Source organism: Gopherus flavomarginatus, chromosome 1, assembly GCF_025201925.1.
Source record: "Gopherus flavomarginatus isolate rGopFla2 chromosome 1, rGopFla2.mat.asm, whole genome shotgun sequence".
In the NCBI taxonomy this organism is placed as follows: Eukaryota; Metazoa; Chordata; order Testudines; family Testudinidae; genus Gopherus; species Gopherus flavomarginatus.
In genome coordinates, this window is record NC_066617.1 from 147,868,356 (window position 1) to 147,940,278 (window position 71,923).

At 45.2% G+C, this 71,923-nt stretch overlaps 2 protein-coding genes across 2 annotated transcripts; one reads left to right on the forward strand and one right to left on the reverse strand.

Moving 5' to 3' along the window:
* Positions 1–5,781: 5,781 nt before the first annotated feature.
* LOC127046921 (C-type lectin domain family 2 member L-like) lies at positions 5,782–18,927 on the reverse strand. The gene is made up of 5 exons (XM_050944599.1): positions 18,523–18,927; positions 16,314–16,403; positions 10,718–10,881; positions 9,208–9,311; positions 5,782–7,314 (listed from the first exon to the last, which is right to left on the reverse strand). Exons 1-5 carry the CDS (start codon positions 18,857–18,859, stop codon positions 7,179–7,181), a joined length of 831 nt encoding a protein of 276 aa, XP_050800556.1. The 5' UTR covers positions 18,860–18,927; the 3' UTR covers positions 5,782–7,178.
* Positions 18,928–23,791: 4,864 nt separating this feature from the next.
* LOC127043022 (C-type lectin domain family 2 member E-like) lies at positions 23,792–56,521 on the forward strand. The gene is made up of 6 exons (XM_050936710.1): positions 23,792–23,918; positions 28,348–28,710; positions 30,995–31,078; positions 37,384–37,571; positions 40,636–40,739; positions 52,172–56,521. Exons 1-6 carry the CDS (start codon positions 23,792–23,794, stop codon positions 52,281–52,283), a joined length of 978 nt encoding a protein of 325 aa, XP_050792667.1. The 3' UTR covers positions 52,284–56,521.
* The last annotated feature ends 15,402 nt before the right edge of the window (positions 56,522–71,923 follow it).

Below are 71,923 nucleotides of genomic sequence, written 5' to 3' on the forward strand. Positions count from 1 at the left end.
TCCCAATGCCTGTAGAGTCAAACACATTGTCCGGGGTGGTTCAGGGTATAGCTCGTCAATGTACCCCTCCCCCCCCCGTGAAAGAAAAGGGAAAAAAAATCATTTCTTGACTTTTTTCAATGTCACCCTATGTCTACTGAATGCTGCTGGTAGACGCGATGCTGCGGCAGTGAAGAGCAGTATCCGCACCCCTCCCCTCCCCGGTGGCAGACAGTACAATATGACTGCTATCTGTTGTTATCATCAGCCCGTGAGTGCTCCTGGCTGGCCTCAGGTGAGGCTGGCTGGGGTTGCCTGGGTAAAAATAGGAATGATTCCTGGTCATTCCCAGGAGATGGTACAGAATGGTGGGTAACTGTCCTCATCATAGCAACTGGGGGCTGAGCTCCATCAGCCCCCTTCCTTTCATGTGTAAAGAAAAGATTCTGTACTGCCTGGACTATCATAGCAGCGGGATGCTGGGTTCCTCTCCCCCACACTGCTTAATGTCCTGCCTGGACTATCATAGCAGCTGGAGGCTGCCTCCTCCTCATTTTATCTCAGTAACAAGTCAGTGTTTCTTATTCCTGCATTCTTTATTATTTCATCACACAAATGGGGGAGACACTGCCACGATAGCCCAGGAAGGTTTGGGAAGGAGGGAAACAACAGGTGGGGTTATTGCAAGGACACCGCCTAGAATAGCATGCAGCTCATCATTTCTGCGAGATCTGACCCAGAGCAGCTGTGTTCTCTGGTTCTCTAGTACACTTGCCCCATATTCTAGGCAGGACTGACTCTATTTTTAGATACCATAAAGAAGAGATTGACTCGGGGAGTCATTCCCAGTTTTGTCTTTGCACCCCTGGCCAACCTCAGCCAGGGGCACCCATGACAGCAGCAGACAGTACAGAATGACAGATAACCATCATCTCATTGCCAATTTACAATGGTGCAGCAGACAGTACAGAACTGATAACCATCTCTGCTGTCATGCAAAGGCAAATGAATGCTGCTGTGTAGCGCTGCAGTATCGCCGCTGTCAGCAGCATCCAGTACACATACGGTGACAGTAAAAAAAGGCTTAACGGGCTCCATGGTTGCCGTGCTATGGCATCTGCCAGGGCAATCCAGGGAAAAAGGGCACGAAATGATTGTTTGCCGTTGCTTTCCCAGAGGAAGGAATGACTGATGACATTTACCCAGAACCACCCGCGACAATGATTTTTACCCCATCAGGCACTGGGATCTCAACCTAGAATTCCAAGGGGCAGGGGAGACTGTGGGAACTATGGGATAGCTACAGAATAGCTACCCACAGTGCAACGCTCCAGAAATCGATGCTAGCCTCGGACCATGGACGCACACCACCGAATTAATGTGCTTAGTGTGGCCACGTGCACTCGACTTTATACAATCTGTTTTACAAAACCAGTTTATGTAAAATCGGAATAATCCCGTAGTGTAGACATACCCAGAGAGAGAGAGAGAGAGAGAGAGATTGCTGTACAGACAGCTCAAGAAGGGAGACAGGGGCTGATATCGAGGTTTCCCCCTCCCCCTGCTTCAGGATCGGTTGCTTCCTGTTGCTGTCTGCACTTAAAAGACAGCATGCTGACACACTCTGTCCCCCAAAACACACTGTCTCTCTCCCACCTCCATACACACACACACACACACACACACACACACACACACACACACATACACACACGACTTCATTTGAAAAGCAGCTGACAATGTAGTAGGATGCCCATGGAACAATGGGATTGGGAAACCTGCATCATGTGACATTGTGCCTGCCCCATGAGGCATTGCGAACCCTTCCCAAAGTACCCAGCAGCCAGCTGCATAGTGAGATAGCTACCACAGTGCATTGCTGTCTTTGCTGCTGCAAGAGCTGCTAATGTGGATGCATGCCAGCGTCACCAGGAGCAGAGTGTGGACACACAACAGTGGTTTAATTCCAGCATTTTAATAAAAGTGGTATAACTTGTGGCACAGAAACTTGCCTGTGTAGACATACCCTCAGTCTCAGTTACGTATCTGGGCAGGTCCCACAATAGGGTTGCATAAGTGTAACAGAGGGCAGAAGTTTACCTGAAGAATCTTGATTATGTAGGAGCTATTAGCTTTATTTTCAGTTAAAATACTAATTAGTGCTCAGTGTTTAATTTCCAATATCCATTGTTCTAGATTCTTATCACCAATCATACATAACTCAATGAAATCTGTGAATATCAAAATGCATTAATCATGAAAGAAGTTTAAAATGGTTTTTAATTAATTAAAATCATTACGCTTCTGGGGACAATTTCTGTTTTCAGTTACATTGCAGTGATTCAAGTATCTCCAATTACGGCAATGGAATGACCTTGGATTTACACTGGTTTCACTAAAAGGAGAATTTGGCTCACACCCATATTCTAATAAATAAGTTTAACATGGTTAAGTGAAACACTTTGTTCTCTTTCAGTGCTGAAATCAGACAGACACAGAGCACTTTTTTTTCCCTTCTCTGAAATAGCAATTGTTTGCATTTGAAGAGTGTAACAAGAACAAGCAACTGGTTCAGCCAGGGTTTTCCTGGCAAGGGCACTTCTACAGTAATATCACAACAGCAGTGCTTAGCTATGTTTGTTCTCAAATGTTTGTTTTCTGGGAGTAAATATATCCTTTGGGCTGAAACGTCCCAAGCTCACCCTTCACCTAAATGGTGATAAGGTCTGTGGAAATGAAATCTGTCCAACCATTCTTGAGTTGTCAGCCTGTCTATAAAGGATTTGCTCAGGAAAACATTTTCAAAAGCTTTTTAAACACATAGAGAACTCAAAAATTGTTCTGTTTTAAAATGTCAAATTCTGATGTCCTTGATGTAAACTGGGGGTAATGATACTGTGACACTGTATCTCACGGGGAACACCTTGCAGCCCCATGTTCATCCTTATGATTGTGTAGTGTCCAATGCAAAGTTTGTCATGTTGGGTGTCTTTGGAAGGCTCATGATGCACTGAGCATTGTTGTTATAGTAATGCTGTAATAATGTTATAGGTTGTAATTACAGGTATATAGTTATGAGGCTGAAAATGTATCCTCATGGCTTAAAATAAATCCAGGCAAAACTCTCCAGGAGCAGAGAGGCAGTTCACACCTCATCAGGGCATGTATGGGACAAACCCAGCCCAGCCACACAGGAACAAAGGACACTGCCCTAGGCAGTAACAAAGGATCTGTTGGACTCTCGAGTAGGTCACCCCCCTTCCCTGGATCAGTCAGGGACTACGATGACTGACCCTGAACGGGGTGGGGTGGGCAAAGCCAAGAGGGAAGGAAGAACATAAAAGGGAGAGATGTTTGCCATGCTCTTCCTCTCTCTTTCACCTACATCTACAGACATCACCACCAAAGTGACTGAAGCACTGATCAAAGAGGAGATCCTGGCTGAAGGGCAGCCAACCAGCCTGTGGTGAGAAGCATGTAAATTTGTAAGGGCATTGAAAGTGTTAAGATCAGATTAGAATGGGTTTTGGTTTTATTTCGTTTGATCAAAACTGACTTGTTATGTTTTGGCTTATAATCACTTAAATCTATCTTTGTAGTTAATAAATTTGTTTGTTTATGCTACCTGAAGCAGTGCATTTGGTCTGAAGTGTGTCAGAAACTCCCCTTAGGATAACAAGCCTGGTACAGATCAATTTCTTTGTTAAATTGACAAACTCATATAAGCTTGCAGCATCCAGCAGGCATAACTGGACACTGCAAGATGGAGGTTCCTAGGCTTGTCTCCAGGACCGGAGATAGTGGCTAGTGTCATTCGGTTGCACAATCCAAGCAGCTTACATGCTAGAGCAGGGATTGGCAACCTATGACATGCGTGCCAAAGATGGCATGCAAGCTGATTTTTAATGGCACGCTGCTGCCTGCCTGAGGGGTGGATAAGGGATGGAGGCAGTCAGGGGACAAGGAGCAGGGTGGGATGGATAGAGGGTGGGATCCTGGGGGTGGTGGATAGGGGCAGGGGGTCTCTGGAGGGGGCAGTCAGGGAGAAGGGGAGTTGGATGGGCCATGAGAGTCCTGGGGTCTGTCAGGGTGGGGCAGGTGGATAGGGGTCAGGGCAGTCAGGGGATAGGGAGCAAGGACGGTCCTGTGAGGGCAGTAAGCGGGGGGATCTCTGGAGGGGGTGGTCAGGGGACAAGGAGCTGGGGGGGGGTTGGATGAGTCGAGAGTTCTGCGGGGGGCCTGTCAGGAGGCAGGGGTGTAGAGAGGAGTTGGGGCAGGCAGGGAGCAGGAGACATTGTATGGGTTGGGAGTTCTGGGGGTCCTGTCAGGGGCCAGGGAGTGGTTGGATGGGCATGGGAGTCCCAGGGATTCTGTCTGGGTGCAGGAGTGTGGATAAGGGTCAGGGCAGTCAGGGGACAGGTAGGGGGTAGGGTCCTAGGGGGGCAGTCAGGGGAAAAGGAGCAGGTTGGCTTAGATAGGGGGTGGGGTCCTGGGGGGCAGTTAGGGGTAGGGGTACCAGGAGGGGGTAGTCAGGGGACAAAGAGCAGGAGGGTTGGGAGTTCTGAGGGGGGCAGTCAGGGTGCGGGAAATAGGAGGGAGTGGATGGGGACAGGGCTAGGGCATGGCAGGGGTGGGGCTAGGGCAGGGTTCCCTGGGTGCACATCCTAATGAAATGTGCTGCGCACACCTATAGGCAGAAGCTTGGTCCTGCCAGCTAACCTGCCTCTTCCCGTAGTGTGCTGGGTTCCTGCCCCTTCTCCGCCTCTCCGTCCCTCCATCCCTGCCAGCTGATCAGCTGATGGCCCTTGTGAGGGAGGGGGTCGAGAAGGAGCAAAGTCAGCATGCTCGCTGCTCCCCGTGGAGGCAGAGAATCAGTGGGGGCAGGGCCTTGGGGAAGGGCGGGTGGCATATCCCCTCCAGCTCCCTGACCTGACCCCCCTACACACATCTTCCAGCCCTCTGCCCTGACCCCCCCTCACACACACCCAGCCCTCTGTCCTGAGCACCGCACACCCCTCAGGTCCGTGCTCCGAGCCGTGTGCCCTGCACCACCATCCCCAGGTCCCTGCCCTGAGCCCTGTACCTCCCTCATACACACCCAGCCCTCTGCTTGACTCCTTCACCCCCACTCCTCACAACTCCATCCCTGACTGGCACCCCCACACATACCCAGTCCCCCCCTGCCCTGACACCTGCACCCCCTTCACATGCCCCCAGCCTCTGCCCTGACTCTTGCACCCCCCCACATCCCCATTCACTCCACACCCAATGCACCTGCCACATCCCCACCCTGAGCACCAAACGGGAGCTCCTGCACACACCAATCCAACCCCACATTCCCACCTGCACCCCTCACACCAAATGGGAGCTGCCCAGGTAAGTGCCCCACACCCAAACCTCCTGCCCCAACCCTGAGCCTCCTCCCTCATTCTAGCTCCTGGCCAGACCCTTCATCCCCAGCCCTGTGCTCAGTGCATTCCCACTCTCAGCTCAGTGCAGAGAGAGGAAAAGAATGGGCCAGAACCAGGGAGAAGGTAAGTACCCACTGAGCGGGTCCAGCAGCTGGGATCCCAGCTGGCAGAAGACAGCAGATGGACCCCCTGAGCAACAGGGGGCTGAGCCGCTCAGTCCACTGATGGTCTGGGGTCCCGACCGCTGGCCTCGCACAGCCCACTGCTGGCCTAGGTGAACAGAATCCCAGACTAGCAGCGGGCTGAGCAGGCTGGCAGCATAAGATCAACATTTTAATTTCATTTTAAATGAAGCTTCTTAAACATTTTGAAAACCTTGTTTATTTTACAATACAATATTAGTTTAGTTATATAATATATAGACTTATAGCGACCTTCTAAAAAACATGAAAATGTATTACCGGCACGTGAAACCTTCAATTAAAGTGAATAAATGAAGACTCAGCACACCACTTCTGAAAGATTACCGACCCCTGTGCTAGAGGCTGTGCGTGACCAGCCCAGGAGTGGGGTTCTCACAGAAGAGCAGGGTAAGGCTGGCTCCCAGAGTTGAGGATTGGAGTGACCTAGCAGATCACCAGTCCAGATAACACCAGGGGAATGTCACGGATACCGACCTCCTTTGTAACATACTTTGAGATCTACTGACGAAAAGTAACAGAAATCCTAGGCACTGATCATAATTATTATGAGATATGCTGCCTTTTGCATTTTAAAAACATTTTTAATTAACATTTATTTTTTCATGATGTATGAGGCACCTCAACAAACAAGTAAAAACACTGTCACTGCATCAAACAGTCTCCAATCTACATTTAAGGTGATATAACAATCCAAGGTCTTAGACAAGATTGTGGGAGCGGGGAGGGAGGAAGAGAAGAATAATAGGACAGATTTTTAAAGGTATTTAAAGATGCAGATAGGCATGTAGTGGGATTTTCAATGTGCCTAGGTCCCTAACTTCAATAGGTGTTAAGCACCTAGGTGTTTTTGAAACACCAGGACCACAAAGCTGAATCTGAAATTCTTAGGTACAGAATTACAAAACCCTGAATAAAACAGAAACAGCAAGAAGCATGAGGGACACTGTACATTATCTTTGTAAGAAAGTTTACATAACCGTTTTGTGACATTTTACACATCCAAGAAATCTATTTATTCTACATCATTCTTTTTAGAGCTCCATGTCAGAGTTCTCAAGGAGGCTGGCCAGCTTCATTTCCTTCAGTAGTCTCATTGCTGAACTGAGGTCCCCAATAAGTGAGATTTCTCTTTACAAATGCAAAGATGGTTTGCTGGGTCTAGGACTGTGCTTTGAAGCCCTCTCTGAGAAGTGATTGCTTTACCTGCGTTATTATCTTTCTTCTCAGCTGGGCTGAAGCTCAAACAAGGAAATATTTGTGTTGCAGTCATTTCCTAGGTCTCATTATGGTCAGTGTCCTGTCCACTCACTCAAGTCTGCTACAATTGCTATCACCATATCAGCCCTTCCCCCGGACCCTACAAGCTTTCCGTAGGAATTATCATTCTTCTCCATGTAGGGATGACTATTCTCTTTATCACTATCCAGCTGGCACTGAAGATGTGCATTCATGAACCCTCCCACAATGGCTCTGTTTTCTCTGCTGCTACTGTGATCCTGAATTTCAAAATGTTCAAGTATTGTGGACTACAGGCCAGTGATCCACATGTGAAGAAAGTCCATGGATTTATACATCAAGTTGTGTCCTATGGAGAAAGTGTGCTGGACTGAGGCAGACCCACACTGCAGAGCCAGTTCCTGAGTAACCTGCACTCTGATGTGGAAATGGAGATAGAATCTGTGTGGGCACATTCTTCATGACCTGATAGGTATACAGGAAATCTGAAAAACCATAAGAAAATAGGAATTAAGGTAGAAATTCTGAAATAAACAATCAATGCTTCATTGCTTATGTAATTTAAAACTAGAGCCGACGAAGCCCCAGAGAACACATTTTAGGGAACCATTTGACATTTGTCTGATTCGGGAGGAACAAACGTGTTGCTTTGTCCATCACTCTGTGGGTCAGAACAGGAGTAGCCTAAGGCTGACTCACCACTCTGTGCACTCTGTAAAGCCTCCCTGCCTGGGCTCAAATGGGAGATAACTGATTAAAGACTGGGTGATCAACCAGTTAACAAGGGGATTCAGCTCATCAGCTGGGGCAGTTAAAAAGGAGACAGGATGGGACAGGAGGCTGGAAGGAAGAGCAAAGAAGCCTAGGAGCTCAGAAAGGTGAGCTCACCCTCCTCCTCTCATCCGGTGCCTAGGGAGTAAGTAGAAACTTGGGGAAAGCCTTATGCTATGGAGACCATGAATGGGTATAAAACATTATAAGCACATGGTGCTGGACTTAGAGAGGAGTGGGGGGGGGGCCTGTTTGCAAAGCAAAACACAAGGAGAGATGGAACCTACCATGTGACACTCTTGCATATGGAAAACTCTCACTATTGCCTAGTGTGACACCCTTTCTAAAGAAGGTTACTTTAGTTACAACTGGATGCTAGGTTACTGGGCTGCTTGTGTGTTTGGAATGTGCAAGGCAGTTCAAAATCTAAAATGGTATTTCAATATGAAGAATGGCCCAGACCATCTTCATGGATGAAGAGGACAAAATCCCAGCAAAATCTTTGTGAGGAATCCACAGAAAGAGGAAGTCCCACCTGTAGCACAGGTCTCCTCATTTCCAGACTTCAGAAAAGCCTCCTGTGCTAGGTCTTTGAGGGGTAGAAGTGGAGGTGGCCACCCACTTGGTGGAGAAAATCATCTTAATTAATTCTGCCTCAGGCATTTTGCCAGTTCACACTGGGAACCAATCTTTAGTGGGGCTTCTGGGGACATCTACTAGTTTTGGAGCCCTTATCAGTATAGCGCTATACTAGAGAGAGCTATTAAAAGAGTACAGGACCTCTGGATCCTAGACAATTCAAATAAGGGTAACCTCATGGAGTTTAATCTATTGCATAGGTAATTCCTGTTTAGGGAACAATCTTACCCACTAAAATTACTACTGTCAATTTCTCCTCACATAAGGTGGAAATTTATGCATACCATGTATTGCAGTCATGACTGTAGCAGCATAATGTGCATATAGTCAAATAAAAGACAGGCAACAAGATTAAATGAAACAGATTGATCCAGATCTGATCTCATTTAAGCTGGTGTAAATCTGAAGTAACTCCATTGCAGTCATTGAAGTACTTTCAGATCAGCATTGATGTAGTAGAGTAGAAAGAAGGCCAGTTTCTTGACTTTACTGTTCCCATACACACAGCAACAATTTCAGTATCTAATTCTTCTCTCCTCCTTCTCTAACTAACTAAAAAGAAGCTGAGCTCTCTCCTAATGAACAAAGGAAAATAATAGTTCAGAGGGACAATAGCTCCAGCTTCTGTGAAGGACAACAGCATTAGGCCAGGTCTACACACGGGTTTTGTAGTGGTACAATTAGTTCAGTTAGGGGCGTGATATTTTTACTGAAATTGTTATGCCAATATAGCCTTCCTACTGAGGACACAGTTACATCAGTATAAAGGCGATTTTTACTAGTATAGCTTATTCCCCTTCCCCTAAGTACATTTATACCAGTATAACTGTGTCCACACAGTCGGGATGGGGGACGGTTCCACTTTAGATGGTAAAAGTAAAGCAGAACAACTTTTGTGTGTAGACAAGCCCTTAATTTCTCACCTTCCTTACTCTCCTCTTACATAGCACATTTGAAAGATAACTCACAGACTCGTATTAAGTGTTTCTCCATTCACCCAGTAGAACTCGGCTCCTTTCTTGCGCAGCCCAATCCAAGAGTCTCTTGTGCGCATTCGATTCATTATGAAATTCTAGACAAAACATATGTCACAATGAATTTCCATGCTGGGAAGTGCATCTTTTATGAATCCATTCAGTAGGGAAGAGTTTACGTTCTGAAAATGGGTTCCTGCCTTTATTTTAAAGACAGATACCGGGGGTCTGATTCTCCCCAGCCCTGCACCTTGTGTTGTCATTTTTGCCTGACCATGTGGGTGTAAAATGACACTATTCTGAATAGGGAGGGTTTTACTCATCTTTGCACAGATCTAAATAGCCACACAAGGTACAAGGCAGTGGACAATCAAGCCTAACGTGTTTTCTTGATTAGATTGCTACTGCTCTATTGCTAAATTTCATTGCAAGAAACAACTTTAAAAGCACAGACAGGTCACTAACTATAGTCAGTGGAGGATGAGCCAGTCAGCCATGTTGTTGGACAGACAGAGCCTTGGTCACTGATCAGAGCAGACCAAAATACAACTTCAGCCAGTCAGAAAGAAACCAATACAATGACACTGGTATATCCTCACCCCACCTCACCTCATGCTCTGCTACTCCTGCAGTTGCAAAAGTGCACAGATCATTAATATCATCAGCTGTGTATCATCGATAACAGATAATACAATGCTGAAGGAAGCAAAATATTTCAGCACAATGACTTCACTCAACTAATAGTGGTGAAGGGTGAGAGTAGGAGAAATCTAAGTAAATACATCTCTAGATTAAGAGATTACAGTGTTTAAGTACACTGGACCTGATTCACCATTGTCTTGATGGAGTTTTATGCCAGAATAACTCCACTGATTTCAGTAAAGTTACACCAGCATAAAAGTTGAGAAATATAGAACAAATATCCCTTACTTTTCCCAATTGTTCAATTTTCTTTCTTGATTTTCACCATTTCATTCTATTTTCTTTCTGGGTAGGTCAGATCTAAATTCGGATCCTGCACTCACTGAAGTTAAATTGCAAACCTCACACTGACTTTAGGAGTACAGGATAAATTTCTAATAAGCAAAAAATTATTATTAAAAAAACAACATTTAGCCCTTTTTGTTCATTAAAAAAGAAACACAAAAAAGTCCATCTCAAATTTTTATTTCCTTTAATGGTTACTTTTAATTCGTGCCCACTTTGCAGTTTTAATTTCTGAAAACTCCTTCCACCCCATCTCAGAACATGAATGTGCTTCTGTAATGGATGCTAATGGAAAACAACCTATATGTCACTGAACATAATGTTTGTGATTTGACTTCATTGTTAGTGACAAACAATTCTGTCACATGTTATGTTGGATTCTAGCATATTCTGATATTCCAGGGTGTATAGGGAGTGGGGGTGGAAGGGAGAGAGGAGGAAGGGGGAAGAGTGATGAAATTACAGGAATCATTGGAGTAAGGGAAGAGACGCTGTATCAGAAGGATGGAAACTTTACCATTTCCTGTTGGCTTTCAATCACAGCAAGAGAAGCCCCATGTGCAGAGCAGAAGCTTTGACTGGAATCCCAGTCTGCTTGATCTTCTGAGAGGTAATAACATTTCTTTCTGTAGTATAGCCAGTCATCACGGCACGGCTCCAGGTGAGGCAATATGGGAAGACCTTTATTTGAAATGAAGTGAATATTACTATCCTAGTACATAGCAAATACATAAAATGTGTGTTTTATTCACTATTCTCTAAGAACACCACAGCAAGCTGGTTCTACATTCTGTGGCAAGGCACTTTGGTGTCTGTGCTACTGCTACAACAACCTGGAAATTCTGCTGCAACTTCTAATATATTAAAAAATGGAAGCTTGTATTGAATTAAAGATTAAACTGAACAATGCAATACAATATCTTCTGTTAATTATTTAAAATATTAAATTTAATTTATTTTATTTTCTCCCTAAATTATCAACTGGCAATGGGCTGTAAATTTCTGTATTGAAAATACACAGCTAAAAGTTGGCAGAACATGGGAGGGCAGACAGCTGACTGCAGAACATTTGGGGCTTTGGGGCATTGGAAGGGATTTGAGATTGTGAGATAAACACATTGAGTAAAATGTTCAAATTGACTTTGGCACTTACAGTGATCTTTTCAAAATCACCTAAACAGGTTGGGGGCCTAACTCCCATTAAAATCACTTTTAAAAGAACCTACTATTAAAAGGCTACATCCCACTGACTTTCAGTGAGGTTTAAACTAGTGTAAATGGTGGATTCTCTGTAACTTGAAGTCTTTAAACCATAATTTGATGATAACAGCAACTAGGGGTCTATTACAGGAGTGGATGGGTGAGGTTCTGTGGCCTGCTACGTGCAGGAGGTCAGTCTAGATTATCATGATGATCCCTTCTGACCTTAAGTCTATGTTAAAAGACCATTATTTATGTTGCAAAAGGAAAGCACTCATAACCTAGAAAATGCCAGAACTTAGGTGGCCCATGTAACCTTAATTTGGCCTTCTTGTGCATATGCATTATGATACAATGTTTAATTACACGATCACATACTCTTTTTTTTTACAGGTCCCTGTCTCCGTCAGTGCAACTGATGGATAATGATCAGAAAATGAATCAAGGTTGTGTAGTAAATTAGGCTGCATGTGGGATCCCTACCTCACTTGCTCTAGAAGTTAGCAAATGTGTGGAGAGGATGGTATTATAGGTAAAGCAGGTGAATGCCAAATAGGCAAATTCATTTCTATCTTTAGCTCTGCCATGGGACTCTTATGTGATGCTGAACAAGGCACTTAAATCAAAAATTTTGCAGGTGACTATTAATGACATGTTTCTCATTTTCTGGGTGCCCAACCAAGACACCTGAGGTCTGATTTGCAGAAGTGCTGAGCACCCGTAACTGCAATTAAAGTCAGTGGGTGCTTGACAGTAAGGCAGCATGGTCTGAAGGAATGAAAACAAGGCTGGGAGTGAAGCGGTCCTAAATTTTAAGTCTGGTTCTGCCACTGATACACTGTGTGGTCTCAGGCAAGTCTGTCTCAATCACCCCATCTGTAAAATGGAGATCATAATGCCCTTCTACCTCACTGTAGAGAGAAATTTCTCAATGTTTGCGAGGTCCTCAGATAGTACAGTGACAAGTGCTCAACTGCAGACTACCAGGAAATGAATAATGTTTTATTCACTGCAGGCTTTGGATAGTGTACACTAATAATTAAATAATGAGAATAAAAATATTGAACAGCTGCCTCACTACCTGCACACCAACCATACTGGATACTGAATGAGGCTGGGGTCCCAGGGAAAAAATAGTATGTGGTCACATCATTAAAGACTGTATCATAATATATATGCAGAAGGTGGCAGAATTAAGTTGCACAGACAATCATAATACTGGCATTTACTGACTTTTCAGTGCTTGACTTTGCAACCTCAATAACATCTCTTAATGCAGTTAAGTATGTAGGATTAAGCTGAAATAAACATTAATTCTAAACAGTTATGAATGTTGCAAACCTTTGAATGACCTACATGATGAAGCAGCAATTTATTTATTTAGAATATGGCACCACAAGCAGGTTAGGAGGACCTGAGAAGGAGAACAATTTTTGGGCTGTTTTGTTAAATACCAGGACTGGTATTATTTTTTTAATGGCCTTATTAAAGACAGAGCTTGGAAAGCACTCTATTTAAATTAAAGACAGTTCTAATTTAAAAATTGACGAGAAGCATTGATTCTGTTTAGCTAAAATTTTAATATCAGATTAGAAATAGTATCAAATTTTGCACAGCAATACAGGCACGTTTGCCCAGTTTCACAAAGGTATTTAGGCCCCTAACTTCTACTGAAATTAATGGAAGCTGGAAGTCTAAATCTGGGCCTTTGAGGATCTGGGCCTTTATTACTAGTTAGACACAGTGATGGGGAAAAGTGGAAAATCAGATGTAGTCTAGTAAATTGAAGACAAGATTGGGAGCCAAGAGCTCAAGTTCCAATCTGCCTGAGCCACTGATTTACTGTGTGACCTTGAGCAAGTCACTTGACACCTCTGCCTCAGTTTCTCCATCTATAAACTAGGAATTATAATATTTACCAAGAGTAAATAGTAGCTAAACAGTTTGAAGATGAAATGCTTTGAGAGAGCTTGAAAAGTCCATTTGTCTAGTCACCAAGAATGCATAGGAAACTTTCCCAGGAAAATACCATCAACTTCTGCTGAACCTAAGTTTTCATTAAAGGCCTGATTCACTGGTATCCTTGGTGATTTGCACCGATACAGCAACTCAGAGCAGACATAAACCTAGCTTGACACAAAATGGTGAATCTGACTCTCTGCTCTTAGCTTCTCTGGCTGAAGCCAGGAAACCTTCCAAACTGAAACCAAGTGTACCCAATACGGTGCTGTCTTCCTAAGTCTGTTGACAAACAGTTCCAGTGCCTCTGCTGCTCCTCACACCTTTGCCAAGCTGAAGTACAGCAACAAACTGACCAGCCTGATCAGTTTACACTGTTTTTATTCAAAGACATGAGGGCAGCAGTGGAACTGACATGAATCAGGTCAATTTCGCTCTGCAGATGCCTGTGAAAGCTCTAAGCAGCAGACTGAAGCACTATATCTCAAAACAGCACCCTGGTACCCCCACATTTGCCACGGTTATATGAATATGTTTTGTGATAAGTATGTTTTGGGACTGTTCTGTTCAATATCTTCATCAACGACTTAGATGTTGGCATAGAAAGTACGCTTATTAAGTTTGCAGACGATACCAAACTGGGAGGGATTGCAACTGCTTTGGAGGACAGGGTCAAAATTCAAAATGATCTGGACAAATTGGAGAAATGGTCTGAGGTAAACAGGATGAAGTTCAACAATGACAAATGCAAAGTGCTCCACTTAGGAAGGAACAGTTTCACACATACAGAATGGGAAGAGACTGTCTAGGAAGAAGTATGGCAGAAAGAGATCTAGGGGTCATAGTGGACCACAAGCTAAATATGAGTCAACAGTGTGATACTGTTTCAAAAAAAGCAAACGTGATTCTGGGATGCATTAACAGGTGTGTTGAAAACAAGACACAGGAAGTCATTCTTCCGCTCTACTCTGTGCTGGTTAGGCCTCAACTGGAGTATTGTGTCCAGTTCTAGGCACTGCATTTCAAGAAAGATGTGGAGAAATTGGAGAGGGTCCAGAGAAGAGCAACAAGAATGATTAAAGGTCTTGAGAACATGATCTACGAAGGAAGGCTGAAAGAACTGGGTTTATTTAGTTTGGAAATGAGAAGACCAAGAGGGGACATGATAGCAGTTTTCAGGTATCTAAAAGGGTGTCATCAGGAGGAGGGAGAAAACTTGTTCACCTTAGCCTCTAATGATAGAACAAGAAGCAATGGGCTTAAACTGCAGCAAGGGAGATTCAGGTTGGACATTAGGAAAAAGTTCCTGTCAGGGTAGTTAAACACTGGAATAAATTGCCTAGGGAGGTTGTGGAATCTCCATCTCTGGAGATATTTAAGAGTAGGTTAGATAAATGTCTATCAGGGATGGTCTAGACAGTATTTGGTCCTGCCATGAGGGCAGGGGACTGGACTCGATGACCTCTCGAGGTCCCTTCCAGTCCTAGAGTCTATGAATCTATGAGTCTATAAGTATGCCTTGTGAAGTATTATTTGAAAAGTCATGATCTATTTACTATCCTGTTGAATTGTATGTATTAACATTGTATGTAAACTTATGAAGTTTTGCTACATGTTTGTTACTGAAGTATGTTGAGTTTGAGAAACACCCACAGCTAGCCTTTCAGTGGTAACAAAGGCCAACTAACACCCAGGTGACAGATTTTCAACAGTGCTAGCCAGCAATGTGTTGATGGCCCATTAATGAGAATCTACTCTCCCGGTGGGCCCCTCCTGAAGACTCCTCAAAGAGTACATAGGCAATGAATAACTGCTGACTTAGCAAGGCACACCAGGACATGTGATCCAAGACTCCATGTTAGAGCCAGTACTTTTCCAGGCACCTGGAGGACAGTATAAACTCAGGGACAGTGACATCACCAGACCACTTCTCTCTTCTCCCATCTCAACACCTGGAAACAAGATAGTTTGGAAGCAAAAAGGAAGCCTCCTTGAACCAGGGAGAAGGGATGGTCCTAACTAGGCTTTCTAGTTAATATGAACTGTGAACTGTATTCTGCCTATAACATCCAGTAAGGTGAGAAAAACTCTTTGATTCAAATCTTGCTTAGTCTGATAAAGTTTAGGATTTTACCTTTTATTTCTTATGTAACTAACTCTGACAGCTACACTTAACATTTTTAAACATTTAAAATCTAGCTTTCTGTAGTTAATAAACTTGTTTAATGTTTTATCTCAGCCAGTATATTTTTGATTGAAATGCTTACGGAATCTCAGCTCAGGTTAACAAGGGCTGGTGCATATGAATTTTCTTTCATAAAATGACAGACTTATGAGCTTGCACTGTCCAAGGAAGCCTTGAGCAGTGTATGATGGCATCTTACTGGGGTGCAAAGCTGCAGGGATTTATTAGTGTCTCCCTGTGTATAGTTCATGGGAGGCTGTGAGAGCCTGCATGTAACTTTGGGTGTGCCTTCACATGCTAATAGTTGTGTGAGAGCAAAGCCTGAAGGGGCTGCTTGTCACAAGCAGAGCAGTTTGAGGTATCCTGAGCCAGAGAGTTAAAGGGGGCACAGCAGTCCCACAGTCCATGTTGTACTCGGGGGTGGGGAATGACACAGTGAGCAGGGTGAAATGGACAGCTTGTTGCTCTGGGCAAGATTTGCACTTCATATGCTGGTGTAGAGATTTTAAGTGTGTTGACTGAATACAGTCAAGAAAGGGTTACACGTTTTGGGCTACTGTCTGAGAGGGACCCAGAAACAGAAGCCTGGGGGAAAGGTAAGGATACCTTTCTCCTCCATCAGAGTAGCCATTAGGTTGTGGGGAAGAGGGGGATAAATAGTAGATCTCTCTCATCCTCATAGCAGTCAGAAGGCTCTGAGGTGGGAAGGAGGAAAGGAAAGAGATATTGTTTTGCCTTTCCAACATCAGTTTGTCTTAAATGCACTTACTCCAGCTAAACCAGATCAAGAGTAAAATCACAGGAACAGCAATCAAAATTCCAGCAACTCGTCTCCAGAACCAGAGGTGTAAGCAGAGGCCTGAAAAGAAGAGAGTTGAGAAGCTTCAGTGAATTAAACATGTATAGAACTGACGGGTTTAGAGACTTGGTCATTAAAAAAAAAAAATCAAACATGGATTCAAACTACATCCATATTTAGGCACCCAAATAAGTGACCTGATTTTCAGAGGTCCTGAGCAGCTACAACTTTCACAGAAGTCAATGGGAACTGCCGATGCTTGGTACCTCTGAAAATAAGGCCTAAATATGGATGTAGGTGTCTAACTTTAGGCACTCAAAATTTGAAGTGTTTGCCTCCGTGAATGTGTGGTTTCCTACAGAACCGTTAGCTAGAGAATGACTCATTAATAGAGTACCTCTCCTCTTAGAAGGATGGGCAACTGAGATGCTAGAGACCAGGTCTCCCCTACCTCAGTCCACTCCCTACAACATACATCCCTCTCTAACCCAAAGAGTGGAATCCATGTTATACTGAAGGATAACTAGTAGGGTTGTCAAGTGGTTAAAAAAATTAATTGCGATTGATCATGCGATTAAAAAAAATTAATCGTGATTTATCGCGCAATTAATTGTACTGTTAAATAATGATAGAATACCATTTATTTAAATATTTTGGATGTTTTCTACATTTTCATATCTATTGATTTCAATTACAACACAGAATACAAAGTGTACAGTGCTCACTTTATATTTATGTTTGATTTCAAGTATTTGCACTGAAAAAAAACAAAAGAAATAGTATTTTTCAATTCATCTAATACAAGTACTGTGCAATCTCTTTATCATGAAAGCTGAACTTATAAATGTAGAAGTATGTACAAAAAAACCTGCATTCAAAAAAAAAAAACATTGTACAATTTTAGAGCCTGAAAGTCCACTCAGTCCTACTTCTTCTTCAGCCAACTGCTCAGACAAACAAGGTTGTTTACATGTGCAGGAGATAATGCTGCCCACTTCTTGTTTACAATGTCACCTGAAAGTGAGAACAGACATTCTCATGGCACTGTTGTAGCTGGCGTTGCAAGATATTCACGTGCCAGATGCGCTAAAGATTCATATATCCGTTCATGCTTCAACCACCATTCCAGGGGACATGTCCATGCTGATGATAGGTTCTGATCAATAACAATCCAAAGCAGTGAGGACCAATGCATGTTCATTTTCATTCTCTGAATCAGATGCCACCAGCAGAAGTAAGGTGACCAGACAGCAAATGTGAAAAATCGGGACAGAGAGTGGGGGGTAATAGGAGCCTATATAAGAAAAAGACCCCAAAATCAGGACTGTTCCTATAAAATCAGGTCATCTGGTCACCCTAAGCAGAAGGTTGATTTTCTTTTTGGGGGGTGTGGGTTCTGTAGTTTCCACATTGTAGAGTTGCTGTTTTAAGACTTCTGAAAGCATGCGCCACACCTCTTCCTCAGATTTTGGAAGGCATTTCAGATTCTTAAATCTTGGGTTGAGTGCTCTAGCTATCTTTAGAATCTCACATTGGTACCTTCTTTCCATTTTGTGAAAACTGCAGTGAAAGTGTTCTTAAAATGAACAATGCGTGCTGGGTCATCATCTGAGACTGCTAAAACATGAAATATATGGCAGAATGCAGATTTTTCAGTTTGATTCCCCAAACCTAAAACCCAATTATTCCCAGCTCAAGCAGTGACATCTAAAGCACGTGTATCCAGGAATCCCCTCCCTCACAGATGGCCGGTGAGGTGACCCTGTTCTCACAGCGCCTGCCTCTTTCTCTCCCCACACAAACTACCCCTGCCGCTCACTCCTCTCCTATCTCTTTCAGCTGCACTGTGCTGAAGTGCAAGCTATCTTGCACATTATTAATGAAGTATTGCTTGTTACAAGATAAGAACAAGGAGAGCAGGCTAGGGCAGAGGAGGAAAGAGCAAGAGGTGAAGGGGAGAGGGACAGAAGGAGGGCGGAAGAAGGCACTGAGTGGAGGGGAAAGGAGAGACCAGGGGTGTGGGGGAGAGCGAAAAGCTGTAGGGGAAGCTTGAAGACAGATTGGGTGGAGTCGCAGAGAGGGTGAAAGGGCAAACTGGGGAGAAGACGATGAGGGGCTCTAGGAGGAGGCAGCATGTCACACAAACACTAGTCATAGACTTTTCCCCTCCCCCTCTTACCCCACGTGGCCTCTATCCAGCTGGCCTTTAGGGTCCCGGCTCCCGGACCTGACCCCCGGAACTGCTCCGCGCCTCGTCCCGGCTGCGGACCGCGGTCCCCGGTATCCATCTGCACCAGGCAGTGCCGTGCTGAGCCCCCTTTCCTGGAGGGATCCGCAGGCCAAGCACCGCCCAGGGCTAGCTGGGCCCCAGCCGGGAGGGGGGCTACATCCCTCAGGTCTGACTCTGACTTGGCTCGACGGTGGCGGCCGCGCCTCCTCCTCAGCTGCGACTTCTCCCCGCGGGGCGGAGGCCGGAGGGACCATTCGCTCCCGATCTGCCCTGCGAGAGTCTGCATTCCCCCCACCCCCACGGCGAAGCGCCCCCGCCACCGAGCAGCTCCCCTGGACGCAGCACACGCTTCTCTTACCTACTTTCACTTTCACTTCCTCTGCGAGCTCCCAGCCCCGCCCCGCGCCCAGGGCGGGGAGAGGACTCAGCAGCAGCCCGGCCGAGCTACCTTCCGAGGGCGCACCCAACAGACAGAGACAGGCATCCTCCTCCTGCCGAGTTACCAACATGCCCAGACTCTGGGAGATCAGAAGGGTTCAGAAACCTAAACCTTATAGTGAGCTGAGACCAAACACCAGATGCAGACGCTCTTCCTTGCTGTAGAAAAGACTGAGGACGCAGGACAGCCAGGTGGCGGGCGCAAGCAAAAGCATCCAATTTTAGTGCCAATCCATGTCATCCACATCAAGACATGGAATTAATGCATTCTTCCTGCTCCATTTTGCAACAAGGCACAGGACTGAGGTTTTACAGACAAACAGAGACAGGAGGCATGGGACCATAAAATTTTGGCACCTGAGGCAGGGAGCTCAAATGACACCCCATACCCCCTCATTTGGATGAAAACTTTGAAAGGTCTCTAGTCTGCCTTCTTCCTGTTCTACTCCTCTCATGGTACTGCTCTGCTACCTACCCCAATAAAGGAGAACTAACAACTTAAAATGCCTTGTTCAAAAATTTGAAATAACGCTTAACTTTCAAATGCCTGAACAGCAAATGTAACTTTTCTTGTCTGCATAGTAAACACTGACATATTTATCTATTTGAATAATCAAAGTGGTGCTTTGCATGCCTTCTTGGTTGCAAAGATTTGAACTGCTACCTGAAAGTCCACAGTCTGGGCTAGATCATGCGCTATTGAGGTGGCTGCAAGGCCAATCAGCCTTTCCTGTGTCATTGTGGAGTGTAGATGTGTTTTTATTAACTTCAGGTGGGGAAGCTGCGTTCTCCACTGGCAACTGTTACAGGAAGTGTTAGAAGTATGCGCAGCGCAACAAAAGCATTTGGAAAGAGGGTGGTCATCTTATTTGTGCACATATATTCAAGAACAGCCTTTGGAGTTGATCCTGCTGAAATGTATCTTGAAAGAGCTTTCAGTTCATCACCTAAATCACTCGCATCAATATCGCGCATGTCAACACTGTCTCTAGTGCCCTGCATTGCTGGTGTAGGTCTTCAGTTATAGTTAGGAGTTTTGAAATATCATACAACATCCCAAATATACTGCTGTGTTTCTTGCACTGCATGAAACATTCTTCAACTGACTGTATTGCACAATCTAGCACCTGGTTAAAGAATTCAACTTTGAATTGTTGTTTGGGGTCTCTTATGGGATTATCCTGTGCCTCATAATCAAAATGTCTTCTTCTTCAGTGACTCTTGTATTCTTGAATGGGTGGGAAAATAGCTTCAGTGTGAAATTCCTCTGCCAACTTCTGCGCACTCTTCAGAACATTTTGAAATCCTTCATCTGACTGGTCAGACTTTGCTTTGTCCAGTTGTTCCATTGCTCCAGATATATCAAGGTCAACACCTTGGAGTCTCTTGCTTACAATATTTATTTCAAACAGTATGTCATGCCACAACACTAAGCCACAGAGAAATTTGAAGTTATGTATGTTTCTGGTGATTCCATTTCCCTCTGTCACTGTTCTCCCACAAACAGTTCCTCCATAATGGCAACTATGGCACCATCTATCTTCCCAATTTGATGTTTGATAGGCTTTATCGCCTCCACTCGATTTTCCCATTGTGTGGCACTCAGTGGTTTCAGTGTCAGAGAGGATGTTCCCAGATGTTTCAAAATTTGCCATCGATGAGTTGATGCAGAGAAAAACACATAGATGCTTTGAATTACATTAAAAAATTCAGCATCCTCACTAGAAGCTGATGCTGTGTCACTGACCATCAAGTTCAATGAATGAGAACTGCATGAGACAAAAAAAGCTCGATGGTTTAACTCTCAGATCTGTGTCTGCACTCCTCTGTTCTTTCCTCTCATGTTGGCACCGTTATCGTAGCCCTGACCTCTCATGTCAGCTATCACAATTCCCGTATCTTCCAGCTTTTTAAGAAGCACATTTGTCATACCAGCTTCTGTAGTTTCATCAATGTCAATAAATTCTAGAAAATGCTCTCTGACAGTCACAGGCGACAACTTTTGTTGGTGCCGGTGGGTGCTCGCGGCCCCGCCCTGACTCCACCCTCTCCCTGCCCCTATTGGGCGCTGGTATGTGCTCACATCCCCACCTCTGGCCCTGGCCTGACTCCACCCCTCCCTACCCCTATTGGCCCCCTCCTCAAATCCTCACCCTGGCCCCACCTCCTCCCTCAAGCGCACTGCGTTCCCCTCCTCCCCCCCTCCCAGGTTTGCTGTACGAATCAACTGCTTCACGGTAGAAGCACTAGGAAGGAGGAGAGATAAACAAGACCCGGCGACGCACTCAGGGGAAGAGGCGGAGGCAGAGTGGAGGCAGAGGTGAGCTGGGGAGGGGAGTTACCAGTGGGTTCTATGCATCCACCAATTTTTCCCTGTGGGTGCTCCAGCCCCAGAGCACTCATGGAGTCAGCGCCTATTCTGACAGTCACCATTGCAGGGACATTTTCACTAGGTTCTGTTGTTGCTACAAAACGCACCATTAAAGTCATTTATTCCGTCTGGCTGAGGTCAAGTGTGCAGTCCAGAATAACAGAGTAATATCTTGCTGACTCTGCCACAATCTTCTGTTTGACTTCTGTTGCCAGTAACTGTATGATCTCATTTTGAATTTTTTTCCAAGGTAGTGGTGCGTGTACATTTCTTGGATGGTGACTCTTCTTAGATGCTCCTAGAGTACAGCATCAAACTCAGCCATCAGCGCCACAATTTTAAGGAAGTTTCCATTGTTTGGCCCATACAGAGCTGATCTGAAGTGCCACACAGTGCTAGGTTTTGGGTAGCAAGCATTCTCACAATGGTGATGAGCCTTTTCAGAACATTTTGCCAGTAAAGAGACTCTGATGCAATCTTCTCTTGATGCTGATCATCTATCATTTAGTCTCATCTCAAGCTCTTTCCACCTATGGAATGCTCTCTGCTGATTTGCTGCCTTCTCATGGCATGACAGATTTCTAGCCAGATTTTTCCAGTCCTTTGTTCCCGTAGAACCCAATGTGGCTGGAATATTAGACTGGAAGAGTTTGCAACAAAAACAGTATGCAGCATTCCGGGTTTTTGAGTACATAAGCCATGGCCTTTCCACTTTGTCACCATTGGAGATTTCATGCCAGTAATATGTCGGAAGGAAACTTCTATTTTCATTGTCTTTGGAGAACATGAAGTTTTTCCCTTGCTGTGGCCCATGCAGTACAAGGAAGTCCCTCAGGCTACTGCTCAAGTGGGTCCACAGTCCTGGATCATGCAGACTTAAGAAACTAAACTCAGCAGCAGCTGTTTCTTGTGCCTCCACCACACTCTTCTCTGATCTGCACTTTTCTTCAGGAATGTGCCTTGTTACATCCATTTGAGATGGAGATATGGGTGCTGCAGTAGCTGCCAGGTCACCTGCACTCTGGCTAACCTACCATTCACATCCTCACTGGGAACAGAAGGCTCACCACGAACATTTGTGTCTATGTATCTCAGGAGAGCTCCTTCCTGCTTAGCTAGAAAAACTTTGTTTGCTTTCTTCCTTTTTCTGTATGCTGCCCCAGAGGGGCGTTTTCTTCTTTCACTCATGACTGCTGTTCTGTGCCAGCTATAGTGGCTCTCAACACTCAATTGAAGGAGACAAATAAGCAGGCTGGTAGCAGGGCCTGAGTGAGGGAAGATATCAGCATCTTAAGGGCCTAACTCTCTCCTACTACTTCAGTTGACTGCCTGTTCTCCTCAAGTGGGTTCAAAGAAGCAGCAGGAAACAGGAAGCTCCCTGAGAAGCTGGTATTAATCAGTCCAGGGTCCTGGGGGTGCTAGAGACGTACATAAGAGGCTCCTCCTCCTCTCTCTCCCTGCAGCTCCTGCTGTTTTCTGTTCCTTCTCACCTTTTCTCCTGTCTGCCTGTTATGTCTCTTGTGCCCTCCTTCCTCCAGCACAGCACTCCACCATCTCTGTGCATCTAGAGCAGAGAGAATACATATGCAGCAGCACCAGACACAATTTTCTACACTCTGGGTCCTAGTGGCACCCGCTCCCAGTCTGGCACCTGAGGCGGCCGCCTCAGTTTGCCTCATAGTAAGGCCAGCCCTGATGAATGGTGCACACACACCAATTAGATGTAAATAAGATGTAAATTTTTAATAGTGAGAGTAATTAACTATTGGAACAGTTTACCAAAGGTCATGGTGGATTGTCCATCACTGACAATTTTTAAATCAAGACTGCATGTTTTTCTAAAACAACTGCTCTAGGAATTATTTTGAGGGAGTTCTGTGGCCTGAGTTATACAGGTGAGTCTAGATAATAACAATGGTCTCTTCTGGCCTTCGCAAATATGTTAACTTGTCCAGACAAGCCCTCAGTTGAAAATGGAAACACTTCTTGTGACTGTATCCAAGAACCGTTGCCATCTTTCAACTTACTGTTGTTTCTTGCAACTGCAAGAAAAATACTATTTTGGGTTAAATATGGTCTCCAACCCTACCTCTTCAGCCATTCTTTCCCTCATGCCCCCTATCTGGAAACACCCTCCACCCCGCTTGCTTCTGTGCCATCCCCATCTTCTTCCCTCATCCCCACACTCCCTTTGTGCCATAACCTCCCTGTGCAATCCTCTCCACTTCTCCCTATGCTCATGGGCGTAGTTTGGAGGGATGCAGGGAGGGCATTGCCCCCACAAACAGAGGTGAGTTGTGGGGCAAAGGCACGCAGGGTCATGTGACACCTCACCTCACCACTTGGCCTGCAGGGAGTGGGGGGTGGGGAAGAGGGGAAACTGTCCTTCTCACACTGCGCCCTCCCAGCATGCCAAGCAGAGTAAGCCCTGCAGCTGAGCAGGCAGGCCTAGGTGGGGAGCAGGAGGACAGAGCAGCTGTCCTGGGAGGCCACCTGGGTCCTAGTGCCCTAGTACCTGCCTGTTTCCTGGACAATGGTGAGTGCCCATGATGGGAGTCGGGAGGAGGGCAGGGCAAGAAGGGAAGAATGGGGCTGGGGAAAGGGGAGTGGGGGAAGAGACAGTGGGGAAGGGAGGATGGGGGGAAGAGAAGTGGATGGGGGGTGGGATGGAGGCAGGGCTAGTGGGGAGGGGAAGGGGAATGGTATGGGGAAGAGTAGGGGATATGGGCAGTGCTTTCCTCAGAAATTGAAATTGGAGGGGTGTAGCAGAGTGGTCACCCTGCTCTGGCCCTGGAGGGTTTAAAGCAATCCTGGAGAGGGCTGCAGCTGGGGGAAAGGAGTTAAAACAACCAAGCTAGGCTGATTGGAGTAGCAGCCACAGCTGTGGCCAGCTCAATCAGGGCCAAGCTGGCCCCTATAAGACGGCTGGGAGCCAGGAAAAGAGCAGTCTCACTCTAGCCCTGAATGGGAAGTGCTAGCTGCCTGGGGGCAAGGTACCTGAAGTGGCACAATGCTGGGGAAGGGCAAAGGGAGCTGGAGAACTCCAGCCTGGTAAACCACCAGGCTGCAGGCCTTGTTTACAGCCAAAAGATACTGGGGCTGCAGAGGTGCAGCCTGGGGACAGGCAGAGGCAGCTGGTCCTACCCCCTTGCCAGTGATGAATGGCCATTACAGACTGCAGTCTGCCACAGGGAAAGGGGGCTGGATGACAACTGGCAGTAGCCACTGAGGCAAGGCGGGTTTAGAGGGTTGGCAGTTTCCTGGGAGGGGAGACCCAGAGCATGGGGGTTACTCCTGGGGCAGAACCCTGAAGGAAAGGGGCACCGGGGTCTGGGAGGGACACGGGGCCAGTGACAGGCAAGACACCAGTCTGCAGAGGGCGCTCCATATGCTGGAGAGCTAATTCCCAGGCCGACCAGCAGGAGGTGCTGCATTGGTGAGTTGTTGCATCACTACAGGGGGGTATTTGAATAAACAGAGGGGTGAGGGCAGACGAGGACTGAGACTGTGAGGGCAAAAGTGGGCAGTATGGCACCATAGTAAAAACTGAAAAATGTTTCACGACCATTTTATTAGATTTAACTCTTGTTTTAAAATCATCACAAATTAAAGTTGGCTACTCAAGCCTACTATGAAGCACTATATCTACATCCTTCTTGGTTTCCTGTTGTAATTTTGCACAACTGCTTGGTGTCCTCTTGTGTATCCGTTACTTCCAGTCCTTCGTGATATGCTCATGATCAGGCAGAAAGTGACTTCTTTCAGAACACAATAGACTACTGTAGGTGTTTTATAAGACAAGCATCTGCAAAAGCTACATAGAGGTTGAGTAGAATCCAGAAATCACTATTGTAGATTTGTAAGAATCAAGTCTGTGTACTTTTTCAGCTGGTTTAACAAACACTTCTTGTCCTCTTCATTTAAGTGCCTTCATTAGTTTATTTCTGGACTGAAGTCTTTGCTTCTTCCAATATGTTTTCAATGGATATCTCTCTGATTGATCCACGAGTAGCTTCTATTGCTGGACAAAGATCTACTACTGTTCTAGCAGATGCTTGGATGGCATTGTTTAATGACCCAAGTGGTTTCAACAATAGACTTACAAGAGAGAGAATGGAGATAGTCTTCTCTGAAATTAGTAACAAAAGTAGTCCACCAGCCTCACTACTTAGATCTGTCCTATCTTGGTAGATGCTTTCCAAAGCCAGTAATAACAGTTGCAGTATTTTTAAGACAACAGCCAAGGTTCACTCACGAGAAAGCCAGCAGGTTTTCCCAGGTTGGACTAATTTGAACTTTAGTCCCAATGTATCTTTTATTTATTTCCAAGACGTTCAGTCCTTTTTGACTCTTTCTGAAAAAAGAGTATAACAAAGCCATTAAATGTATGGCTTTTTAATGTCTTTTAAATATTCTTCAGCTTGTACTAGCGCTAGCTGGAGTAGATGGCCTCTGCAGTGTGTATAAGAGAGATTAGGGTTACACATTTCTCTGAGCAAAGCTTGTACTCCACCATGTCTTCCAGAAAAGTTTGTAACTCCATCAAATGCACAAGCAACCATCTGTTTGAGGCTCAATTTACAAGCATTAACTCTTCTAAGATGTCACAGATGCAGCTGATGTGTCTTCTAATAACCTGAACATCTAGAATGCATCTACTGGCCTACCACAGACACTGAGATAACATACACAATGACTTAATACTTGATGCCTATTTGCATTGATGCATTTATCAGCAATGTGTGCACATTCTTTGAATCTGGTGAGAGAGTTCTTCACTTTTTCAACTGCTAAGTCTTTCACTGTTGCACCACATGCTTCTAGACAGTCAGCTGAGTTTTTTGCAGAAAGATAGCGATCATTTGCAAGTTTTGTTCGGAACCAGTGTTCAACTTCAGGATTAACAAGTGACAATAAACTTAATATTGGCCTCCAGTTTGTAGTGTGTGGTATCTCTTGCTTAAATAGAAAGTCTGATGCAACAGCCATGTTGGCTTAGATAAACTGAGTTGTGTCTCCAGCATTCTTACAGCCTTATTAAGTACTTCTAAAATTGACTTTGACCGTGACTGGCTTATAAGGCTTTCTGCATGTTCATGCAGTCCAGAGGCTAGGGGCAGCAGATTTGTAGAAATTTTGGTGGTGCCCAGAACACCCAGAACACACAGCCCTGCAAACTTCTCCCCCTCACTACCACCGGCCTAAGGCTCTGGGAGGGAGTTTGGGTGGGGGAGGGGGTCTGGGATGCAGGTTCTGGAAGTGGATGGGGGGTTTGGTGCATCCCTTCTGGCAGAGGCTCCTAGGTGGGGCAGGCCAGGGGGTCTCCACGCGCGCTGCTGTCCCCAGGCACCGCCCCCGCAGCTTCCCATTGGCCACAGGAGCATTCGGGGAGGGGGCAACACGCAGCAGCACAGCCCCTTACTCCCCCCACGGGCTGCAAGAACGTGCCGGCAGCCACACGGAACGAGCATGCAGGAAGTCACTTAGCCCCACTGTGCTGCCAGACAGTGGTGGGAGCCCCTGGGCTGTTTTAAATTGCCTGGGGGTGGCAGGCAGGGCCAGGGAACACACGGGAGAACTAAAGTGGGGGAGGACAGGTGCAGGGCCAGTGTAACCACTAGGTGAACTAGGCAGCCGCCTAGAGCACCAAGATTTGGGGGCTCCAAAAAGTGGTGTCCGGTGCCACGAGAGTTAGCTGAGAGGGGCAGGGTGGCGAGGGGGTGATTTGTAACCAACATGAGCTAAAACTGATCACTTAGGGAGCACAGCTCTATCTGCTGGATACCTAGGCAGAGTAAGTGAGTTTGTATACATACAATCTGGTCCTGAAGCCTTTCCACCCACCAGTGTCTCATCAGCTGTCAGGGGAGAGCTCATTCAGACCTTGCTTATAAATAACAATTTGAAATTATTAGGTAGGCCAATATAGCCAAAACAAATGTGCCGACATTGTCATAAATAACAGCTGTGTGAGGAAGCTAGTCCTTGTTCATACTTTTCAGACCCATTATGCTTTCTCAGGTACAAGTCTTTTCTCATATACTGTATATGCTTTTAAAGTGTATTAAAGTTTCAATGTCAATTCAGATTTCCTTGACAACATTGCTTGTAACTGGAGAGGAGGAGGTGCTGGGCAATTCAGGGGGAGGTGTAGGGAAATCTCTGGATATGGAAATGGGGGATGGGAGCAGGAGCCCAGCATGTGGTGTCCCCCCACCAGCCATCCAAGCAGGGAGTAGGAGGCAGCAGCACAGGCGGGCACCAGAGCAGGCACATCGAGGCAGCAGCTGCTGCTAGAGTGGCCGCAGCTCCCTTGCTCAGGTTGCCACAGCAGACAGCAGTAGCTGGGGATGCCCCATTAAGCCATCCCAACTCATTCCCCCAACCCCGGCACCAGCAGCGCAGGGACCACTGCAGGCAGGGGGAGAGAGCCAGTGAGCCAAGGGAACTAGCTTCACTGTGCGCATGTGTGTGTGTGTGCCTGGGCTTTGTGCTCCCCTCCCAATATAGCAGTCAAACTATTCCTATGCTCCTTTCAGTGCCATCTCTTCACCTTCTCTCCTGTGTCCTAGGCCACCCCTTCTTCTCTGTACCACCTCCTGCTATTTGTCCAGGGCATCTGCTCCTTTCTCTGTGCTACACACTCTGTAACCTCTTCTCTACTCCCAGATCATTCCCATCTCCCTTCCCCATGTTATCCCTTCCCCTTTACCCCTCCACCTGCTATTCAGTCTGCTGTTCTCTGTGCCTTCCATGTACCATCCCCTTCCCTCTGTGCCACTCTGCCCTCTTCGCCCTCTGGAGGCATTGTTCTCCCTATTCCCTACCCCTTCCCATCCCTGCTTTTCTCTCCAGGGCAGAGCAGGGAGGAGCTATCTGGGGGAAGCAGCCCGTGCTATCCGCAGCCTTTCCCGTGAGAGCCCTGGCACGCAAGTGAAAGTGAAAGGGGGAACTGGATCATTGAGGAAGAGCGACCACTCCTAGGCCGCTTCGCAGCTGGGATGGAGCCTGCAGGGGCCCAGAGGGAAGGAGCAGGGGGGATTTCTCCTCGGTCTATGTCAGGAGCCGCTGGGGACCTGCTCGGGGAACAAGGGGAGAGAGCGCCGCTAACAAGCACAACACCCCCGGGAACCCCGGAAGATCGCAGCTCGCCCTGCACTCAGTGGGCACCCACAGTGAGCCCCAGGTTCGCAGCGCGTCGGGAGATCGGAGTCCCGTGTGTGATCCTGTAACTGGGAGCCCTTCGTTACCATCTAATGCAACTTTCTGGATACGAACGCTGTCCGGATGCCGGGAGCTCTTCAGTCGAGTGAAGGAAGCTGTGTCCGGTAAGAGATTTTACTCCACGAGACTGTGGAGTTGGTGTGATCTGAATTGTCCCCACTTCTCTCCGCTGCAGTACAGGGCTAGAAACATTTGGGGGGGAAGGGTGCCCACCTTTGGTGGTGGGGAGATTTTGGATGGGGGAAGGGTAAGAAAAGAGAAAAGGAGGATTGTTTTCGGGGACGATGAGCAAAGGGGGATTGTGTGGGAGTGAGAAAAGGGAGAGGCCTGGAGGTGGGACGATATTACAGGAGGAGGAGGTTGTAATGTTTAATTAAATTACAACCGCGCATCCAGCTTGAATCTAGGAAAGGGACAACGCTGAACTCCTCCATCGCGGGGGAAGTTCGGCGCCACATCCAGGTTGGGAACCCTCCGTTCTGAGACTGCTAGAGTCCCAGATTTGAGATCTGTGTAGTGCTAGAGAGATGCCCAGATCAGGTGCAGGTGGAGCAGAGTTTGCTGCAAGCGCTAGTTGCAGGTGAAGGACACAATACAATGTTTTTTGCCCCGAGTTACAGGGCTACACACACACACACATATATTTTGACTTCAGAATGGACACAGTCTCTCTCAAAATCCAGTGGAGGTGCTCCTCATCCCAACTATTGATTCGCTTTCAAGATGTGCAGCAGGCCCCCCATCTCAAATTCTGCCATTTGAACTGTGCAATATTATGAGTCTATTTTTCAGGAACAAAGTATAAATCTTGTTAGCCAAGTGCATCTTAATACATTTGTAATTTGTAAATTCGGTGATTAAGAGAATGTGTTTTTATTTAAGTGGAAAAATAAAACAATAGATTCCTCACTCTTTCACACCCTTTTAAGCATACCTCTTTACAGGGATTATCACAGGTTTAAATGTCAGGTGCACTAGGAAAACTTAAAGCCACTGCTTATTTACAGGGACACTGCCAATTTAAAAATCATGCTTCTAGTTGAAAATATTTCATACTAACTACAGGTAACATTAAAGATTATTGTAACTAAAAGAGATTACAGAAAGAATATTCATTTACTTTCTGTTTTCCAGCACATTGGCCCAGATCATGAAAGGTATTTGGGTGCCTAACTCCCACTGAAATACATTTGAGGATCTGGGGTCTTGTGCTGAGTCAGATTCTCTACTTTCCCTGTACAGGAAGGCCAAAAAGTCAGAAGAGGTTAGTGGCTTTGAATGCCTCAGTCTCCGGGTGCCCTCTATGAAAGTTGTGCTTCTCAAACTACTCCCAAAATCTCTGGGAAACATGATTGCTGTTTATTTGTTTACCCGTTGTTTATGTGGGCCTTTCATACAACAGGAGTGAAAAAATAAACATTTCTGAAACTAGAAAAATATGATTATAACACCACAGTTATTGGTAGGGGTATTCAGGAGCAGGTATAGAGTCTGAGGCTTCTTTTAACATATATATTTTAAATAGATTAGAATTCAAGTAGGCATGCCCTTTTAAATCCAAGTCACTACTGTCTTTGGTTTGGCCTGGTATCCTCTGTATCCCTTTGCCCCTCTCATATGAGATTCTAACTCTTCTCTGTCTCCCACCCCATGCCCCTCAACTCAGTGCTGCCCGGGGGGCAAGTGGGGCAATTTGCCCCAGGCCCCAAGCCTCGCGGGGCCCCCTTGAGAATATACTATTCTATAGTATTACAACTTTTTTTATGGAAGGGGCCCCCAAAATTGCTTTGCCCCAGGCCCCCTGAATCTTCTGGGTGGCCCTGCCTCAATCCCACTCAAGTACCTCATCTTGTCTTGCTGCATTCACTAATATAACATGGTTACAGGTATGCACATATGGTTGACTGGGCTGGGTGGATTTGCTAGGTACACACAACTGGGCAGATTTTGATCTCACACAGGAGTTGTGTATGCTTGAAAATTAACACTGGTTAAGATAATGTGTAAATTTAAAGCACAGTAGCTGTTCCTGAATTACTCCATATGTGGCCACTATTATTCCACAAGAAAAGTGCTTTCTTCATGTTTAGCATACATAACCCATTTGCAAACAATGTGTCCACACATGACGTTAATCAGAAACAAAATCAGGAATACTGTAATTCTGTGTGTAGAAAAGCTCTGTTACACTGATATAAAACCAGAGCAACCACTTCTTTGACTTCAGTGGAGTTGCTCAGGACTACATTGGTGTAACTGAGATTAGAAATTGTACCAGCATTGTCTGAGGACTCCTTTATCTGGCTCTGTGGTGCACAGCCTCACTCCAGTTAGTAGTCCTAAACCTGAAATTGCTACACACATGTTAAAGCCTTTAATGATTTTTAGGCCTTTTCTCATGCCAGAATCGCATCGCTGGAACTGTTTCTGTTGCTGTTGTGATTTTGCTATTGGTCCTGGTAATTTTCCTGAGTAAGTATTTGTATTGTTTTTTATCATTTGAAGTACATTTCATCTCGCTATCGTTCTCTAGGACAGGTGTCAGCAACCTTTCAGAAGTAGTGTGCCAAGTCTTCATTTATTCACTCTAATTTAAGGTTTTGTGTGCCAGTAATACATTTTATTGTTTTTAGAAGGTCTCTCTCTATAATATATAACTAAACTATTGTTGTATGTAAAGTAAATATGGTTTTTAAAATGTTTAAAAAGCTTCATTTAAAATTAAATTAAAATGCAGATCTTAACAGATTAGTGTGATCCTTGCCCTTGCTTTTCCTTGCTGAGTTTTCCATTGTCTGGCACGAATTTGGGTACTTTAAGCTGCACACAGGCTTCTGAGCGATCGGTTGTTAACTAGCTCTGAGAGGGACAGAAGACAGATTTCATGTGTGAAAATACTTGTTCACACAGGTATGTGGATCTAAATGCTGAAAGCATTGCAAATGCAATTTTCTTCAAACAGATAAATTTCACTGGCCAGCAGATCAGAATAGAGCCCCCATGATCTCTCTCAGTAGCTTTAAGTGCACTCCGCAGATCTCCAAACTTTGATGCCCACAGTTCTGAGCTTTTTAACTGAATGGGCTACATTTCGAAATCCTCAACATCCATCCACGGAAATACAGACAAATCCAAGTTGCTTTAGTTGAACTTTTCAGGTTTAATTAGAAAAGAAGGCATTGGGCCAAATCGCTGGAAATATTGAAATCTGTCAGAAATTTCTGATTCCAGTTCTTGCATGTACATTCCAATCTCATCGACGCTGACAGTGCAATGTGTCAATAGCTCTTTTATGTGTTGGAAGTAGTGGAAAGTCGAAGTTCAAATATCCTGAGAAAAAACTGTTAGTTTTACAACAAATGCCTTCCAGGTTTCATAAAGATCCAGAACTGTTTGCCCTGTAGCTGGAGATGGAGGTTGAATTCATTTAGGTGAGCGGTGATTTAAGTTAGAAACATGAGCTTACACAGCCATTTGTCATCATCCAGTTTGGGGAAGTTTTGTCCTTTTTACTACAAAAAGGCCTTGATTGAATCAAACCAGTTTACAAAGTGCACCAAAACCTTGCCACGACTTAGCCACCAAATGTTGCTGTGAAGTGGAATGTCATTATAAGCGTTGTCCATCTCTTCTAGCAGTGCTTGAAATTGTCTGTGAGTCAAAGCAGATCGAGCAACAGGACATTCACAATTTGCACCATTGTATTCATCACGTTATTAAGCTCTGAATTAGAAATTTTAGCACACAGGTTTTCTTGTTGGATGATACAGTGAAATTTGACTGTCGGGTGGCCAATTTTATCTTCAAGTAACTTTACAAATCCCTTCTGTTTTCCAACCATGCAGGAGCACCATCTGTTGTCAGACAAAATATTTTTCTGATGTCAACTGCTCATTCTTCAAAATTGTTTACAAAATTTTCCGCTATATTTTCCCCTTTCTTGTGCCATGCAGGGGTTTTAGGCAACAAAGTTCCTCTTGAATTTCATTGGAAGCACAATATCTTGCAACAACTGGTAAACGTGGAACTTTGTTTATATCCACACTCGCATCGACTGCAATGCTAAACACTGCTGTGTCTTTGCAGTTGTCTGATTTTCGTTAATGTTTTCTGCCATTTCGCTTGTGCATCTCTCAACTGTTCTGGCAGAGACAGATATTCTATTCTATTCTATTCTAGATATGCATCTTTATTGGGCAAATCATTGAACAAAACCTCCAAACTGCTGAGAAAAAACTTCTTTTATGTATTCCCCATCCGTAAACGGCTTTCTGGTTTTTGCAATGCACTGTGAAATCCTGTAACTTCCTTCTTTGGCTTGATTTTTACTTACACTTAAGCATTTAAAAACACTGCTTTGCTTCCCATATCCTTCTACTGCCTTTTTGATCAATTCAGTCTTGTCTGCTTAGTCAAGAAAGGGTTTTTTTGTGCTTTGTTTGAAAATGTCGTTGGACACTTAATGTGTGACAAACACTTTCACAACAGAAAGCACATGGTCCTTCTTTTGAATAAATCTAAATGTGTCTGTCCAAGAACCTGAGCTGAACAGACATCTAACTTTGCTTTCTTAGGAACTGACATTTTATCAAATGTACCCCTCAACTTACAGTGGAACAAAAAATCATGACAGACGGCACACACAACGTCAAATGCAGTGCACTGTTCCATATGACATGATAGTGATGTAAGCAGCAAATCAGGACTTAAAAATATCCCAGTACAGTGTTGCTGGAACAATTTTTAAGGTGAGGGTGCTGAGCTGTGCCCCCTCTTGCCCCTGTCTGCACCCCTCACTGCCCCAGGCTGAGGCCAGTGGGCCACAGCTGGGGGCGCCTGTAGAGCCCCGGGCTGAGGCCAGGAGCAGAGCCCCGGCCGGTGGCTGGGACACCAGAATGGCTACAGAGCCCCCGGGACTGATGGCCAGGACTTGGGGCCGGCAGTGGTCTGAGCAGGACTGGCGGATGGGATCCCAGGTGGTAGGGGGCTGGCGGTAGGACTTCAGGATGGCAGCAAAGCCCCTGGGACCGGTTGCTGGGACCCAGGCAGTGTGACTGCCACTCAAAATCATCTTGCATGCAGCCTTTGTCACGTGTGCCATAGGTTGCTGATCCCAGCTCTAGGACTTCAGTTGTCAAATGCAATAATACTTGTATTTGACAATACTGGAAATGCTGGGGCCTAAAGCCAGAATTCCCATTGATGGAGGCAACATTTCACCTTATTACATCAGGCATCTTTATAGCAATGTGATGCTGCTATTGAGGCGGAATAACTTTGATATAGAATCTTAAAAAAGAATGAAGTCTGCTATTCCAAAACTGTTTAATTCCCCCCACACACACATATTAATAAAATCCAGAGGAATTAGCAGTAAAATTGCCTTTTTATTCTTAACCTTTTGTGCCCCTTTTCCACAAACATTCTGTAAGGTCACTTGCTATTTTTCTGTGTTTTATTTTTCAGTATTGCTCATTAAACATTTGTTAAGGGTGAAATGGAGCCCTGCGTACCCTTAACAGGGCTGTCAGAAATTTTCTGATGAAAATAAATTTAGCTTCAGGGCATAACTTTTTTCAAAATTGCAAGAATTTTTCCAGAAAATGATTCCCCTTTGTCAGCCATCTCTAGCCCTTAACTCATTGGAGACCAGAAAGAATCTCATTTTCCTACCCCATACCAACCTGCCATTGGATCAGAGATAGGCAATAATTTTTGCAGGAGGGCCACTCCACAAATTTTGGTAAGTTGTAACAGGCCGCACATTTCTATTATATTAAAGGAGGGGGTGCGGGTCTGGGAGGGAGTTTGGGTGCAGGAGGGAGCTCCAGGCTGGTGCAGAGTGTTGGGGTGCAGGAGAGGGTGAGGGGTGTAGGCTCTGGGAGGGAGGCGCTTTCCACAGGCGGCTCCCAACCATTGCAGCAGCAGGGCTCAGGCAGGATGCCTGCAAGCCGTGGCCCCACGCTGCTCCTTGAAGCAGGTGCTGCCAGCTGCTGCTGGCACGTCTGTGCGCATCCCTTGAGGAGAGGGGGGCAGCAGGTCTCTGTGCACTGCCCGCGCCTGCAAGCACTGCCCCCGGGATCTGTGAGGACAGTGCTGGGGACGGGGACAGCACATGGAGCCACTTCTTCCCCTCGCCCCTGGAGGGGCGTGCAGAGACATGCCAGCAGCAGCTGGATAGAAATGTTAGATGGGCCGGATCCAGCCTATGGGCCAGATTTTGCCCACTCCTGCATTGGATTCATATAAGTTCAAAACTAACATGTCTGGCTGACTCCCTGTTGCCCTTTGTATGGTGGCCTGCCTTGTTACATGGGGACTTCCAGCATCTCTGCTTTGACCATACCTTCCCTCTCCCACAGCAGCAATGAGGAGCTGGCATGTGATGGAATGGTTGGGTCCTCTGCAACTGTATAAATCTCACCCTAAAACCATGTTAACAAGGTGTTTATCTTAATATATGTGACAATGAAGCGAATGGAGAGGGCAAGTGTATGATCAAGGTTTTCTTTCTCCTTTATCAAGTTTTGTTACTAAAAAACATTCACAATATACAAGGGGGGGAGAGAGAACTCATACTGAGAGAGTGGGCTGCTAGGAGTGCAATGGTCACAGGATGACCTGTCAAGGAGTTGCCATGTAGAATGAGGACAGAGGATGGTTGGATGTTTAGAGAGAGTAGTGGATGGAGAGGCTGAATGGTGAGTGAGGATGGGGTTGGGAATTTGAATATAGTGGCACTCTACCCTGGAAGAGCATTTCAGTGGGTTAAAAGAGTATTATACATATTGTCAAACACATTGTGTAACAAGATGTGCATAACTCTAGGTAAACTGTCTATAAACACAGTTCTATGAGTATGAAAGTACTTACAGCAGTGTAGTTTATGCCTATTCCCCTTCCAGCATAAGCTATACTGGCATAAGCACTGTCATACTGATATAACTGCATCTACACTAAGGCTTTTACCGGCATAGCTATGTTGGTAAAAAGCATACTGATGTATCTATGCTAGTAAAATTTTAAGTGTACATGACCTTATTGTCTGTAACGCTCTGTCACAGAGTCACCGGGGAAATGCTCTGGAACTACTCCATATGAAGCCAGTCAGGACTCTGGGGGAGCATGCCTCCTCTCTCTGAACATACTGTCTCCAGGGCAAGATGCTTACACAGCTTCAACCTTCCTGGATCTGACCTCGAAGCATTCAGCATCCCCTTCCACTCCGTACACTTCCAGTAGTGAGTCCACCCAGGCGGGGCTCCTGGGGAAGCCAGAGGGCCCTGCACTCCAACTCCGCAGTCAGCAGTGATTCTCAGCCAGTATGTAGAACAGAAGGGTTTATTAGTTGACAGGGACACAGCATAGAACAGAGCTTGCTAGCACAGAAATCAGTGACTTCCAGCCAAGTCCATCTTGGGGACTCCTGCTCTTCCAATCCTCCCAAGCAGACTGCCCAGCTTCCAACAACCCAACATCAGACACCCCTAAAGTTCCTCCTCCTGGTCTTTGTCTTGCTTCCCAGGCAAAGTGTCACCTGGTCGTCACCTGGTTGCATCCCCGTCCCGAGTCTCGGGTTACGAAGGGCACCAGCCATCGCCTACATGCAGGCAGCTGGCACAGCCTAACCTGCCTCCCACCCCCTCGAGGGTCTCAGCCAAAGTCACACACCCTTATTCCCATCACCTAGGCATTGGTGCAGCACACAGGGAAACTGAGGCACACACAATATTCATGTAAAACAGTAAAACTCACATAGGTTCAACAATAAGACTCACATAGGCTCACATACAACATGACAAAGGAAAATTCCCGCTTCGTCACACCCTCTTCTGGTCATCCTCCAATTTTCCCATCTATTGTTGTAGCTCTTTTTTCATGACTGCCATTAGTTTATAAGCTTTTGGGATCAGTAATACATCTGTCTACATGTCAGTACAGTGCTGTGAGATATTTTGGGAGTTACTCTGATATAAATAATAATTCACCATGAGGTGAAATTCACCCTGGAGAGGATCCTTTCCGCAAAGCCCCTGACACCATTTACGCCCCCAATGAGGTTGTGCAGATGGAAACAGATTCTATATTCTCTGTGCATTGCAGAAAGGGATTTCACATTAGTCCTACATAGACCAATGCAGAAGGTGGTGTTTGGGGCAGGCTGGGAGAATGGCTACACGACTGATGATTATGCAAATCCAATGATCTAACACCCCACAAAAATGGTGAGGAGAAGCTGGAGCAGCAGGAGTTCTGGCCACAGGGTCTGGGATATAGATTCATTCCCCACAAATTCCTCCTCTCCACAGCACTTCACATGTATAAAGCCCAATTATTTTGACTTGAGGTGAGTGAAGTGGCCCAAAAAGAAGATAAGAGCTTGTTACTACTATCATCTAAAGTATAGCTCAAGTGGTAGAGAACTTTTGGTGCCTTGGGTGATGAAGGTGCTTATGACCTAGGATGCACATTGGTACACATGGAGGGTGAGACCATCACTGAGATCCTGGGCATGTCACTGAGGGCGCACTCCTGCCTGGTTTTGAGCTCCCTCAACTCCCATTGGCCTCAGCAGAAGCTAGTGGGAGTTCTGGATGCAGAAGGGCTTGCAGGATGAGGTGCATTATTATTCTTTATTTAGTTTGTTTTTTCCTCTGACATTCACTGTGAATCTTGTCTTCAGAAGAGTTAAACTTGACTGGATTAGGCTGCCCCAGAGAATCTGAACTGGGAGATTTTATCCGAAAGAAATATGACACATTCTTTTTCCTTTTTAGTTGTATGGTATTTCTCCGATAAAGAACCTCCCATCACCCTGCCCTCTGAGCCATGCCCTGAGGACTGGCTGTACTTCAAAAGGAAATGTTATTACCTCTCAGAGAAGGAGGAGGACTGGGACTCCAGTCAGAGCTTCTGTTCCCTTTATGAAGCTTCACTTGCTGTGATTGAAAACCACCAAGAAATGGTAAGGGAATAAAAACAAAGTTCATTTAGTCTCCTCCCTTAGCTCCTGTAATGTCCCCACTTTCTCATTCAACATTTGTTCTTTTAAATCTTTATAAAAGAAAAAAGTATGTGAGTCAGATAGCGAAAGGTGCCAGATTGTCAGTCCAGGAAACCAAGGGCCTTTATTTAGTCCCAGCAGAGGCAACAGCAATGCATACATTGCCCTGATGGCTGGATTTGAACTGGCAAATTAGAGGTGAAATTATTAATCCCCTGACCCTTCCTGTCCCTTCCTCCCTCCAGTGCATGTCCAAACTCATTGTACACAGAGATGAATGGATCTGTGGTAAAGAAATCAGATCCTGTAAAAAACAGTCCAGTGAAATGGAGATCACCTTCCAGTATCATCTACTTGCAAAACTGATGTCGTCCTTTAAATATGGGGTGAAAAGAAAGCTTGGGTCTACACAAACAACATCATGAGTCGTATTAATTTTATTACTTGGGAATGATGAATTATAGACTAAACAATGGTTTCCCACCTAGAAGATAGTCACAGAGTCCATGTAGGTGAAAAACTCCTTGGCTTTGAGGCTGCAGAATTCCCTCCAAATTTAAATACAGTTGAGGGAAGGCAGACTGCCTCTCCATGTAATAAGTGGGAGACATGGCTTTCCAACATCATAGAGGTTCCAAGATTAATGAGGAAACTCTGGAGATCTAAGACCATTCTGAGAAGGCCAGGCACCAGGATGGAGGTCACTGCATCCACACAACTTCCTGGCCCCACAACCTTGAGCCTCAGGGGTTTAGCTGTCATGGTTTCTCTAGTTAAGTCTAGGTCAATCAACTTACTGAAGAAGTTTAATACCATGGAGTGTGAGTCCATCTTATTGATATAACCAGTAGGGAAGTCAAAATGAGTTTGAAGGGGGATAGTGTGTATGAAGAACAGTTTTTCAATACCCTTTCCACACTTAGCAATCTCCCTGAAACCATGTAACTCCATAGGAATGGTATTTCCATGGAGGGGCTTTCTTGGTGTCATTCAAATGAGTGGTGATGCCTCATTAGTTTAACCCACCTCCTTCTAACAGCATTTTGGCAAGAAGAGTGGTGCTTTTGCTCCTCTGTCAATATATTTATATCATGGCCTTCCCTGTGGTATCTGACCACCTTAAAAGAATGTAAGACAGCAATCAGAATCTTAAAACAATAGGCCCAATTCATTCCTTGGGTTGCAGGCACTAGTGGGAGAAAATTTCCCCAGATTAAAGGAGGTGCTTTGTCAGAGCTGTGGGTATGGACTACAATATCAGGAGAGTAGTCTAGTACTCAGTAGTCTGATATTTTAAGCAAGTAGTTTTTAAGTCAGGTTAAACTTGGGATACACAAGACAAAACAGACTCCTGAAAGGGGTATAGTTGTCTGGAAAGGTTGAGAACCACTGCTCTATACCTATAAACTGTGATCACAGCTAGTCTATAAAAAATACCATAGGAACATCTCACCCATTATGCTAGCTGCATCAGAAGAAATGTAAGAAACCCTGTAGAAGGCAGTTACAGACACGTGCTCACAGTGAAAGTTTCTTCTTTATACCATCAGTTGGAGACTGGCTTTTGGTTGGAAGCATCAGAGTTTATATCTGTCACAGTTCAGGGTAGCTGCATCTGTATTTCCCTCAGCAATTCAGCAAGGGCACCCACTCTTGGCTTCCAGCTGCCAAGCTGTTGTCTTCCTTAGTGGAGATCCGTATCTCACTCCCTTCTGACAGAGCTATTCCCAGCTCCCTGCCTTCACTGTGTATTTCCCAGGAAAGACTGTCTAACCAGACCTGCTTGCTTTCTCTTCAGAGACTGATAACAGAGTGATTACTAAGATACAAGTTACCACACAGCTTTTTTTAAGCCAGCCAACTTTACTCTTAAGGTAAAAAGCATTACAGAGAGAACACTAAAAACAGTGAAAGAACCTACATGCATGCTAATAAGCTTATCAGACATCACCCCCACTCTAGATGTTTCTTTGTGGTTATAAGCTCATCAAACAAAGCTTCAGGTCAGAACAAGCACATAATCTTATGAGGTCTCAGTAGGCCAAGTCTTTCCAGTCATCCCCTAAGGATTGGGGCCCTCCATGGACCAGGGCTCCTGTCCATTTGCTGGATCAGAAATGAGGCCCCAAATCAGTTTAAACCCAGGCTTTTATCCAAAAGTCTTTTCTTGTCTGTTGCTCCCTGGAAAATCCAGTTGAAACTAATATATGTGTACCTCCTCATCGGGCCTCAAAGGTTGATGAGGGAAGAAGTTCATTAGCATCCCCCTCCTATTAGAGATGATACATACAATGCCCCAATGACACATACACAGTTGCATTTTTAATATATGGTACACCAGAAGTATTAGGCCTAGTTCAATAAGGTCTAACTTAATTCAATAAACTTTATCTTAATTCCATAAAGTTTGTTCAGGATATTACAGGATATTGTCAGTCTGTCACAATATCCCTTCCAAAACTTTTAAATAAACCTCCTTACAGTTATAACCCTGAATATTCCTGCTATCCATATGAATAGCTAATGATTTACTGAATCCTGCTCAACACTTGACCTCAGTGATAACTTGTGGTAATGAGTTCCACAGGCTAACATGCTCAGATTTCTGCTACCTTGTCCTCCCTTTTCTGCTACCTTCCGTTGCTCTTTGTTTGTTTAACTCAGGTTAGGTTAGATTACACTGTGACGTAAACTAAAATTTATAAGCTCTTCAGGGTGATAATTCTTTTACTATATGTCCGAACAGCATACAGTGGGGTGCTGACCTTGTTGGGGCCGCTAAGTGTTTCTGCAGTGTAAATAATAAACAGCAATAATTTGCTTTGGAGCGAACCATGAGTAACTTCACTGAAGTCATTGGAGGTACATGAATGTAAGACAGATTTAAGTGCAGAATCAGGCCCATCACTTTCTGTGCAATAACAATGAGAACTCCTTGACAGAATGACTTTTCATCCCTCCTGAGTGGGTACAGAAAAGTTCCCAGTTGGGCAATTCAAGTTAATATAAACGTTGTCTTGTTTAGCATTTCCTCACTAAGCGTATGCATATGCAAGACTCCTGGATTGGACTGCGCAAGCGAGAAGAAGGCTTCTACTGGGTCAATGGCATTCCACTTACAACAGACATGTAAGTTCTCTCTGAGTTTCTAATATATTGGTGCTGATCAAGAATAAGGGAAGTAATTAAACAAATGCAGAGTTAGGGCTTGTCTATACATGACTTTTATACAAAAAAAGTAAATATCAGTTCTTATGGTGTAGAGAAAAGCTTGAAAATATGAGCCTTAAATATTCCAGCTCCACATGACAAATAAAAAGAACACAAAACACATTATTTTTAAAAATCTCATGATTTTTGAATGCATGGAGTTGGCAATAGATACTCCTGACAGTGGTACAGTTCCAAACTGCTCTGCTTTCTTCCTAGTACAAAAAACACTCTTGCAGAAAATGAATCAGGGAAATACATAAAGATAAACAGGGTCTATTAAGGCTGCAGAGAACAAAGAAATGCAGCAAATATGCAGAATGTGTTAATACTAGACACAGGAGAATAGGAAGGGCTTTCATAAATATTCCTTGATAAAAAAATATATTAAACGTATCAGTAAGTTAGAAGTAAAACATCACAGGGGTATTCTAATTATTCCAAAGTCAAGCATTACAAACTCAGGAAACTGAGTTCAACATTAAACAAATCTAAATATTTTATGTATGAAAATGCACAGTTAAGGCACCCACACAATTTTAACTCTGCCTGTAGCTATGCCATGCAATAAACAAACATGATTAGTGCATCATAATGTCTGTGATTAGATTAAGGTGATTTGTAAAGATATATTAGGTTTTTCATGTTCCCCATGTTATCACTACAGGGCAGAGTTAGATTGCTTGGCTGGCTTACCTGGGTATTCCCCATATCTTAACATGTCTGGATGTTTTGGAATTTTTGTTTAGGAATTTCATTTTTTTAAAAACCAAACAATCATATAATCAAACACTAAATAGTAAGCCCAAAAATAATATTACCATCTGATATTTGTATCTTAATAATTTTATTTTTAACTAGGGCTGTCAAATGATTTAAAAAAATAATCACAATTAATTGCAAGATTAAAAACATAGTCATATTAGTCACAGTTTTAATTGCACAGCTAAACAATAATAGAATACAATTTATTTAAATATTTTTGGATGTTTTCTACATTTTCAAATATATTGATTCTTCTTTGAGTCCTTGCTCATATTCATTCCAATGTAGGTGTACATGCTCCGCATGCACCGTTGCTGCAAGATTTTTCCTTTAAGTGGTATCCAGTGGGTCAGTTCCGGCGCCACTGGAGTTGTGCCCTCATGGCGCTGTGTATAGGAGCATGCAGACCTGCCATCCCCTCAGTTCCTGCTTTCTGCTTGTGATGGTCACTGGAACTGCTCCTTCTTGCTCTGCAGGTACTCTCCTCAGTGGACTTTCTTGTACATTTTCCTGTAAATAGTTATATAAAAGTTTGCAGTTAGTGTTTACAGTAGTTACTAGTTGTTAGCATAGAGTCGGATCCTGTTTCACAAGTTCTTTCCTGCCCCAGCACTGGGGCATGCCTCAGTCTCTGGGCTTTAAGCCATGCAAGGCTTGCCACAAGCCTATGCCTATCAGTGATCCCCTCTCCCCCAAGGGAGAGCCATAGAAGTGCAGGGCTGGGACAGCTGTCCATGGCTGAGGAGTTCCAGGCAACATAGGATCTGATATCCCTCCCAGTATTGCCATCGCCAATTAGACTCGAGCCGACACTGGAAGCAAGGACAGTTTCAGTACCAAGCTCCCAGGTGTTGTCAAAAGGAAAGCCGGCAACGATGCAACAGTCCATCCCAACACCGCTTGCTGGTATCATCCAGGCCCCCTGCGCTCTTATGGTCTCTTGGCAGTGAATCCTCAGCATTGGACTTGAAGCCAGAGTCCTATGCCTCACAAAGGAGCCATCACCAGTCAGGCCAACTGTAGTGGATAAAGGACATGACTCAGGGATTCCCACCAGTGGGCTGGTCAGCACAATGGCAGATGCTGGTGCACTGGCCATTTTGGACTCCTTGGGCTTTTCACCAGGCCCAAGGACCTCAGTCAAGGAGGTCATATTCAGCGGCTACAGAAAGTAGAGCCCCATCACCACCTCCTCTTCTAGCGGAACAGGGACATGACCAAGACACCAAGCCCAGTACTGTGCCTCAGGGACTGGCACCACAGGACCTGTCAGGAGCTCACAGGCAAGACCAAGTGCCAATATTGATTCTGGGATCCTCTTCCTCCTCACCAGAGGAGCGGTTGCAGGAACCTCAGTGGTGCCCACACAAGATGACCACAAGTCGCACCAAGAGCTGCCAAAGAGGGTCACCCAACACCTGGGGATTGAGGTGGAAGAAGTTTCAGCAACCTCCCATGCTCTGGTGGCTATCTTGGCACCAATGGATCCATCAAGGGTAGCTCTGCCCCTCAATAGTGCCATTTTAGAACCAGTTAAGGCACTGTGGCGGACTCCAGCTTCATTGCAACCTCTGGCAAACAGGGTGGAGAGAAACTACTTCATTCTACCAAAAGGGTTTAAATATCTTTACATCCATCCCCCTCCTGGGTCCCTAGTAGTTTCAGCAGCAAACAAGCGAGAAAGACAAGGGTAACAGGGTTGTAACCTGGAGGCTAAGGATGCCAAAAAGCTGGACCTTTTTGGCAGAAAGATTTATGTCACAGGGGGGCTCCAGCTTCATGTTGCAAATCAGCAGGTGCTCCGTAGCCAATGTTATTTTATTACCTGGGGAACAATGATAAAATGTAATGAGTTATTGCTCCAGGAGTCCAGAGCAGAGTTCTTGGTTTTGGTCGAGGAGGGCAGGGCAGTGGCAAAGGCATCCCTGCAGGCGGGTCTTGATGTAGCCGACTCAGTTGGCCAGACCATGGTTTCAGCGGTGGTTATGAGAAGGTCTTCTTGGTTGCAGACCTCAGGCCTCCCTCACAAGGGGCAGCAGACAATCCAAGACCTGACTTTTGAAGGCACCGCACTGTTTTCTGAGCAAATGGATGACAAGCTACACAGCTTGAAGGACTACAGGGCCATGCTGATGTCTTTGGGACTGCACACCCTGCCCCCATTGAGAAAACATTTCAAGCCACAACCATTGTCTCAGTTCTACCAGTCACAACTGAGACAGAACTAAAACTTAGTTTCTGCAATTCATAACTTGGGGGAGGGCAAAAAGCTGTGCATATCTTCCTCCACAGTGAGGGAGGGGGCGATTTTCATGAGCTTACACTGTATAGATTTCTGTACAGTGCAAAACAATACAATTTTGGGTTTATGCTCCAAAGGGGGTGTGCATTTGTATGCTGGGAAATCCCCAAGCTGAGTCTTCCCACACCAAACTGATTGCAGACTCTGTGTGATTCTACAGCTGTATGTGTCCAGTGATGAGCTCCCAAAATCTTAACAACTGGTTCCCTACCGGGTCTTCGGCGGCACTTCGGCGGCGGGTCCTTCACTCGCTCCGGGTCTTCAGCAGCACTTCAGCGGGTCTTTCAGTGCCACCGAAGACCCAGAGCAAGTGAAGAACCTGCTGCTGAAGTGCCGCTGAAGACTCGGAGCGCCGCCCGGTGAGTACAAGCCCCATATGTATTTTTACATGTTTTTTTTTTTTAGTCATCCCTGCTGGGACCCTGTCGAAACTGTTCGAATCAGGCCCCACACTCCCTAAAGCCGGCCCTGCACATTGAGGTTGCAAATTATATCAGGGGCCAGATAGGTAAGGCTGTGCCTCCCAAAACAGCCTGTCTCCCCATCTGACCCCCAGCCATATCCTGCCCCCGACTTCCCCCCTCAGAACCCATGACCCGTCAACCCCCCCGCTGCTTGTCCCCTGACCACCCGCTCCCGAGACCCCCCACCCTAACTGCCCCCCAGGACTGCATCCCTTACCAAAATTGCCTCACTCCCTGTCCCCTGACTACACCGACCCCATCCACCACCATCCCAACATATCCCCGTACCTCCCATGCCTACCCAACCCCTCTGCCCCCTCAGAACCTCTGCCCTCTCCAACCACTCCCTGCCCCTTATCCAACCCCTCCTCCCAGCCCCGGCCTGGCCCCCTTACCATGCTGCTCAGGGCAGCGTGTATGGATGCCTTGCAGCCCACTGGAGCTCGCAGCCCCACCTCCTTACCATGCTGCTCAAAGCAGCAGGAGCTGCAGAGCTGCCCAGGAGCGGTCCAGAGTGCTGATGCTGGCAGCGCGGCATGCTGAAGCTCTGTGAGAGGGAGGAAGACGGAGGAGGAGCCGGGGGAACCTCCCCAGCCGGGAGCTCAGGCGGGCCTGACAGGATGGTCCCATGGGCCAGATGTGGCCCGCAGGCCAGAGCTTGCCCACTCCTTTAACAACCGATTCTAAACCGGCTTCTACATTTAACAACAGGTTTGCGTGAACCTGTGCAAACTGGCTCCAACTCACCTCTCGGTGTCCCTACCTATGTATGTGCTAGAGAAAGCTTGAGAGCCATGTGCAGCAGAACAGTTTGAGGGAGCCCTGGCTGGTGCAATGGGCGGGCTCAGTGGAACCCCAATATCTCAGGTGGCACTCCGAATCCAGGGGGTGTAACCCATCACACCCTTCTCATGAGCAACTTCTAATTCAAGAGGTGCAGACACTCCTACAAGTGGGAGCAGTGGAGGAGGTCTCTCCAGAGTTACAGGACAGAGGGGTTTACTCCTGATATTTCCTAATCCTCAAGGCCAATGGTGGCCTCAATCCCATTCTGTATCTGCGAAACCTCAACCTTTGCATGGTCTCCTTGGCCTCCATTATCCCCTTTCTCAATCCAGGAGACTGGTATGCCACTCTCAACCTGAAGGATGCATATTTTCACATATCCATACTCCTGGACTACAGACAATTCCTGCGTCTTGTTGTGGGGCAGGTGCTCTATCAATTCGCAGTATTACCATTTGACCTGTCAGTGATCATGCAGGTCTTCACAAAGTGCATGGTGGTGGTTGCGACCTTCCTGAGAAAACAAACAGTACAGGAATATTCTTGTATACAGGCCAGTCCAGAGCTCAGGTGGAAGAGTAGATTCAGTAAGTACTGTCAACCTTCCAGAGTCTAGGCCTGTTGTTGAACACACAAAAGTTGACCCTTGCCCTCATCCAAAAGATAGAGTTCATAGGGACAGTCCTTGACTCAGTCTTTAGAATATCAAGGTTGGAAGGGGCCTCAAGAGGTCATCTAGTCCAATCCCCTGCTCAAAGCAGGACCAATCCCCAGAGACATTTTTACTCCAGTTTCCTAAATGGCCCCCTCAAGGATTAAACTCACAACCCTATGTTTAGCAGGCCAATGCTCAAACCACTGAGTTATCCCTCCCCCCTGCCAAAAACCTTCTTACCAGGCCAAAGCCTTCTTACCAGAAGCCAGGGTACAGAGCTCAATCATAGAGAGCCTCAGAAAATATCCCACCACCATTGCGAGGACCTGCCTGAAGCTGCTGGGGCACATTGTATCGTGCATGTATGTGGTAAAGCCGTGAGGCTGCAACTCAGACCGCTTCAGGCCTGGCTAATGACAGTGTATCAATCAGGCTGGAACTGCGTGGACATAGTGGTCACACTTCCCCTTTTGGTGATCGACTCCCTCTTATGGTGGTTGGACCCAGGGGTGTTGTGCGCAGGTGTTTCATTCAGGAGACCACAGTCAGCAATATCTCTAGTCACTGATGCTTCTGAGCTGGGATGGGGAGCTCACCTGAGGCCCTCAGGACTCAAGGCCTCTGGTCCCTCGAGGAGCTCTTGTTACACATCAATGTGAGAAAACTCAGAGTGGTGTGCTTGCCAAATGTTCCAGCCCCACCTAGAAGGCAAGTATGTGTCGGTGCTTACAGACAACACAACAACCATGTTCTATATAAACAGACAGAATAGAGCACACTCTTCTCACCTATGCCAGGAAGCTGAGGCTTCCTACCTTCCAGGGCTCCAGAACGGGTTAGCAGATCATCTCAATAGGTCCTTCTCCAATAAAGAATGGTCCATTCACCCAGATGTTATGAGGGACATTTTCCAGAGGTGAGGAGCTCCCCAGATAAACCTGCTTTTGACAAAGTAAACAGGACATGTCTACAGTTCTGCTCTATTCATAATCATGATCTGGACTTGCTTGCAAACATATTCCTTCTCCCATGACAGGACCATCTTTTCTATGCATTCCCACTCATTCTGCTCATACACAAGGTCCTACTGAAGGTCAAAGGGGATGGAGAATGCCTGATCCTGGTAGCACTGGCTTGGCCATGTCAACATTGATTCACCACCCTCCTGGAGCTCGCAGTCAGAAAATCAGTCACCCTTACTGCTGTTTCCAGACCTGATCTCCCAGGATCATGGACATCATCTGATCCTCAAGTCCCTCCATCTGACAGCCTGGAAGCTCCATGGCTGAACCCTTTGGAGTTAGCATGCTCGGGCCTGGTTCAGGAGGTTCTGTTAGGGAGCAGAACGCCATTCACCAGCACCACTTACTTGGCAAAATGGAAAAGGTTCTCGATCTGTGCAGGGCAGAAGAGGATCTTGCCTACTTGAACTAAAATATCATGTATCCTGGACCATTTGTTACATCTAAAACAGCAGCGACTGTCAGTGTCTTCGATTAGGGTGCACCTGGCAGCCATTTCGGCCTTCGACCCGGGCAAGAGAGGCAGGTATATCTTCGCTAACCCGCTCTGTAGCCATTTTCTTAAAGGACTGGACAAGCTGTACCTGTAGGTGAGACAGCCAATCCCACTTTGGGACCTCAGCTTGGTTCTCTCAAGACTCATGGGGGTACCATTTGAGCCCTTGGCAACATGCTTTTTGCTTTATTTTTCGTGGAAGTTGGTTTTCCTCGTGGTCATCACCTTGGCCAGGAGGGTCTCAGAAATCAGGGCCCTTACTTCAGAACCATCCTACACGGTCTTCTTCAAGGACAAGGTCCCAGCTGTGCCCCCACCCAACCTTCTTCCCAAAGGTGGTGTTGCAGTTTCACATGCCAATAGCCAGGAGCAGAGGTTGACCTTGCTAGATGTCAGGCGGTTGATGGCCTTCTACACAGATAGGACCAGATTCTTTAGGAAGACTACTCAGCTCTTCATGGCAGTGGCAGATAGAATGAAGGGCCTCCCAGTCTCAGCCCAAATAATTTCTTCATGGATTACTTCTTGTATTCGCATGTGCTATGACCTGGTGAAAATCCTTGCTCCGGCACTGACAGTATATTCCACGAGGGCTCAGGTGTCTTCAGTGGCATTCATGGCACAGGTTCCCATCCAGGATATCTGTAGAGCAGCAGCACTGTCTTCAGTCCACACCATCGCAACCCACTACATCATCACACAGCAGGCTCGAGACAATGCTGGATTTGGCAGAGCAGTGCTACAGTCCGCTTGTCGTTGAACTCCGAACCCACCTCCTGCATCTACTTGGGAATCACCTACATGGGAATGGACATGAGAAAGCACTCAAAGAAGAAAACAGTTACTAACCTTTCCATAACTGTTGTTCTTTGAGATGTGTTGCTCATGTCCATTCTCAAACCCGCCCTCCTACCCCTCTGTCGGAGTTGCCAGCAAGAAGGAACTGAGGGAGCAACTGTGTGGCAGGCTTCTATTTACAGCACCATGAGGGCATGACTCTGGGGGCAGGCACTGGAGCCGACCCTACAGATACTGCTGAGGGGAAAAACCTTCTGGCAATGGTGCACACAGTGCGCATACATCTACATGGGGATGGACATAAGCAATGCTTCTGGAAGAACAATAGTTACGGAAAGGTTAGTAACCATTTTTTTTCAATTACAACACAGAATACAAAGTATACAGTGCTCACTTTATATTATTATTTTTATTACAAATATTTGCACTCTAAACAAAAGAAATAGTATGTTTCAATTCACCTCATACAAGTACTGTACTTCAATCTCTTTATTGTGAAAGTGCAATTTACAAATGTACATTTTTTTCAAATAACTGCACTCAAAAATAAAATAATGTCAAACTTTATAGCCTACAAGTCCACTCAGTCATCAGAGTGTGTTTGTGTGTGTTGAGGGAGTACTGTCTCTTTAAGCAGAGCAATCAGGAGCCTGAATGCTTTTTCAGTCAGTACAGCTCCTCTTGGCAGCACTCACTCCTGAGCCAGCAGCAGCAGTAGACAGGCTCTCTCTGTTCCCTAATTCCAGCTCAGTGGTGACTGGGTACAAAGGCAGAGGGATGGGGACACTCTGACATCAGCCTTCCCCCGGCCCCGCCACCGCTTTGTGCAGCAGAGGAAAGGCAGGCTCCTGGTCTGGAACAGCTTGGCCAGGGTCAGCTCCGGGGTGATGGGGGAAGTGGGAGCAGCAGCAGAGCAGGGTGGTGGGAGGAGGGGCATCCCTGCCCTGAAGCACTCAGTGGTGCTCCGCTAAACATGACACCCTGGGCAGTGGCACCCCTCGCGCACCCCTAAGGCCGGCCTGCCTAGCGAGGCGGGAATGGTGCAGGTGGCAGGAGGCCTGGCTCCTCTCTTCCCCTGAAAGGTGTTTAACCTGCTCTCCAGAATCGTCTGCAGACTATGGGACTGAGGCCTGGTCTACACTATGCATTTAAACCGATTTTAGCAGTGTTAAACCGATTTAACGGCGCACCCGTCCACACTACAAGGCCCTTTATATCAATATAAAGGGCTCTTTAAATCAGTTTCTGTAATCCTCCCCAACGAGAGGAGTAACGCTAAAATCGGTATTGCCATATCGGATTAGGGTTAGTGTGGCCGCAAATCGACGGTATTGGCCTCCGGGCGGTATCCCACAGTGCACCACTGTGACCGCTCTGGACAGCAATCTCAACTCGGATGCACTGGCCAGGTAAAGAGGAAAAGCCCCGCGAACTTTTGAATTACATTTCCTGTTTGCTCAGTGGGGAGCTCTGATCAGCACGGGTGGCGATGCAGTCCCAAATCCTAAAAGAGCTCCAACATGGACCGTACGGGAGATACTGGATCTGATCGCTGTATGGGGAGACAAATCTGTTCTATCAGAGCTCCCTTACAGAAGACGAAATGCCAAAGCATTTGAAAAAAATCTCCAGGCTACACAGTGATGCGTGACAAGCGTAACGGAAAGCCAAAGAATCAAATGGACGCTCAGGGAGGGAGGGAGGGGTACTGAGGACTCCAGCTATCCCACAGTCCACAGCAGTCTCCGAAAAGTATTTGCATTCTTGGCTGAGCTCCCAGTGCCTGTAGGTTCAAACACATTGTCTGGTGTGGTTCAGGGTATAACTTGTCAATTTACTCCCTCCCCCCACCACATGAAAGAAAAGGGAAAGAAATCGTTTCTTGACTTTTTTCATTGTCACCCTATGTCTACTGAATGCTGGTGGTAGACGCGATGCTGCAGCACTCAAGAGCAGTATCCACTTGTCTCCCCTCCCTGGTGGCAGACAGTACAATATGACTGCTATCTGTTGTCACCATCAGCCCTTGAGTGCTCCTGAGTGGTTTCAGGTGAGGTCGGCTGGGGGGGTGCCTGGGTAAAACTAGGAATGATTCCTGGTCATTTCCAGTAGATGGTATAAAATGGTTGGTAACCGTTCTCATCATAGCAACTGGGAGCTGAGCTCCATCAGCCCTCTCCCTTTCATGTGTAAAGAAAACATTCTGAACTGCCTGGACTAGCATAGCAGCGGGATGCTGGGCTCCTCTTCTCTGCACCACTTAATGTCCTGCCTGGACTGTCATAGCAGCAGGAGGCTGCATCCCCCTCATTTAATCTCACTAACAAGTCACTGTTTCTTATTCTTGCATTCTTTATAACTTCATGACACAAAGGGGGGGGGGACACTGCCACAGTAGCCCAGGAAGGTTGAGGGAGGAGGGAAGCAATAGATGTGGTTGTTGCAGGGGCACCCCTCGTGAATGGCATGCAGCTCTCATTTCTGCAGGATCGGACATGGAGCAGCTGTGCTCTCTGATACACTGGCTCTCTAGTACACTTGCCCCATATTCTAGGCAGGACTGACTCTATTTTTAGAAACCATAAAGGAGGGATTGACTCAGAGTCATTCCCATTTTTGCCTTCGCACCCCCAGCCAACCTCAGCCAGGGGCACCCATGATAGCAGCAGACAGTTCAGAACAACAAATAACCATCATCTTATTGCCAATTTACAATAGCAGCAGACAGTACAGAATGACTGATAACCATCTCTGCTATCATGCAAAAGCAAATGAATGCTGCTGTGTAGCGCTGCAGTAATGCCTCTGTCAGCGGCATCCAGTACACATATGGTGACAGTAAAAAAAAAGCTGAACGGGCTCCATGGTTGCCGTGCTATGGCATCTGCCAGGGCAATCCAGGGGAAAAGGGCGCAAAATGATTGTCTACCGTTGTTTTCTCGGACGAAGGAATGAGTGACGACTTTTACCCAGAACCACCTGTGACAACGATTTTTGCCCCATCAGGCACTGGGATCTCAACCCAGAATTCCAAGGGGAGGGGGAGACTGCAGGAACTATGGGATAGCTACCCACAGTGCAATGCTCCGGAAATCGACGCTAGCCTCGGACCATGGACGCACACCGCCGAATTAATGTGCTTAGTGTGGCCGCGTGCACTCGACTTTATATAATCTGTTTTACAAAACCGGTTTATGTAAAATCGGACTAATCCCGTAGTGTAGACGTACCCTGTGTCACGATTGACTAGTGCAACAGGGAAAGACCACTGGAGTCACCCGGTGGGTGAAGTCCTGCGGCGGCAGCTCTGAAGCACGCTTTCCCTGCTTTGCATTCTCGCGGCTGCTAGCAATTGCCCTTACCCCTCCCCTCATGTAAAATAAATCAGTGGATTATCATGGGGAGAAGGGGCGCGAGACTGGCTCCCAGGAGTCGGGACACATTTCTGTAATCTGCACATCTGGGATGGATATTGGGAAGTATGTTCTCCCCGGCCACCTCCTGCTTGCTGCCACAGCCAGTGCTTCCCTACCTGCCCATCCGTTGCCAAGTCCCATCTCTAGAGGTGTGCGATTAACACTCGTTAAAAAAATAACCACAGAAATTCAAGCAGGTACCTGATAAAATAAAAAGAGAGAGCCAATCTGGTAAGAGTATTTAAAATGGAAAGTACAGTGATCCCGGCAGTTACTGTCTGTTAAATCTACCTTCACTCCATAATGGAGCAAACCTTAAGAGAAAATATGTTTTCACTTAGAGGCTAATGGAACTAGTCGATGAGCAATAACGTGTCAGGTTTATAAAGAATAAATCATGTTAAATACAGTTGATTGATTTTTGTGAAGAAATGCAGCAGTTATGTATATACTGTATCTGGAATTTAGTAAAACGTTTGATGCCATTGAAAAAGCTTAACTGGAAAGTTTAATTCAATCTGAAGTAGATGCAAGTAGTTACATGAATTGAAACTAGCTTCAGTAGTTTTGCCTCATAGAAGACTGCAGGACTTGAATGTCATGCTGGAAATTATTTAGCGATGACTGTTTTGTCACATATTTTTCAGGTTTCACATTCAGGATCATGAAGAATGTGCCTACACAGATTCATCTAGTATCTCTACATCAGCATGTTCTTTACCCAGGCACTGGATCTGCAGCCGCCATCCCTTCAAGTGAACAGTGCAAGGGGTTCTTTAACAACCAAAAGTGGGCCAGAGTTGTATCATCACTTCAAAAAAGTGGCACTTCTAGCCCCACAGCACCAGGGGTGAAAGTAACATAAAACTCTTACCAGTACGGGGGCCCGGCTCCAGGCGCCTGGAAGGGGTAGGGCTTCAGGTGCAAGGGGCAGGGTTAGGGGAGTCAGCCTTCCCCAGCCAGCCCTTCCATGCTGCACACCACCCAGGACTCCGGCAACAGTTTAAAGGGCCTGGGGCTCTGGCCACTGCTGCAGTAGCAGCAGCAGCTAGGAGCCCCGGGGCCTTTGAAATCACCGGGCCCTGGGGCAGCTGCCCCTTTTGCCCCCCAGTCAGCAGCCCTAGGGGGGGCAAAACGGGCAACGATGTTAAAGCGCTGCTGCAGCAGCGCTTTAACGTCAGCTGTGTACAGGCAGTACCGGCCCACTTTCACCTCTGCACAGCACACTCCAACATCTACTGACTCGCAAACACTACTCCCTGCAACACCCCATCCCTTCATGTTATACTGGGGCTTTGGTGTTAGCACTGACTCACAAGAAAAGTGCCCACCACTGAGTTGCTTATACCATTCCTTGAAGCACAGCACCACCTAGATCCATAATATGATCAGGAATGATTCAGAGAGAAGAGTAGCCCTTACTGAGTTACAAACAATTTCCTGCTGCACCTGGGTTTTTCTTGTAGCTCTTCCATCAACATACTAACCAGACCAGTTCCTTCCAAGCTTCTGCAAGCTCCGATAAGTTCATTGACTGAGACAGCATTGTAAGCAGGAACTAAGAAACAAGAAAATGCTATAGTTTCTCTCACTTTGAAGGTGATATGGGCTAATGCTACTAGGAATGCTACCAGGAATCACTCAGACGATGTAATCTAAACAGACAACTCACAATGTGTTTTTGGTTTTTGACCTGGTGAGAGTGGAGCTTTGTATCATTTATTGATATTTAACTTTTTAAAAACAAATCTTTGTTTTTAAAGAAATCTTTGTTACTAAGCTTTCAAGATACAGTAGCAAGAAAGATTGGTTCTGCTTTGAGTAGAAGGTTGGACTAGATGACCTCCTGAGGTCCCTTCCAACCCTGATATTCTATGATTCTATGAAAGGTGCTGTTGTGCTGGAAGATGTTAATGGCTGAAATCAATAACAGACCTAGTTAAGGACCCTTCTTTCAGGCTAAATGGAAGGAACAACTAAAGCCACATATGAGAAATGGAAACAATAGGAGGCAGGAGGCAGGAGGAACAAGAATATATAAGTGTGCACGCATTCATGTTCAGGGTAATGTCAGAGGTACAGAGGGTAGGGGAAAACTGGGATGTGAGTACACAACTGAAAGTAGGAGGTTCAAGTGTGACAGAATATATCCTGTATTCACACCCTATACACTATGGCAATAATAGGTGTGTTTAAACAGAGAATACAAAAACAAAGTGAAATCACAGAAGAGTTTGTTTCTTCAGCCTTAGATCAATCAATCATGAATTTAAGGAGGCTGAGTCCCTGCTAAGAGTTGCCTTTCACAGGGGAATACTTGTGACTGGACAGCAGGGGAATAAGAAGTTTAAATACTGGTGGGGGGACGGCCTTGTAAAGTATCATTTGAAAACTCATAATGTGCTGGTCAGTATTGTCCTGATAAAATATGTGTGGCAACATTATATGTGAAGTTATAAGGTTCCCCTGTAGGTTGTTATTAACACATGTTCCCAACCCCATAGCTCTGCCCAAGCAGAAGTTTGCAAATACGTCTGTCCTAAACAAAGACATATATGTTTTTTTTAATTTGCATTTAAGCAGTAAATGAAGTCATCATGCTGGAAGGGAAAACAAAGGAAGCTCAGACAGGTGGAAAAGAAACCAGCAGGGAACATCCTTCCACACAGACTCTTTGTCTCTTTGTTTTCAGCTGGAAATGTTTTTCAAGAGGCAGACTGGAACTATAAAAAAGGAAGGGCAAGCATCCCCAAGACACCCCTCCCTCTCTCTATCTGTCTCTGACTTCTCACCTAAGAAGACAAAGGAAAACAGCTGTTTGACTATTGGGGTGGGGGAGGGGGCTAACCTGAAGAGTTTAGTCAGTAATCTTGCTGAAAGCATGTGCTGAGAAATTTTGCTTGAATCTAATTGTTAAATTATTGTAACCATTTCTGACTTTTATACCTCATTACTTGTACTCACTTAAAATCTCTCTCTTTGTAGTTAGAACATAAGAATGGCCATACTGGGTCAGACTAAAGGTCCATCTAGCCAAGTATCCTGTCTTCCGACAGTGGCCAATGCCAGGTGCCCCTGAGGGAATGAACAGAACAGTTAATCATCAAGTGATCCATCCCCTGTTGCCAAGCTTCTGGCAAATGGAGGCTAGGGACACCATCCCTGCCCATCCTGGCTAATAGCCATTGAGAGGCCTTATCCTCCATGAACTTATCTAGTTCTTTTTTGATCCCCGTTATAGTCTTGGCCTTCACAACATCCTCTGGCAAGGAGTTCCACAGGTTGACTCTGTGCATTGTGGTAAAAAATACTTCATTTTGTTTGTTTTAAATCTGCTGCCTATTAATTTCATTTGATGACCCGTAGTTTTTGTGTTATGACAAGGAGTAAATAACACTTCCTTAATTACTTTCTCCACATCCAGTCATGATTTTATAGACCTCTATCATATCTCCCCTTAGCTGTCTCGTTTCCAATCTGAAAAGTCCCAGTCTTATTAATCTCTCCTCAAACGGAAGCCATTTCATACCCCTAATATTTGTTGTTGCCTTTTTCTAAAGCTGTTCCAATTCCAATATATCTTTTTTGAGATTGGGCGAACATATCTCCAACCAGTATTCGAAGTGTGGGCTTACCATGGATTTATATAGAGGCAATATGATATTTTCGGTCTTATTATCTATCCCTTTCTTAATGATTCCCAACATTCTGTTTTGCTTTTTTTGACTGCCATTGCACATTGAGTGGATGTTTTCAGAGGACTATCCACAATGACTCCAAGATCTTTCTTGAGTGGTAACAGCTAATTAAGAACCCATCATTTTGTATGTATAGTTAAGATTATGTTTTCCACTGTGTATTACCTTGCACTTATCAACACTGAATTTCATCTGCCCAGTCACTCAGTTTTGTGAGATCCCTTTGTAACTCTTTGCAGTCAGCTTGAGACTTAACTAGCTTGAGAAGTTTTGTATCATCTACAAATTTTGCCACCTCAAACTTGTTTTTATGGCTGTCAAGCAATTAAAAAAAATAATTGTGATTAATTGCATGATTAATCCCATTGTTAAATAATATTTAAAATACCATTTATATAAATATTTTTGGGGTTTTCTGTATTTTCAAGTAGAGGCTCAGGGCTGAGAGCTCTGAGCTTCAGCCCTGCTTGGGGCTCCAGTCCTTCTTGGGGTATGAGGCTCCAGCCTGACAAGAGGCCTCCAGTCCACCTTGCGGGGCTTGGGGCTCCAACCCTTCTGAGGGTACAGGACATGAGGCTTCAGCTGCCTGGGAAGCTGAGGGATAGGGCTACTGGGGAAGCTGTGGGCTGAGACTGCTCCAGTCTCCCCGCCATCTGGGAAGCTGCTGCAGTTCCCCCTGCTACCTCCGGAGCTGCAAGTTGGGGCTGCTCTTCTCCCCACCACCACCTGCGAAGCTGTGGCCTGGGGCTTCAGCCCCCACTCCTCCATTGCCTCCAGCCCTGCCCACAAGGCGTGCGATTAACACATTAAAAATTAATGTATTAATTTCGATTTCAGTTAATCACAGGTGCTAACTGCGATTAATTGACAGCCCTACTTTTTTATTGTTTTATCTCCTCCAGTGTGTTTAAGCTGACATGCCTGGACAAATATTTTAGCCCCCATTAGTCTGAATTGTACCTGGTATGTCACAAGGTGCATGCACACGTGTGTGCAGGGTAATGTAGGAGGTACATGAGGGAGCGGGAAACTGGGATGTGTGTGCACAGGTAAAAGTAGGAGGTTCAAGAGGCAGATGGAATTTGAGAGATGTGTGTATGCAAGGAAATTTGGAGACTAGAAGAGAGAGGAAAACGGATTTAAACCTTGGCTGCTTGGCGCTGCTCCTGAGTGGTGTAAAGCAGCCAGGGTATGCTGGTTAGTCTTGGCCAGAAAAGTTAAAATTAAAAGCAATAATTTAAAGTTGTTTCTTCATATCTTCAAATCATTGGAAGTATCACATGGTAATGTTCCTTGTGACTTTCTTGTTGAGTGTTAAATGTTTTTAATTAGGAAATCCCCAGACAAAAGTAACATGAAAATGGAGTCAACACTGACATATCAATAATTTAGGATACAATACATTACAAAAATATTGTAATTAACCCAAATCAAGCACTATAAACCCAGGAAATTCAGAGTTAAGGTTAAATTTAAACAAAATTTTAAATGTAGGGAAATGTGCCATTAAGGCACCTAGATAACCTTAACTTGGGGATGGGAGGGGAATCTCACGTGCTTTTAAAAATCAGTTTAATCCAATCTGTTTAACCCAAACACTAAAATGCATTAATTATACACATATGGGTTTGGGACTATGGGAGAGAGTTAAGGATTTTGGTGTCCTAGCTATGCAAATCCAGACTAAACGTTTGTATTTTTAAAAGTTTAATCTTAACTGTTAATTGCCTGGGTCTATAACACTTGATTTATCAGTGGTTCATTTAGTTCAACATCCTGTCTGTGACAATGACCAGTACTAATGGCTAGTGATTGGTGCCTCTTCACAGTGGCTGGTACCAGGTTCTTCAGAGGAATGTGCAAAAAACCATGAACCAGGCAATTATGGGATAACCTGCCCATAGAGTGAGTTTCTTTCTAGCCCCCATAAGTTAGTCATTAGGCCCAAATTTGCCTTCATTGTATGCAGTCTCCTCTGCTCCAACCTCCCCAGGTCACACTTCTGTTTGTTTGCTACCTTTTTAATTTTATTGTTCTGTGAATTTGATCTTGGTTGAATTTGCACCATAGAAATATCAGCCAAAGAAAGACATGAAGTAGTTTCTCAGTATTCAGAGGGTATATTTTTTATCATATTTCCTCAAAAATAAAACAAAAAAGCCTTTGGATGTCCTTTTTTTGGGAAATAAATGAATTTTGTTTAGTGCTGAGCTATTGTGGCTGTAGTCCACTCCTGTTTTATTTAAAATAAAACAAATCACACACAGTGATGAAATAAAAATAGCAAAGATAGAAACTGCAGCTTCTGTCTTTGTGTCTTGCTCATTTGCAAGCTAGTTGCTTGGAAATTACAAACACAGCACAGTGTTAAAACTCTCTAGAAATATGGAAAATAACCAGAGAAGTTTTAGAATCATAGAATACCAGGGTTGGAAGGGACCTCAGCAGGTCATCTAGTCCAACCCCCTGCTCAAAGCAGGACCAATTCCCAACTAAATCATCCCAGCCAGGGCTTTGTCAAGCCTGACCTTAAAAACCTCTAAGGAAGGAGATTCCACCACCTCCATAGGTAACCCATTCCAGTTCTTCATCACTCTCTGAGTGAAAAAGTTTTTCCTAGTATCCAACCTAAACCTTCTCCACTGCAACTTGAGACCATTACTCCTGTCATCACATCCTGTTCTGTCATCATTACATCCTGTTCTGTCATCAGGTACCACTGAAAACAGTCTAGATCCATCCTCTTTGGAACCCCCTTTCAGGTAGTTGAAATCAGCTATCAAATCCCCCCTCATTCTTCTCTTCTCCAGACTAAACAAGCTAACACCAAAGCCCCAGTTCCCATAGCCTCTCCTCATAAGTCATGTGCTCCAGACCCCTAATCATTTTTGCTGCCCTCTGCTGTACTCTTTCCAATTTTTCCACATCCTTCTTGTAGTGTGGGGCCCAAAACTGGACACAGTACTCCAGATGAGGCCTCATCAGTGTCGAATAGAGGGGAATGATCACGTCCCTCAATCTGCTGGAAACGCCTCTACTTATACAGCCCAAAATGTCGTTAGCCTTCTTGGCAACAAGGGCACACTGTTGACTCATATCCAGCTTCTCACCCACTGTAACCCCTAGGTCCTTTTCTGCAGAACTGCTTCCTAGACATTCAATCCCTAGTCTGTAAAAGTGAATGGGATTCTTCCATCCTAAGTGCAGGACTCTGCACTTGTCCTTGTTGAACCTCATCAGGTTTCATTTGGCCCAGTCCTCTAATTTGTCTAGGTCCCTCTGTATCTTATCCCTACCCTCCAGCATATCTACCACTCCTCCCAATTTAGTGACATCTGCAAACTTGTTGAGGGTGCAGTCCATGCCATAGTCCAGATCATTAATGAAGATATTGAACAAAACTGGCCCCAGGACCGACCCTTGGGCACTCTGCTTGAAACCAGGTGCCAACTAGACATGGAGCCGTTGATCACTACCTGTTGAGCCCGACGATCTAGCCAGCTTTCTATCCACCTTATAGTCCATTCATCCACCCCATACTTCTTTAACTTGCTGGCAAGAATACTGTGGGAGACCATATCAAAAGCTTTGCTAAAGTCAAGGAATAACACATCCACTGCTTTTCCCTCATCCACAGACCCAGTTATCTCCTCATAGAAGGCAATTAGGTTAGTCAGGCATGACTTGCCCTTGGTGAATCCAGGCTGACTGTTCCTGATCACTTTCCTCTCCTCTAAGTGCTTCAGAATTGATTCCTTGAGGGCCTGCTCCATGATTTTTCCAGGGACTGAGGTGAGGCTGACTGGCCTGTAGTTCCTCAGATCCTCCTTCTTCCCTTTTTTAAAGATGGGCACTACATTAGCCTTTTTCCAGTCATCTGGGACCTCTCCCGTTCACCAGGAGTTTTCAAAGATAATGGCCAATGGCTCTGCAATCACATCCGCCAACTCCTTTTGCACCCTCGGATGCAGCGCATCTGGCCCCATGGACTTGTGCTCATCCAGTTTTTCTAAATAGTCCCGAACCACTTCTTTCTCCACAGAGGGCTGGTCACCTTCTCCCCATACTGTGCTGCCCAGTGCAGCAGTTTGGGAGCTGACCTTGTTTGTGAAGACAGAGGCAAAAAAAATCATTGAGTACATTAGCTTTTTCCACATCCTCTGTCACTAGGTTGCCTCCCTCATTCAGTAAGGGGCCCACACTTTCCTTGACTTTCTTTTTGTTGCTAACATACCTGAAGAAACCCTTCTTGTTACTCTTAACAACTCTTGCTAGCTGCAACTCCAAGTGTGATTTGGCCTTCCTGATTTCACTCTTGCATGCCTGAGCAATATTTTTATACTCCTCCCTGGTCATTTGTCCAATCTTCCACTTCTTGTAAACTTCTTTTTTGCATTTAAGAACAGCAAGGATTTCACTGTTAAGCCAACCTGATCACCTGCCATATTTACTATTCTTTCTACACATCGGGATTTTTTTTCCTGCAGCCTCAATAAGGATTCTTTAAAATACAGCCAGCTCTCCTGGACTTCTTTCCTCCTCATGTTATTTTCCCAGGGGATCCTGCCCATCAGTCCCTGAGGGAGTCAAAGTCTGCTTTTCTGAAGTCTAGGGTCCGTATTCTGCTGCTCTCCTTTCTTCCTTGTGTCAGGATCCTGAATTCGATCATCTCATGGTCACTGCCTCCCAAGTTTCCATCCACTTTTGCTTCCCCTACTAACTCTTCTCTGTTTGTGAGCAACAGGTCAAGAAGAGCTCTGCCCTTAGTTGGTTCCTCCAGCATTTGGACCAGGAAGTTGTCCCCTACACTTTCCAAAAACTTTCTGGATTGTCTGTGCACCGCTGTATTGCTCTCCCAGCAGATATCAGGGTGATTAAAGTGCTTCATTCTGTATCTGCAAGCAATGGGTGCCAGCAAAAAGGAAGACAGTTATTTCTCACAATATCTAGTTCTGAGGCTTTTGATACAGTCTCCCACAGTTTTCTTGCCAGCAAGTTAAAGGAGTATGGGTTGAATGAATGAACTATAAGGTGGATAGAAAGCTGGCTATATCGTCAGGCTCAACAGTTAGTGATCAATGGCTTAATGTCTAATTGGTAGACAGTATCAAGCGGAGTGCCCCAGGGGTCGATCCTGGTTTTGTTCAACTTCTTCATTAATGATCTGGATGATGGGATGGATTGCACCTTCAGCAAGTTTGTGGATGACACTAAGCTGGTGGGAGAAGTAGATACACCGGAGGGTAGGGAGAGGGTCCAGAGCGACCTAGACAAATTGGAGGATTGGGCCAAAAGAAATCTGATGAAGTTCAACAAGGACAAGTGCAGAGTCCTGCACTTAGGAAGGAAGAATCCCATGTACCGCTACAGGCTGGGGACCGACTGGCTAAGCAGCAGTTCTGCAGAAAAGGACCTGGGGATTACAGTGGATGAGAAGCTGGATACGAGTCAGCAGTGGGCCCTTGTTACCAAGAAGGCTAATGGCATATTGGAATGCATTAGTAGGAGCATTGCCAGTAGATCGAGGGAAGTGATTATTCACCTCTATTCAGCACTGGTGAGACCACATCTGGAGTATTGCATCCAGTTTTGGTCCCTCCACTACAGAAATGATGTGGACAAATTGGAGAGAGTTCAGAGGAGGGCAATGAAAATGATAGGGGGCTGCGGCACATGACTTACGAGGAGAGGCTGAGTAAACTGGGCTTATTTAATCTGCAGAAGGAAGAGTGAGGGAAGATTTGATAGCAGCCTTCAACTACTTGAACTCAGCTGTTCTCAGTGGTGACAGAGATGTTCTCAGATGACAAAACGAGGAGCAATGGTCTCAAGTTGCAGTGTGGGAGGTCTAGGTTGGATATTGGGAAAAACTATTTCACTAGGTAGGTAGTGAAGCACTGGAATGGGTTACCTAGGGAGGTGGTGGAATCTCCATCTTTGGAGGTTTTTAAAGCCCGACTTGACAAAGCCCTGGCTGGAATGATTTAGTTGGTGTTGGTCCTGCTTTGAGCAGGGGGTTGGACTAGATGACCTCCTGAGGTCCCTTCCAACCCTGATATTCTATGATTCTATGATCTGTTTAACAGTTTTCAGTTAACTCAGGCAGAGGAAGTTAATGTTTGAGGATACCAGCACTCCATGTAAAAATGAAACACAGAAGGGAAAGGTGTGTTTAAACAAAGTACAAAAAGAAAGTGAAACTATAGAAGAATTTGGTGCTTCAGGCTTAAATCAGTCAATCATGCAGTTTTGGGAGGCTGAGTCCATGATAAGAGATTACCCTCTAACTGGCTTTGGCAGGGGAGGACTTTTGACTGGGCAACAGGGGAATAAGAGCAGTTCAAATGCATGTATGGGGGCTGGCTGCCCCCTCATCCCTCCTTCAGTTCTCTGTTTAGCCATTGGCTGAGTAAAGGGAGACAGGGGCAGCTGATTGGCTGCTGTGTGCCCTCCCCTGCCTATTTGAGCTAAACCTGGGCTTTGCAAAAGCCTTTTACTCTGTGGTTAGCTGCCTCTGGCACATAACACTGCTCTACAGCCAAAATGCTTCTGAAATAAATGTAGTCCAACTTTACTAATTCTAGGTCACTGAGAACGAAAATGATGCTTAAAATTGTTGATTGGCTCTAGTTTTCAAGATATGCTATTGGGTCAGTATATATGACCCTTGACTTGGGAATGGCGGAGGATAAGTGAGTTATAAAGGGAAGGGATCTCAATTTAAACCAGAAATGACTAAAATACATCTTTGACTGGATCTATGAATAAATCTATAACTGGGTTTGGATAGTACTTGCTTTTTAGGCAAAACAATGAATGATGCAATCTGAAACTGGTATTGCATCATACATTATATGAATTGCATCACGTTATTCCTAGAAGTCATGGATGATGCAATCATAACAAAGCTTTTTTAAAGTGTTACATACACAGGACAGGTGAAATATTGTCATGTAAAGCAACCATAAACACATGAAAAGACCTAGGTTTACAATTTATGATTAAAACTCTACTATCTACACAATATATATAGACATACAATGTAAAAACTTAAATATCTTAGAAACAGTAGCCAATCAGTTGTTTTAATTGTCATATTTGAATTCAGCACATCAAAATACATAATAAATATCACATTTTATCTCTGAAGCAGACGACTTCTCAAAAATTGTGGACTAGTGTAATCAGAGGTGGAGTAAGATTTATTGGCGCCCTGGGCACAAAGAACATTTGGGCCCCCAACACCTCATTAAAAACATCAATGTATCAAAATGCATTAAGACAAAGACTCCAGTCAGTGTTTACACACTGCATTAATCACATCCCAGTTATGCCTAAGCTGACTGCTCAGTTTTTCCACATAGAAAATGAATATAGCTAGATATTATCCATACCATTAAACAAAGGTGTTCATTGATAATCTGGACAACATTGGTGTTACACACAGGTCAACAAGTGGTTCTTTCATCTCCCCTAAGTTTTCTTAAACCTGACTAATATGTGGGGGGGAGCCCCTCACTAGTGGTGGCAATGCTTGCTGGTGGCCCCTCTAACACTTTTTCCTAAAATACTTAATTAACTTTAGGAAAAACAAATAAATATCCAAATCATTGTAATTTATTTATGTATGGTCTTTATTTGCAGACTCAATAATAAAAAAGTAATGTATAGTTGTCTCTATTCTGTACTGAACCTAAACAGAATCGAAACATAAAGAAGGCGCTTTGCATGTTCTTGTCTTTTCTTGTTTCTTTCTTTCTTTTGGGTTTTTTGGTTGCTTGTTTTTTAGACTTGTGAGCTAGTAAGTCTACTGCTGGGAAAAGTGATAGTTGTATGTTAATATCATTTTTGACAGCCTCCCAGATAGCTAATAAGTCTGCTGTGAAAAGTGACATTCACAGCAGATTTACTCAATCCCATCAAGCCTGGAGACAAATTACCAACTCAGACTCACAGGGCTCTGGTAGTTTCATTACTGCGTAGACTTTTGGGCTTGAGCTGGAGCCTGAGCTCTGGTACCCTCCCACCACCCAGGGTCTAGAGCCCAGGCTCAATTGTATTTGCATATCCATACCTGCAGGCTAAGCATCTTAGTCCCATATTTGTGTACAAAGCCAACCATTTGATAATTGCTGGCATTATGGAAATAAGCAATAAATTCAAATGGTTCAGTTTTCAAAGAAACTACATGGATGAGACAAAACTGCAGTGTGATTGTGACGTTCCCCTGGTGTTATCTGGACTGGTGATCTGCTAGGTCACTCCAATCCTCGACTCTGAGAGCCAACCTTAACCTGCTCTGCTGTGAGAACCCCCACTCCTCTGGCATGCAAGCTGCTCCCAGCTATGTGAGTGAGCATTTTTGGCCAGCCACTGCTTGGATTGTGCAACTGAATGACACTAGCCAATATCTCCAGTCCCAGACACAAGCTTAGGAACCTCTTGTGACGGGTTGGATCACAAAAACCCCGATGGGAGCTGCCAACTGATGTGCCAAGACTACTTCTGTCCCTGCTTTCCCTGCCAGCCTGGGAATCCAGCACCCTGTCTTGCTGAGCCAGACAGACCCACCAGTCTGCTCCAACACAGACCCTGGGTCTGAACCATGCGCCCCAAAGCTGCAGTTCACTGAAAGCAGCTTACAGAAGTGTTAGTCTTTAACTCTCAGAAGCTCAACTCCCAATGGGGTCAAACCCATGAATAAATCCATTTTACCATAAATTGTTCACCCTCTATAACACTGATAGAGAGATATGCACAGCTGTTTTCCCCTGCTAGGTATTAATACATACTCTGGATTAATCAGTTAAGTAAAAAGTGATTTTATTAAACACATAAAGTAGTATTTAAGTGGTTCCAAGTAGTAACAGACAGAACAAAATGAATTACCAAGCAAAATAAAATAGAACACGCAAGTCTATGTCTAAGAAAACTGAATACAGATTAAAAACCTCATCCACTATGTTTCCTTTTATAGACTAGCCTCCTTCTAGCCTGGGTCCTCCAGCAAACATCCGCATCCCCTGTAGTTACTGTCCTTTGTTCCAGTTTCTTTCAGGTATCCTGGGGGGTGGAGAGGCTATCTCTTGAGCCAGCTGAAGACAAAATGGAGGGGTCTCCCAGGCTTAAATAGACTTTCTCTTGTGGATGGAGACTCCCTCCCCTTTCCTATGCAAAGTTCAGCTCCAAGATGGAGTTTTGGAGTCACATGGGGAAGTCACATGTCCATGCATGACTCAGTCTTTACAGGCAGCAGCCATTGCTCACCTGCTACCTTGAACGTCCTCATGTAGACTTCTTATGTGGATTGGAGCCTCCCAAGATCCATTGTCCCTTAAGTACTTCTTGATTGGGCACTTAATTTGCACATTCCTTTCTCAAGAAGCTGACCAAATGCTTTACAAAGACTACTTAAAAATCAAGCCAGTGCCCAGACAATATTTATAACTTCGAATACAAAAATGATACATGCATACAAATAGGATTAATAGATTCAGTAGATCTTAACATTTACAGAGATATGTAACATGGCATATGTAGCATAAATCATATTCCAGTTATATCATATATACATTCATAAGTATATTCCCATGAAGCCTTATGGGGTACACCGTCACACTTCCATCTTGCAGTGTCCAGTTATGCCTGCTGGACACTGCAAGCTTATATAAATTCATCACTTTAACAAACAAATTGATATACTCCAGACTTGTTATCCCAAGGAGAATCTCTAACACGCTTCAAACCACACGCACTACATGTGAAGAAGTGGGGGTTTTACCCACAAAAGCTTATGCCCAAATAAATCTGTTAGTCTTTAAAGTGCCACTGGACTCCTCATTGTTTTTGTAAAAACTTATGCTCTATTTCCAGTCTGATTTTGTCATCTCGAAGTTATTGTGAAGGGTGGTAGAAGGAGAGGAACAGATATAACACATATGTTTTGAGGATTCTACCCCCACCCCGAGATACCTGTCAAACCTCCTGAAAAAGGTGCTTAATTGAATTATCATGCACAGAAACATATTTATTTTCTGGTCAGTGAGAAATCAAGTCAGTTTATTTTTCACTTCCTTCCATGGCTAATGCTGAACATTTAGGATTCTTTTTCAGTGTTTAAGGCTTCTCAGTAATCACATAAGACATAAACCTTCTGCTTTATTAACCTAAGCATGCAAAAACTGCAGTTAGAAATCCAGTTTTATTTTCTTAAAGGATGGAAATCTTAACAACTTTCAACCAAAATGCTATCAGGTTATTTACAAAGTTATCGATTTTTTAAAATCAATTTCCACAGCCAAACACACACAAAAGAGTAGACAGAAGAAGAGGACGGAAAAGAAGAACCTCTACTGTTTTCTGATGGGGTGGATGCCAGTTGTTACTTCAAACAGAATCAGGTACTTTTTTCAGGAAAGCAAAGATCCGGGTCCAATAGAGGTCAGGTCATAAGCCTGGACTGGAGATAATTTCAGACAGTGGATGGAGTTTCCCTCCTTTCCAGGTATTAGAAACCAGAAGAGTCAATTTCAGATAAGGAGACAAAGACCAAGTCTGAAGGTATGTCTACACAGTAATCATGGAGTAGACATACCTGAGCTAGTTTTAATCACAGTAGCTCAGGTATTGGAGCAGTGACACTATGGCAGCATGGGCTTCAGAGTGAGCTAGCTGCCCAAGTAATTACCCAGGGTCCCAGGCAGGCTTCTACAACCTGAAGCCCATGCTGCTGCAGATTCACTACTCAGTATCCGAACTAGCTAGATTAAAGCTATTTTGGGTATCTCTGTGCAAGCCGCAATCACAGCTGTGACTGCCATGTGGACATACCTTGAGAGAGAATACACTAATAAAACCTTAGAAATACTACAGCCTGATGTTTAATCAGTTTGACAACCATTAGATCTATAACTCAGATCCCCAAAAATAAGAAAAGCAAATGAAAAATATAGATGCTAAAACCCTAGTGAAACACGGTCATCAAAAGCTGCACCCTTCCCCCTGCCCTTTGAGATTTTATATTCATAAATCATGGAAAGCTACCAGGCTAAGCATAGTATTTCTTTCAGAATTGACAGTAGCTTTTTAATCCAAACAGGGAACTTTTCAACAGTTTCAAATCACATCAACAAGACCCCAGTTTTTCAAAACAAAGTTCCAACAAGATTTCCAGTATGGATTGGGTTCTCCTTTCCTAGACACTGATTACATCATTTTAGGCCTTTCCTTGAGACTCCATCACCCAAAGGCCATAAGAGTAGGGTTTTCAAAAGAATGCAGGACAGGTCTAAGTGTATTCCCACTGAAGTCAATGATAAACCTCCCATTGACTTCAATGGGAGCAAAGTTAGATGACATCATGTGGAGGGGAGAGATATTGTTGGTCCTTTTGGCCTGAGCAGTTAGCCAATATTCAAGGCCTTGCTAGGTTGTTTGTTAGAATGAGAAATTGATCGTGCAAATCAGGTATTTCTTAGGTGCAATCTTGTTTGTTTACAAAGAATGTGCACAAAGTCCAGTTCTCCTGACCACAGCAGGAACAAACACCACCAGGCCGTTTTCTTGTTCACAGTTTTCAAATCTGCGTCTCCAGTCAGCTCTGTGTCCCTAGGAGCGCTGTGTCTCTGCTGGCTTTCTGTTACTCACACAGAGACACACCCAGATGACCAAACAATTCTCTAGTCCTTGTGTTTATAGTCAGGGAACCCCTCAGCCCACACAGCTTAGCTCTACTCAGGCTTTGCCATGCCGCTCAGTGCCTTGTGTGGTACTCTGCTATTATTTCCAGCTATAACTACCTAAAAGGACATTTAATTGCACCTTCCATTGTGCCTGAAAGAAGGGGGTTTAGCACACCCAGCAGGTTTAACCAGCTCTGTACCTAAGATCAAAGACTCTCTTGATGGCAGCCATTAACACTTCCATCTTAACAATATGAATAAAACCTAAAATGTCTTTAAAATTAGTTTAATCTACTCTGGGACCACAAATACTAAAATGTCTTGATCATAGTTATGTGGTTATTATACAACATCACTAAAGGGCAAAGATAAGTTGTTTGGGTGCCTTGACCATCTGTGTCTATGCCCTAACATGTTTGGATTTCTTTTACTGTAGGCTTAACTCTGAATTTTCTGGGTTTGTAATGCTTGGTTCAGGATAATTACAATATCCCTTGAGCTATTGGTGTTGAGGGAAGGGATAGCTCAGTGGTTTGAGCATTAGTCTGCCTAAACTCAGCATTGTAAGCTCTATCCTTGAGGGGGGGCCATTTAGGGAACTGGGGTAAAAATCTGTCTGGGGATTGGCCCTGCTTTGAGCAGCGGGTTAGACTAGATGATCTGCTGATGTCCTTTCCAACTTTGTGATACATACTCTCCATTTTAATGTAAGTATTTTTCATCATGGAATACATAGTTACATTTTATGTATTTCCATAAATGATCATTTTTCCTTTTTCTTTATAACCAGGAAGCCACTTTCACTGCTTCATCAGTTTCTCTTCATTGTTTTACAACCCTATCCCTGTCACCAGAATTCTTGTTATATTGTCATAAATAAAAAGCAGAACATGAATTTGGAGTCCACTTACTTTTATCATACATGAAGGAAGACTACAAGAACAAAAAGTAAATTTTACATGAGAACACACACTATGTATGTAACTTCTCTTCAGCAGGCTGCAGCAACTTGGAGAACAAAGGCCCAGATCCACAAAGGGATTTAGACACCTAACTCCCATTGAAATCAACATGCCTAAATCCCTTTGAAGATCTGGGGCAAAATAGCTCCAGAAATCTGCAGAGGCAAAGTTCTTCTAAATGCAAAGATGCAGTGTACAATAAATAAATAAATAAATCACAGATTAATAAATCACTGAGAATCTCCAATAAAACATCCCACTTTAAGACAATGATATTTTGTGATAATATTTGTGTATCCCAATGTCCCTTTAATAATTAGGTTTTCATAATGTTTTTAATAATCAGTTTCCTAAGATGCATCTTATAGAAAACTAACCATAAAATGTATCAAAGTAGTAAGTTCACATGCAGTTGATGTTTTTCTTACTAGTGTATTCATGATTCTAATGAGACTGTGGATAAGTATAGGGGACCCAGATTTGGGGCTGAATCTGAGCTATACTTGGTGGAATTCAAGTGTAGATACCAGAGGTGACTTCTAAGCCCCTCTGTCCCCCATTCTGGGGCACATTGCTCCCATTCTGGGCCCTAGAATAAAGCACAGCAGCCTCTGGGCTGCTTTAATGTATGCTGGCAGCCAGTGGACACAAGGGGCCAATTGGTTCAACCTGCGGGTATGTTTCAAGCAAAGCTAGCACATGTGTCTGCCTGAGCTGGGAATCACACTTCCCAGCTGATGTGTACACATACCTGGGATTGTTAGGAAAAGGGGCATCTCCCCATATCTCCTTTTCCTGGACATACCCTCCAAAGTAAGGGTTGGGATAGGGTTTGGATAAGCTGCTATAGTGGCTCTGTGCCACAAGAGGATTTCTCTTACACAAGAGTGACTGAACTGGCCAATTTTTTTTATCCCCTTGGACTGGTAGACCAGCAGGGTTGCAATTTCAGAGCGGGGCGGGGGAGGGGGGGAGGAACTGATTCCAGGGGCTACTTAGGCATCTGAAAACTCTAGGATTTTTTGGCAGATAATAACTTGGCAATTAGCTGACAGGAGCACTGTATCTAATTCCTATATAAAAAAAGAATTACATAAATATTAGACTCACTCAGCTCTAGTACTATGTGCTCACATCTTGTGTCAAGTCTCTTAATGGATACTAGGAAGGTTTAAAATTTTAAGTTATATTCTTACTTTGTTACCAAGTCTTGAATACAACAATTGAATCAATTGTAGAAAAATCTAGATTATTTTCTATCAGTTTTTTTCAGTTCACCAATCTTGGAATAAATCTTTTAATGTTTGGAAACATCTTAGGGCAAGTTGATACTGCACCTGCCTGGGGCTCTAGGGGTGTTACCTCACTACAAATAATAGACAAGAAACTGACCTTAAACAGGGGTGAAATGACACTTTCAAGTCACATTTACAGTATTACCAACCCCAAATGTTCAAAAATCATGATGCAGGCTCACCAAAAAACATGAGATTGGGTTTAAAATAATGAGATTATGTAAAAATAATAGATGTGATGGTGTTTCTTTTTGCCTTCTGCTTTTTGAGCCTTTAGGGTGCACTGGGGTCACATTTTGAAGCTGTATCCACAGCCACAAGGGCTAGAAACTTACTTTTTCTTTAAGAATGAAGGCTGAAATCATCACATATCCACTTGACTCCAGGAGCTGGGGCTTTAAGGCAGTGGTCTCCAACCTTTTTATGCCCAAGATCACATTTTGAATTTAAGGGCAACCCAGGATCTACCTCGCCCCTTACCTGAGGCCCTGCCCTGCTCACTCCATCTCACCCCCCATTGCTCGCTCTCCCCCACCCTCACTTACTTTCACCAGGCTGAGGCAGAGGGTTGGAGTGCAGGAGGGGGTAAGGGGTGCAAGCTCTAGGAGGGAGTTTGTGTGCAGGAGGCCACTCTGGGCTAGGGGCAGAGTGTTGAGGTGCAGGAGGGAGTACTGGGTGCTGGCTCTGGGAGGGGGGTCAGGGCTAGGGCACAGTGTTGGGGTGCAGGAGGGGGTTTGGAATGATGGCTCTGGAAGGGAGCTCAGGGTGGGGCTTGGGGTGCAGGAAGGGATTTGGGGTGCAGGAGGGGGTATGGGTTATGGGGCTCAGGGAGGCTCAGGGGTTTGGGGTGCAACTCCTGGTTGGTAGTGGGCATAGAAAGGCTAAATCTGGCTCCTTGCCTACCACAGCCTCACATCACTCCCAGAAGGGGCCAATGCGCCCCCGCAGCCCCTGGAGGAGGTGGGGGGCATGAGGTTCTGCATGCTGCCCTTCCCCACAAGCACTGCCCCCAAAGCTCTTCTGGCCAATGGGAGCTGAGGGGGTGGTACTTGCAGGCAGGAGCAGTGCATGGAAGGAGATCCCCAACCCCCTACCCCTAGAGCTGCAGGGCTGCGTTGGCCACTTTCGGGAGTGGCATTGGCCGGGGTAGGCAGGGAGCCCACTGTAGCGGCAGCCCAGTGGGAGATCGTGATCAACTGGGAGATCCTCTAGGATCAATTAGTTGATCTCGATTGACCAGTTGGTGACCACTGCTTTAAGGAAAACAATAATTATTAAGAGACTCATGACAAAATCATGAGACTGGCAACACTGCTCTGTTTAAAGGCTAGTAACATTCCGGAAGGCTCTTAAGAACAATACCACAGTGACTGAGGGCTTGGCTACACTAGAGAGTTGCAGCGCTGGTGAGGGGGTTACAGTGCTGCAACTTAGGATGTGGCCACACTTGCAAAGCACGGCCAGCGCTGCAACTCCCTGGTTGCAGCGCTGGCTGTACACCCAGTCGAGCCTCGGGTGTAGGGATTCCTGCGCTGGTCAGCAAGTGTGGACGCCCACCAGCGCTTTTATTGACCTCCGGGGTATAAGGAGGTATCCCAGAATTCCTGTCCACAACAAACCGGAAGAAAGGGAGAGCTCGGAGGTCAGCCAAACTGCTTATTTAAAAAACAAACACAGCTCCTGTTTGCTGAGCGAGCTGAGGCAGGCAGGGGAATTACTTTGGAATGTTCACAGCTGTTTGCTTGAAGAGAGAAACAGCACTCTCACCTGGCAGGGGGGGAGGGGGAAGTCCGTGTTCAGCAGTTGCTGATCTGGTCTGACGGGTATTTAGCAGTACATAATTTGCATTTAGTGAATGAGAGAGGAGTGGGGGAAGGGAGTTAGAACTTTTAAAATGATTGAAGGTAGGCACAGTCCTTAGAACTTGCAAGGCAGGGAGCTGAGAACAGTGTCAACTCCAAAAATCCATTCTGTCTGTCTCCTCCACGCTCCCTGTCACATTCCACCCTACCCCCCTCTTTTGAAAAGCACGTTGCAGCCACTTGAATGCTGGGATAGCTGCCCACAATGCACCACTCCCAACAGCTCTGCAAGTGCTGCAAATGTGGCCACACTGCAGCGCTGGTAGCTGTCAGTGTGGCCACACTGCAGCGCTGGCCATACACAGCTGTACGAACGCAGCTGTAACTACCAGCGCTGCAAAACTATAAGTGTGGCCATACCCTGAGTTGCAGTTCTTACAGGAGAATATTTAAAACCAAACACCAAGATAATTGCACATTTTAAAATTAAAAAAAAGAGAGAGAGAGAGTTCTGAGGTACATCAGAGTTACTGCAGGCAGGAAAGGAAAATAAACAGGCACAGGAGGTGTGGGCAGCTCTTCCTCTTGAAAGAAAGTCGGAGGGTCAAATCTTCTAGTCCGTAATCAAGTAAAACTTCTATTGCCACCAGTGCCTCCACTCATATCCATAGATATTAACGTGTGCTCAGTAATTATACACTTCATACTTAAATATCTGAGCCACCTTATCCAGGGCTACACATTTTATACACATTGACTCAGGGACTACATTTAGTGGCATATTCTGAAACAGTGCAGAGCACACATAAGGTGCACAGAAAATAATACAAATCACAACAATAATCATCAACTTTATGCAGGGCCATCCCTAGACATTTTAGAGGGGGGTGGCCCCAGATATCCACGGGGGGAGAGGGCTGGAGCAGGGCAGAAAACACCCCCCAGCATGAGCTGGTAGAGC

Bases quoted from the DNA above. Each gene is read 5' to 3' on its own strand.
- LOC127046921 (XM_050944599.1), bottom strand. From the start codon at position 18,859: ATGCAGACTCTCGCAGGGCAGATCGGGAGCGAATGGTCCCTCCGGCCT. The intron at 16,404-18,522 runs GTAAGAGGGGGA...TCTTCTTTTCAG, and splicing joins CTGGATAGAGGCCACGTGGG to GCCTCTGCTTACACCTCTGG. The intron at 10,882-16,313 runs GTAAGTGCATTT...TTTCAAATAAAG, and splicing joins CTTGATCTGGTTTAGCTGGA to GTCTTCCCATATTGCCTCAC.
- LOC127043022 (XM_050936710.1), top strand. From the start codon at position 23,792: ATGCCAAGCAGAGTAAGCCCTGCAGCTGAGCAGGCAGGCCTAGGTGGG. The intron at 23,919-28,347 runs GTGAGTGCCCAT...TGGATCATTGAG, and splicing joins TGCCTGTTTCCTGGACAATG to GAAGAGCGACCACTCCTAGG. The intron at 37,572-40,635 runs GTAAGGGAATAA...TGTCTTGTTTAG, and splicing joins TTGAAAACCACCAAGAAATG to CATTTCCTCACTAAGCGTAT.